Source organism: Oncorhynchus kisutch, linkage group LG10, assembly GCF_002021735.2.
Source record: "Oncorhynchus kisutch isolate 150728-3 linkage group LG10, Okis_V2, whole genome shotgun sequence".
In the NCBI taxonomy this organism is placed as follows: Eukaryota; Metazoa; Chordata; class Actinopteri; order Salmoniformes; family Salmonidae; genus Oncorhynchus; species Oncorhynchus kisutch.
Genome location: NC_034183.2, coordinates 3,565,330 through 3,629,767, shown reverse-complemented (window position 1 = coordinate 3,629,767; position 64,438 = coordinate 3,565,330). Strand labels below are relative to the sequence as shown.

Sequence of the window (64,438 nt, the reverse complement as noted above, 5' to 3'; positions counted from 1 at the left end):
GCTTGAAGGGGACATCTGTGTAACCCCAGAGATGAGCTGTACGGTGGCTTGAAGGGGACATCTGTGTAACCCCAGAGATGAGCTGTACGGTGGCTTGAAGGGGACATCTGTGTAACCCCAGAGATGCTCTGTACGGTGGCTTGAAGGGGACATCTGTGTAACCCCAGAGATGAGCTGTACGGTGGCTTGAAGGGGACATCTGTGTAACCCCAGAGATGAGCTGTACGGTGGCTTGAAGGGGACATCTGTGTAACCCCAGAGATGAGCTGTACGGTGGCTTGAAGGGGACATCTGTGTAACCCCAGAGATGAGCTGTACGGTGGCTTGAAGGGGACATCTGTGTAACCCCAGAGATGAGCTGTACGGTGGCTTGAAGGGGACATCTGTGTAACCCCAGAGATTAACTGTACGGTGGCTTGAAGGGGACATCTGTGTAACCCCAGAGATGAGCTGTACGGTGGCTTGAAGGGGACATCTGTGTAACCCCAGAGATGAGCTGTACGGTGGCTTGAAGGGGACATCTGTGTAACCCCAGAGATGAGCTGTACGGTGGCTTGAAGGGGACATCTGTGTAACCCCAGAGATGCTCTGTACGGTGGCTTGAAGGGGACATCTGTGTAACCCCAGAGATGAACTGTACGGTGGCTTGAAGGGGACATCTGTGTAACCCCAGAGATGAGCTGTACGGTGGCTTGAAGGGGACATCTGTGTAACCCCAGATATGCTCTGTACGGTGGCTTGAAGGGGACATCTGTGTAACCCCAGAGATGAGCTGTACGGTGGCTTGAAGGGGACATCTGTGTAACCCCAGAGATGAGCTGTACGGTGGCTTGAAGGGGACATCTGTGTAACCCCAGAGATGAGCTGTACGGTGGCTTGAAGGGGACATCTGTGTAACCCCAGAGATGAGCTGTACGGTGGCTTGAAGGGGACATCTGTGTAACCCCAGATATGCTCTGTACGGTGGCTTGAAGGGGACATCTGTGTAACCCCAGAGATGCTCTGTACGGTGGCTTGAAGGGGACATCTGTGTAACCCCAGAGATGCTCTGTACGGTGGCTTGAAGGGGACATCTGTGTAACCCCAGAGATGCTCTGTACGGTGGCTTGAAGGGGACATCTGTGTAACCCCAGAGATGCTCTGTACGGTGGCTTGAAGGGGACATCTGTGTAACCCCAGAGATGAGCTGTACGGTGGCTTGAAGGGGACATCTGTGTAACCCCAGATATGCTCTGTACGGTGGCTTGAAGGGGACATCTGTGTAACCCCAGAGATGCTCTGTACGGTGGCTTGAAGGGGACATCTGTGTAACCCCAGAGATGCTCTGTACGGTGGCTTGAAGGGGACATCTGTGTAACCCCAGAGATGAGCTGTACGGTGGCTTGAAGGGGACATCTGTGTAACCCCAGAGATGAGCTGTACGGTGGCTTGAAGGGGACATCTGTGTAACCCCAGAGATGAGCTGTACGGTGGCTTGAAGGGGACATCTGTGTAACCCCAGAGATGCTCTGTACGGTGGCTTGAAGGGGACATCTGTGTAACCCCAGAGATGCTCTGTACGGTGGCTTGAAGGGGACATCTGTGTAACCCCAGAGATGCTCTGTACGGTGGCTTGAAGGGGACATCTGTGTAACCCCAGAGATTAACTGTACGGTGGCTTGAAGGGGACATCTGTGTAACCCCAGAGATGAGCTGTACGGTGGCTTGAAGGGGACATCTGTGTAACCCCAGATATGCTCTGTACGGTGGCTTGAAGGGGACATCTGTGTAACCCCAGAGATGAGCTGTACGGTGGCTTGAAGGGGACATCTGTGTAACCCCAGAGATGCTCTGTACGGTGGCTTGAAGGGGACATCTGTGTAACCCCAGAGATGAGCTGTACGGTGGCTTGAAGGGGACATCTGTGTAACCCCAGAGATGAGCTGTACGGTGGCTTGAAGGGGACATCTGTGTAACCCCAGAGATGCTCTGTACGGTGGCTTGAAGGGGACATCTGTGTAACCCCAGATATGCTCTGTACGGTGGCTTGAAGGGGACATCTGTGTAACCCTAGAGATGCTCTGTACGGTGGCTTGAAGGGGACATCTGTGTAACCCCAGAGATGAGCTGTACGGTGGCTTGAAGGGGACATCTGTGTAACCCCAGAGATGCTCTGTACGGTGGCTTGAAGGGGACATCTGTGTAACCCCAGAGATTAACTGTACGGTGGCTTGAAGGGGACATCTGTGTAACCCCAGAGATGAGCTGTACGGTGGCTTGAAGGGGACATCTGTGTAACCCCAGATATGCTCTGTACGGTGGCTTGAAGGGGACATCTGTGTAACCCCAGAGATGAGCTGTACGGTGGCTTGAAGGGGACATCTGTGTAACCCCAGAGATGCTCTGTACGGTGGCTTGAAGGGGACATCTGTGTAACCCCAGAGATGCTCTGTACGGTGGCTTGAAGGGGACATCTGTGTAACCCCAGAGATGAGCTGTACGGTGGCTTGAAGGGGACATCTGTGTAACCCCAGAGATGCTCTGTACGGTGGCTTGAAGGGGACATCTGTGTAACCCCAGAGATGAACTGTACGGTGGCTTGAAGGGGACATCTGTGTAACCCCAGAGATGAGCTGTACGGTGGCTTGAAGGGGACATCTGTGTAACCCCAGAGATGCTCTGTACGGTGGCTTGAAGGGGACATCTGTGTAACCCCAGAGATGCTCTGTACGGTGGCTTGAAGGGGACATCTGTGTAACCCCAGAGATGCTCTGTACGGTGGCTTGAAGGGGACATTTGTCTCGCAATGTGCCTGCCTCCTGCCACAATACTGCTAGAAAAAACGTCCTGGTTGTGACAGTTTACCCAGGAAGCAGCTGAGCAGAGGAGCTTTGAGGAGGTCAACACACAGTTAATAAGTAGCATATTGTTTTTAAAAACGTGCACATTTCTCTCTTCCGACAAAACAACAGCAGATTCAAAAGTGTGGTAGATTTCCAAACTGTTCTGTGGTAGGATACACATGGATCCTCGATCAAAGGTGGCTGGTGTAGGAGGGGAGGACAGTCTTCCGTTTACCTACGAATTGATTGACACACTCCTCAACCACATCGGTTTCCGGTTCACAGAAGACAGTCTTTTGGCCAAACGAGAATCTCCCTGTCACCCCACCTCTCTCACACAGTCACACACACCACTCTCTGCCCTCTTCCTCTCTTCCTTCCATTTAATTTTGCTCTCAGTTCAAAATCTAATTTGGTTGTTGAAATATAAATGAACCTCTTCCTCTGGCTGCTGGAGTTTGGATTAAGGGTCTAGGCTGGTATGATTCATGTTATTTACTCCAAGCTGTATCCCATCTAGTCCTAACCCTGTCAGAGCCAGGCAGATTCATGTTATTTACTCCAAGCTGTATCCCATCTAGTCCTAACCCTGTCAGAGCCCAGGCAGATTCATGTCATTTACTCCAAGCTGTATCCCATCTAGTCCTAACCCTGTCAGAGCCCAGGCAGATTCATGTTATTTACTCCAAGCTGTATCCCATCTAGTCCTAACCCTGTCAGAGCCCAGGCAGATTCATGTTATTTACTCCAAGCTGTATCCCATCTAGTCCTAACCCTGTCAGAGCCCAGGCAGATTCATGTTATTTACTCCAAGCTGTATCCCATCTAGTCCTAACCCTGTCAGAGCCCAGGCAGATTCATGTCATTTACTCCAAGCTGTATCCCATCTAGTCCTAACCCTGTCAGAGCCCAGGCAGATTCATGTTATTTACTCCAAGCTGTATCCCATCTAGTCCTAACCCTGTCAGAGCCCAGGCAGATTCATGTTATTTACTCCAAGCTGTATCCCATCTAGTCCTAACCCTGTCAGAGCCCAGGCAGATTCATGTCATTTACTCCAAGCTGTATCCCATCTAGTCCTAACCCTGTCAGAGCCCAGGCAGATTCATGTTATTTACTCCAAGCTGTATCCCATCTAGTCCTAACCCTGTCAGAGCCCAGGCAGATTCATGTTATTTACTCCAAGCTGTATCCCATCTAGTCCTAACCCTGTCAGAGCCCAGGCAGATTCATGTTATTTACTCCAAGCTGTATCCCATCTAGTCCTAACCCTGTCAGAGCCCAGGCAGATTCATGTCATTTACTCCAAGCTGTATCCCATCTAGTCCTAACCCTGTCAGAGCCCAGGCAGATTCATGTTATTTACTCCAAGCTGTATCCCATCTAGTCCTAACCCTGTCAGAGCCCAGGCAGATTCATGTTATTTACTCCAAGCTGTATCCCATCTAGTCCTAACCCTGTCAGAGCCCAGGCAGATTCATGTTATTTACTCCAAGCTGTATCCCATCTAGTCCTAACCCTGTCAGAGCCCAGGCAGATTCATGTTATTTACTCCAAGCTGTATCCCATCTAGTCCTAACCCTGTCAGAGCCCAGGCAGATTCATGTTATTTACTCCAAGCTGTATCCCATCTAGTCCTAACCCTGTCAGAGCCCAGGCAGATTCATGTTATTTACTCCAAGCTGTATCCCATCTAGTCCTAACCCTGTCAGAGCCCAGGCAGATTCATGTTATTTACTCTGGTAATCGCCTGACTGTCCCAGTAACATTAAGTAGGTTAACTATTAAAGACACAAGAGGTTGGTGAAGGGAAACGAACTCAAACTAATGGACTTCAATGGAAACCACGTGTGTGATGTGTTTGATTTCCATTCCAGACATTACCATGAGCCTGTCCTCCTCAATGAAGGTGCCACCAGCCTCCTGTGACTAAAGTGTAGTAGGTTACAGATCCTGTCCTTAAGAGTGAGAGCACATGACATGAAGCTATATTTGAATATGGTGTGAGAGACCCGTGCTCGTCTGTGAATGATGGCATTTAATGGAGTGTTGGAATGGGGGGGGGGGGGTCTCTCTTTAACACCATTACAGACATTATGGCAACTTATAAATGAGGCTGGTGTGTCTGTGGTCAGGTTTCAGTAGTGGTAGGTAAGGTCAGGAAACTAGGCCCTTTGCTTTGAAGGGACCGGGGGGTTGGTGGTCTAAGTCATTTCTGTTCCCTATTTATGCCACTGTCCTTTTCATTCTTCAGCAAGGTGTTGTTGTTGTGGTGTATTCTCCAAACTGGGCCAAACCTAGCCAAGCCAGACCAAGGTGTTGTTGTGGTGTATTCTCCAAACTGGGCCAAACCTAGCCAAGCCAGACCAAGGTGTTGTTGTGGTGTATTCTCCAAACTGGGCCAAACCTTGCCAAGCCAGACCAAGGTGTTGCTGTGGTGTATTCTCCAAACTGGGCCAAACCTTGCCAAGCCAGACCAAGGTGTTGCTGTGGTGTATTCTCCAAACTGGGCCAAACCTTGCCAAGCAAGACCAAGGTGTTGCTGTGGTGTATTCTCCAAACTGGGCCAAACCTTGCCAAGCCAGACCAAGGTGTTGTTGCTGTGGTGTATTCTCCAAACTGGGCCAAACCTAGCCAAGCCAGACCAAGGTGTTGTTGCTGTGGTGTAGTGTCCAAGCAGGGCCAAACCTTGCCAAGCCAGACCAAGTGTACCAGAGTTACTGACAGACAGCTGGCTGGCTTGCACACACACACACCACACACAGTGAGCTCCTCAGAGCTCCTAACCACAGGACCGTCCGGAAAGGAGAGCTCAAGCTGCCCACCCAACCACCCACGCCTCTGATTTGCCAGATGCTTGGCTGTAATTGTAATGACCCCTGTCATGTGACCAGGGTGGGGGTGAAGCAGAGAAAGGTGGCCATTCCTCAGATTCCCATCAGCCACAATGGAGAGTACATCAGAGTAGTTAGTGGTGTAAATACTGTAAATCAGAGTAGTTAGGTGTGGTGTAAATACTGTAAATCAGCGTAGTTAGAGTGGTGTAAATACTGTAAATCAGAGTAGTTAGTGGTGTGAATACTGTAAATCAGAGTAGTTAGAGTAGAGTGGTGTAAATACTGTAAATCAGAGGAGTTAGAGTAGAGTGGTGTAAATACTGTGAATCAGTAGTTAGAGTGGTGTAAATACTGTAAACCAGAGTAGTCAGTGGTGTAAATACTGTAAATCAGAGTAGTTAGTGGTGTAAATACTGTAAATCAGAGTAGTTAGAGGTGTGGTGTAAATACTGTAAATCAGAGTAGCTAGAGTAGAGTGATGTAAATACTGTAAATCAGAGTAGTTAGAGTGGTATAAATGCTGTACATCAGAGTAGTTAGAGTGGTGTGAATACTGTCAGAGTAGTTAGAGTGGTGTAAATACTGTAAATCAGAGTAGTTAGAGTAGAGTGGTGTAAATACTGTAAATCAGAGTAGTTAGTGGTGTGAATACTGTAAATCAGAGCAGTTAGTGGTGTAAATATTGTAAATCAGAGTAGTTAGAGTAGAGTGGTGTAATTCAGAGTAGTTAGAGTAGTGTAAATACTGTAAATCAGAGTAGTTAGAGTAGTGTAAATACTGTAAATCAGAGTAGTTAGAGTAGTGTAAATACTGTAAATCAGAGTAGTTAGAGTGGTGTAAATACTGTAAATCAGAGTAGTTAGAGTGGTGTAAATACTGTAAATCAGAGTAGTTAGAGTAGAGTGGTGTAAATACTGAAGGCCTCATAAACATTGACTGCATCCATAATGGAGCCCTTTGGACCAGCTGTTTGTTTTTACAGTAACCCTGAGGGAGGATTAACAAGATGTGGCTATTTGTTTTTACAGTAACCCTGAGGGAGGATTAACAAGATGTGGCTATTTGTTTTTACAGTAACCCTGAGGGAGGATTAACAAGATGTGGCTATTTGTTTTTACAGTAACCCTGAGGGAGGATTAACAAGATGTGGCTATTTGTTTTTACAGTAACCCTGAGGGAGGATTAACAAGATGTGGCTATTTGTTTTTACAGTAACCCTGAGGGAGGATTAACAAGATGTGGCTATTTGTTTTTACAGTAACCCTGAGGGAGGATTAATTAACAAGATGCCACGTTATATTGTGATGAATCATTTCCAAACACGAAGGGTTTCAGTAGCCAAAAGAATCATTGAACGATGTGGATCGTTTCTGGCTCTGAGGAGCCTCCACCGGACTGCTCTAGAATGGCATTTTCAATTCTTTAGGTTGTGATATTCAGTCAGTTTAATTAACCCAGACATTGAAATAACCCCGACCTCAGACATTGAAATAACCCCGACCTCAGACATTGAAATAACCCCGACCTCAGACATTGAAATAACCCCGACCTCAGACATTGAAATAACCCCGACCTCAGACATTGAAATAACCCTGACCTCAGACATTGAAATAACCCCGACCTCAGAATGAAACATGGAGTTAGAATTGTGAGCACTGTGAAAGATTCAGGGTCACTTCCAATTTAATATAACATTCCAATTGAATTCCTGAATTCACTAATTGAATTGTGAGTTAAATATTTGTACATTTCACAGTTAATGTAATTAATGAAACCTAGTTTTTTTAAAACAACAAAGGGACTGCAGGGTTTGTTTTAAATCATTTCCAGTATAGCTAGGCTGTCTGAAAAGTGAAGTGAACCGCCTGAAATACTGAAGGAATTGAATCAGAATGTGGAATTGTTATTGCTATTTATTTTTTTACAAATACAGATTCTATAGGGGATGCTCCAGCACCCTCAGCAACCCTACTTCCTGCGGCTGTGCTACGGAGTAACGATCACTCCTCACTGCCCTCCTTCCATACCTCACAGATTCCTGCCATCACACTAGATACCAGAGTGAGGGATTCACATGTAAACTCATTCCCTGTGACTCCGTCGAGCCTGGGCCAATCATTGGGCCAATCATTGGGCCAATCATTCAGGCACACTGGGTTCTATCAGATGTTCTATCACTTGGCCACATTTTAAAAAGAGAATCCTGAAAGGCTGGGAGGTTATCATGCGAGGATAGGTGTTGTTTTTACACACCCCCCCCCCCCCCCATCTCTTTTCCCTCCAGAACATTCTTAGTTCATTTTGTGGGAACAAGAACAGCTGGTACCTCTGCTCAGTACATTTTAGTCTATACTTATAATATCCAGTCTAGCGCCTCCATCTAGTGTTCATTCATTGTCATAAAAAATAAATGTCAATGTAGCAGATACTGTTATCCAGAGAGACTTACAGTAGATGCCTTCATACATTTTCATACTAGCCCCCCCCCCCCGTGGGAATTGAATCCACAACCCTAAGAGCCATGCCCTACCAACTCAGTCACGTGGTAATATTCTACAACAGGGATATTTGAATTGTGTACCAAAACTTACGTTTGTTAGACGTTTCTGCACTTTACGCCGTAAACTTTACAAACACTTTACGCATTGCTTTATGTTGATAAACTCATTTGTTTGTCATAACAATAAAAACACACCAAAAAAATAAATTAACGAGTTGTACAATTAATGCTGTGTAGATCAGTTTAGTTTGAGCCAGAGAAGAAAATAGATTTAAACCTTTACTTAGAAATAGGCAAATATAATACCAACTGAACATGAATGAAGGCTTGAACATTTTGCATTGTTGCCAAAAAGTTCAATTTTGGTTTCATCTGACCAGAGCACCTTCTTCCACATGTTTGGTGTGTCTCCCGGGTGGCTTGTGGCAAACTTTAAACAACACTTTTTATGGATATCTTTAAGAAATGGCTTTCTTCTTGCCACTCTTCCATAAAGGCCAGATTTGTGCAATATACGACTGATTGTTGTCCTATGGACAGAGTCTCCCACCTCAGCTGTAGATCTCTGCAGTTCATCCAGAGTGATCATGGGCCTCTTGGCTGCATCTCTGATCAGTCTTCTCCTTGTATGAGCTGAAAGTTTAGAGGGACGGCCAGGTCTTGGTAGATTTGCAGTGGTCTGATACTCCTTCCATTTCAATATTATCGCTTGCACAGTGCTCCTTGGGATGTTTAAAGCTTGGGAAATCTTTTTGTATCCAAATCCGGCTTTAGACTTCTTCACAACAGTATCTCGGACCGGCCTGGTGTGTTCCTTGTTCTTCATGATGCGAGACTTGATTACACACAGGTGGATTGTATTTATCATCATTAGTCATTTAGGTCAACATTGGATCATTCAGAGATCCTCACTGAACTTCTGGAGAGAGTTTGCTGCACTGAAAGTAAAGGGGCTGAATAATTTTGCACGCCCAATTTTTCAGTTTTTGATTTGTTAAAAAAGTTTGAAATATCCAATAAATGTCGTTCCACTTCATGATTGTGTCCCACTTGTTGTTGATTCTTCACAAAAAAAATACAGTTTTATATCTTTATGTTTGAAGCCTGAAATGTGGCAAAAGGTCGCAAAGTTCAAGGGGGGCGAATACTTTCGCAAGGCACTGTAACTAGGCTACCTGCCACCTCTACACTCTAACCACTAGGCTACCTGCCACCTCTACACTCTAACCACTAGGCTACCTGCCTCCTCTACACTCTAACCACTAGACTACCTGCCGCCTCTACACTCTAACCACTAGACTACCTGCCGCCTCTACACTCTAACCACTAGGCTACCTGCCTCCTCTATACTCTAACCACTAGGCTACCTGCCTCCTCTACACTCTAACCACTAGACTACCTTCCAACTCTACACTCTAACCACTAGGCTACCTGCCACCTCTACACTCTAACCACTAGGCTACCTGCCTCCTCTACACTCTAACCACTAGACTACCTGCCGCCTCTACACTCTAACCACTAGACTACCTGCCGCCTCTACACTCTAACCACTAGGCTACCTGCCTCCTCTACACTCTAACCACTAGGCTACCTGCCTCCTCTAAACTCTAACCACTAGACTACCTGCCTCCTCTAAACTCTAACCACTAGACTACCTGCCTCCTCTAAACTCTAACCACTAGGCTACCTACCTCTACACTCTAACCACTAGGCTACCTGCCTCCTCTACACTCTAACCACAAGGCTACCTGCCACCTCTACACTCTAACCACTAGGCTACCTGCCACCTCTACACTCTAACCACTAGGCTACCTGCCACCTCTACACTCTAACCACTAGGCTACCTGCCACCTCTACACTCTAACCACTAGGCTACCTGCCTCCTCTACACTCTAACCACTAGACTACCTGCCGCCTCTACACTCTAACCACTAGACTACCTGCCGCCTCTACACTCTAACCACTAGGCTACCTGCCTCCTCTATACTCTAACCACTAGGCTACCTGCCTCCTCTACACTCTAACCACTAGACTACCTTCCAACTCTACACTCTAACCACTAGGCTACCTGCCACCTCTACACTCTAACCACTAGGCTACCTGCCTCCTCTACACTCTAACCACTAGACTACCTGCCGCCTCTACACTCTAACCACTAGACTACCTGCCGCCTCTACACTCTAACCACTAGGCTACCTGCCTCCTCTACACTCTAACCACTAGGCTACCTGCCTCCTCTAAACTCTAACCACTAGACTACCTGCCTCCTCTAAACTCTAACCACTAGACTACCTGCCTCCTCTAAACTCTAACCACTAGGCTACCTACCTCTACACTCTAACCACTAGGCTACCTGCCTCCTCTACACTCTAACCACAAGGCTACCTGCCACCTCTACACTCTAACCACTAGGCTACCTGCCACCTCTACACTCTAACCACTAGGCTACCTGCCACCTCTACACTCTAACCACAAGGCTACCTGCCACCTCTACACTCTAACCACTAGGCTACCTGCCTCCTCTACACTCTAACCACTAGACTACCTGCCGCCTCTACACTCTAACCACTAGACTACCTGCCGCCTCTACACTCTAACCACTAGGCTACCTGCCTCCTCTATACTCTAACCACTAGGCTACCTGCCTCCTCTACACTCTAACCACTAGACTACCTTCCAACTCTACACTCTAACCACTAGGCTACCTGCCACCTCTACACTCTAACCACTAGGCTACCTGCCTCCTCTACACTCTAACCACTAGACTACCTGCCGCCTCTACACTCTAACCACTAGACTACCTGCCGCCTCTACACTCTAACCACTAGGCTACCTGCCTCCTCTACACTCTAACCACTAGGCTACCTGCCTCCTCTAAACTCTAACCACTAGACTACCTGCCTCCTCTAAACTCTAACCACTAGACTACCTGCCTCCTCTAAACTCTAACCACTAGGCTACCTACCTCTACACTCTAACCACTAGGCTACCTGCCTCCTCTACACTCTAACCACAAGGCTACCTGCCACCTCTACACTCTAACCACTAGGCTACCTGCCACCTCTACACTCTAACCACTAGGCTACCTGCCACCTCTACACTCTAACCACTAGGCTACCTGCCACCTCTACACTCTAACCACTAGACTACCTGCCACCTCTACACTCTAACCACTAGGCTACCTGCCACCTCTACACTCTAACCACAAGGCTACCTGCCACCTCTACACTCTAACCACTAGACTACCTGCCACCTCTACACTCTAACCACTAGGCTACCTGCCACCTCTACACTCTAACCACTAGGCTACCTGCCACCTCTACACTCTAACCACTAGGCTACCTGCCTCCTCTACACTCTAACCACTAGACTACCTGCCACCTCTACACTCTAACCACTAGGCTACCTGCCACCTCTACACTCTAACCACTAGGCTACCTGCCACCTCTACACTCTAACCACTAGGCTACCTGCCACCTCTACACTCTAACCACTAGGCTACCTGCCTCCTCTACACTCTAACCACTAGACTACCTGCCACCTCTACACTCTAACCACTAGGCTACCTGCCACCTCTAAAAAGAAGATAGCAAGACGATCTATTATTTTGTGCGTAACACCATAAAACGTTTTGCAAAAGAAAAAAAAAAACGAAATAAGCCTTTCTTATTGGACAAATTCAGGTTAGTCCCTCCTCCATGTTGGCCCACTTGATTTCTAATGAATACGGCCCAGTTTAGAAGTAATGCAGGCAGTGATGTAACACACTAGAGGCAGTGTCAAGTTACGGCATATTTGTATTTATTATGGATCCCATTACTACTCGCCTATTTGAGCCAGTAAAGAGGGTTTAACTATTGTCAGGTAGCGGAATGACTTTAGCTTCCCTCTTGGCCTGAGGGCCACACACTTTCTAGTAGGATGAAACTGAAGATATGACAAATAGGACTGGCAATATCGTCCGCTATTATCCTCAGTAATTCTCCATCCCAGTTGTCAGACCCTGGTGGCTTGTCGTTGTTGACAGACGACAATAATTATCTCACCTCTTCCACTTCTTCACTTTACCGGAATTCAAAATGACAATCCATGCCTTTTTCATAATTTGATCAGTTATACTTGGATGTGGTGTCAGCGTTTGTTGCTATGCCAACGTGTGCTAATCTTGTCAATTAAAAATAAATAATGAAAGCAGTTGGTAATATCAGTGGATAAAAGCTTCTTTATTTACTCTCTTTACATCATTTAACTTTGATTCATAGTGTAGTTCCTTATTTTTTTATTCCGTTTAGTCACATGATTTCTCAATTTGCAGTACGTCTGCCGATCGGTTGCAGTACGTCTGCCGATCGGTTGCAGTACGTCTGCCGATCGGTTGCAGTACGTCTGCCGATCGGTTGCAGTACGTCTGCCGATCGGTTGCAGTACGTCTGCCGATCGGTTGCAGTACGTCTGCCGATCGGTTGCAGTACGTCTGCCGATCGGTTGCAGTACGTCTGCCGATCGGTTGCAGTACGTCTGCCGATCGGTTGTACAGCATACAGATTAGATACCAGCAGACTGTTGCTCCCACGGTTTTTACTGAGTGCAGCAACGTTCAGACCCTGACCGTTGTGTCTATAAAACGATGAGAGCATTCAGCACAGAGTAGTATCCATCTTTCTTTCAAGAGAGGATATTCAGTCGAACACAGCTAGTCTATTAGACTATCTGGCCTCTGATCACAGATTACCATTGAAATACTTGGCAATAGAATAGTATCTAGCCTCTGATCACAGATTACCATTGAAATACTTGATAACAGAATAGTATCTGGCCTCTGATCACAGATTACCATTGAAATACTTGGCAATAGAATAGTATCTAGCCTCTGATCACAGATTACCATTGAAATACTTGGCAATAGAATAGTATCTAGCCTCTGATCACAGATTACCAGTCGGTGGAAATACTTGACAATAGAAAATAAAAACAAATGTTCCCTGTTTCTTCTTACCGTTCTTGTGGTGAATGAGGTCATCAACGAGGGGCGTGGCAACATCCTGAAACAATTCCATCTGTGACGTCTTGATGCCGAACACCTTCTCGGAGGAGTCTGTCAAAGCAAAGGGCTTGTTAGAGATGTGTTTATTATTATTATTCCGTTTGATCCAGCAACTTGTTTAGCTTCATTGACAAACGTGGAAGAAAAAAAAAAACATGTTTCCTCACATTCACACGTAAAGCAGTTTCACCAATATCTTCCTTTTGTGATTTCGAAAATTTTATCTCTCGCAGGAGCAGAGGGCTTTCACACATACATGTCACACAGAGGTTTCACAGACACATACCTCGTTAAACTCCCTCATTCCTGTTGGCTTTGAGTCCGTCCGGAGCGTGTAGCTGATCACCGCAATACCGTAATTCCTCATCCTCCGCTCCCAGGGGGCTTCACACGGCACTACACCTGGACAATAGCAACGCAATTAAAACATGAAATATAGTTCCAATGTGATGAGCCGCGGTCAGTGAGGTGTCCTACAGGAGAGGCCTGACAGGTCTCCAACCCCTCCGTCACCAGAAATACAGAACGACATATTTTGACCTTGTCAGCTCTGGGATTTGATCCGGCAACCTTTCGAGTTATTAGTCCAACGCTCGAGCGTTAACCCACTCTTCCCCGGTAGGCCGTCATTGTAAATAAGAATGTGTTATTTTATTTAACTTGCCTAGTTAAATAAAAGTGACCAGTGTTGAATAACTATGTACATAGGGCAGGGTGGAGTACAGGGTGGTAGGCGGCTAGTAGCAGAAACTAAGGATTTACGTTTGCGATATTAGCTAAATAAATCGGTTACTAGTATTTGCAAATATTCACGTAAATTGACATCGTTTGATTTTCTCAAGTCAGTCTCCTTGTTGACTTCTCCATTAGTTTCAAACTCGCCCCGTTCAGCCGCCTCGCGGACAAACTTAACCAATCAGCGTAGACTGAACCACCGGAAGTTCCACCCTACTATTTCCGGTGTGCAAAACTTTCGGAATCTATTTCCAACATGCCACCTGCTGGCAAGAAGATGTAACACAGAGACGTTACAAAACACTGGACTTTCACTTTACATAAAGCGCTTCTCACGTGTAGTGTGTGTGTGCATGAAAAATAACAATTCAAGGAAGATAAAGGAACGCTACCGTATTACTCTGGTAATGTATTTTCCTGCCATTTTGAAGAACATGCATTATTACACAGCCAGGCTGGATGTCCGGCCGTAGCTTTAGTCGTTTATTGTTGTTCAACCATTAAATCAAATATAAAGTTTATTGGTCGTGTTACGTGTACACAGTTTGGCAGATGGTAAACCGGGTGCAGCGAAATTCTTACGTTACTAGCTCCTAACAATGCAGTAAAAATGTCAATTAGGTACACGAATAATCAATAAAAACAACTAATAATGATGCATTTACACGAGATATACTAGGATGTATATATATATATTTTTTTACCTTTATTTAACTCGGCAAGTCAGTTAATAAGAACAAATTCTTATTTTCAATGAAGGCCTAGGAACAGTGGGTTAAACTGCCTGTTCAGGGGCAGAACGACAGATTTGTACCCTGTCAGCTCAGGGATTTGAACTTGCAACCTTCACTCTAACCACTAGGCTGCCCTGCCGCCCCAAGAATAATATGTACAGTAGTAGATACATTAGAGTGAGCTAAGAATCCAGTATATAAATACACAGTACAACACCCCCGTAGCAAAATGGATAGAATTGCAGGAAATTAGGGACAGATCGAAATTTACCGGGAGGTTTGGGAGTGTTTTTTTTAGGGGGCAGGTAGTGAGTTCCCCCCCCCCCCCCCCCCCCAATGGCATGACTTATTTTTGATATGACCCTAATAAAGTTCAGAGACGTTTTTGAAGGTTTGGTGCGGCTATTGATTAAGCCTTAGCTACTACAGACCTGTCATAGGAAGGCAGTGCCCCCAACTGACTCCGACAGCTGAACTTGATTTACATATGAATATCCTACAGTAGACACCTAAAGCCTATATACCTTTGCATGCAATGCCCTGATACTTTTAGTGTTCAAATCTCTGACAGCTGAACCATGATGTGGACCATTAAAGGTTCTAAAGTTTTGCATATGCAAATGAGTGTGACGTCACAACTAGTTTAGTTAGCGGTGCGCGCTAAATAGCGTTTCAATCGGTGACGTCACTCGCTCTGAGACCTTGAAGTAGTAGTGGTTCCCCTTGTGCTCTGCAAGGGCCGCGGCTTTTGTGGAGCGATGGGTAACGATGCTTCGTGGGTGACTTTTGTTGATGTGTGCAGAGGGTCCCTGGTTCGAGCCCGGGTATGGGCGAGGGGACGGTCTAAAGTTATACTGTTACACAAGGAATGGTGTTTTTCTAATTTTGTTAAAGGCCGCTTTTAAGGACATGTAAATGTGGCTCGTTTGGCCAACATCCCTAGCTTATTGAAGGTGTTGGCTGCCCCAGGTTGGATCGAGATGACGTCCATTACATTTCTCCAATGTCCAGTAAATTAACATCTTCCCTGTCATGTTGTCCGGCGCCAAATTCTCCTAAAGGAAACTCTGAAATGGCATATAGTTTTTTTTTTAATGAAGAATTTATTAAAATTCACATGAAAATCTGTCGCAAATTGAATGGAAACCTAACTATCGACTCCCGAAAGCAATGTCTCATCAGGGTTCACCAGCAGCCCCAAACATCTAGTCTAGTGTTAGAATGATTATGTCTCATCAGGGTTCACCAGCAGCCCCAAACATCTAGTCTAGTGTTAGAATGATTATGTCTCATCAGGGTTCACCAGCAGCCCCAAACATCTAGTCTAGTGTTAGAATGATTATGTCTCATCAGGGTTCACCAGCAGCCCCAAACATCTAGTCTAGTGTTAGAATGATTATGTCTCATCAGGGTTCACCAGCAGCACCAAACATCTAGTCTAGTGTCTGATTGTGCTGCACATCATGGTTCCCCGGCATCCCCAAACATCTAGTCTAGTGTCTGATTGTGCTGCACATCAGGGTTCACCAGCAGCCCCAAACATCTAGTCTAGTGTTACTATGATTATGTCTCATCAGGGTTCCCCGGCATCCCCAAGCATCTAGTCTAGTGTCTGATTGTGCTGCACATCAGGGTTCACCAGCAGCCCCAAACATCTAGTGTAGTGTTACTATGATTATGTCTCATCAGGGTTCCCCGGCATCCCCAAACATCTAGTCTAGTGTCTGATTGTGCTGCACATCAGGGTTCACCAGCAGCCCCAAACATCTAGTCTAGTGTTACTATGATTATGTCTCATCAGGGTTCCCCGGCATCCCCAAGCATCTAGTCTAGAATCTGATTGTGCTGCACATCAGGGTTCACCAGCAGCCCCAAACATCTAGTCTAGTGTTACTATGATTATGTCTCATCAGGGTTCACCAGCAGCCCCAAACATCTAAAGAATAAGCTACCAGCCAGCAGTCTAAGCCACTGCATCTCAGTGCTAGAGGCGTCATTACAGACACCCTGGTTCGAATCCAGGCTGTATCACAACCGGCCAAGAGTCCCATTGGCCCAGCATCATCCGGGTTTGGCCGGTGTAGGCCGTCATTGTAAATAAGAACTTGTTCTTAACTGACTTGCCTAGTTAAATAAAGGTTAAATAAATATAGAGAAGCTGTACAGCAGAACCTTGACTAGAATACAGTATAAACATATGTAGTGGACAGTAGTAGTTAAATAGGACAGGCCTTGACTAGAATACAGTATATACATATGTAGTGGACAGTAGTAGTTAAATAGGACAGGCCTTGACTAGAATACAGTATATACATATGTAGTGGACAGTAGTAGTTAAATAGGACAGGCCTTGACTAGAATACAGTATAAACATATGTAGTGGACAGTAGTAGTTAAATAGGACAGGCCTTGACTAGAATACAGTACATACATATGTAGTGGACAGTAGTAGTTAAATAGGACAGGCCTTGACTAGAATACAGTATATACATATGTAGTGGACAGTAGTAGTTAAATAGGACAGGCCTTGACTAGAATACAGTATATACATATGTAGTGGACAGTAGTAGTTAAATAGGACAGGCCTTGACTAGAATACAGTACATACATATGTAGTGGACAGTAGTAGTTAAATAGGACAGGCCTTGACTAGAATACAGTATATACATATGTAGTGGACAGTAGTAGTTAAATAGGACAGGCCTTGACTAGAATACAGTATATACATATGTAGTGGACAGTAGTAGTTAAATAGGACAGGCCTTGACTAGAATACAGTATATACATATGTAGTGGACAGTAGTAGTTAAATAGGACAGGCCTTGACTAGAATACAGTATATACATATGTAGTGGACAGTAGTAGTTAAATAGGACAGGCCTTGACTAGAATACAGTATATACATATGTAGTGGACAGTAGTAGTTAAATAGGACAGGCCTTGACTAGAATACAGTACATACATATGTAGTGGACAGTAGTAGTTAAATAGGACAGGCCTTGACTAGAATACAGTATATACATATGTAGTGGACAGTAGTAGTTAAATAGGACAGGCCTTGACTAGAATACAGTATATACATATGTAGTGGACAGTAGTAGTTAAATAGGACAGGCCTTGACTAGAATACAGTATATACATATGTAGTGGACAGTAGTAGTTAAATAGGACAGGCCTTGACTAGAATACAGTATATACATATGTAGTGGACAGTAGTAGTTAAATAGGACAGGCCTTGACTAGAATACAGTATATACATATGTAGTGGACAGTAGTAGTTAAATAGGACAGGCCTTGACTAGAATACAGTACATACATATGTAGTGGACAGTAGTAGTTAAATAGGACAGGCCTTGACTAGAATACAGTACATACATATGTAGTGGACAGTAGTAGTTAAATAGGACAGGCCTTGACTAGAATACAGTACATACATATGTAGTGGACAGTAGTAGTTAAATAGGACAGGCCTTGACTAGAATACAGTATATACATATGTAGTGGACAGTAGTAGTTAAATAGGACAGGCCTTGACTAGAATACAGTATATACATATGTAGTGGACAGTAGTAGTTAAATAGGACAGGCCTTGACTAGAATACAGTATATACATATGTAGTGGACAGTAGTAGTTAAATAGGACAGGCCTTGACTAGAATACAGTATATACATATGTAGTGGACAGTAGTAGTTAAATAGGACAGGCCTTGACTAGAATACAGTATATACATATGTAGTGGACAGTAGTAGTTAAATAGGACAGGCCTTGACTAGAATACAGTACATACATATGTAGTGGACAGTAGTAGTTAAATAGGACAGGCCTTGACTAGAATACAGTATATACATATGTAGTGGACAGTAGTAGTTAAACAGGACAGGCCTTGACTAGAATACAGTATATACATATGTAGTGGACAGTAGTAGTTAAATAGGACAGGCCTTGACTAGAATACAGTATATACATATGTAGTGGACAGTAGTAGTTAAATAGGACAGGCCTTGACTAGAATACAGTACATACATATGTAGTGGACAGTAGTAGTTAAATAGGACAGGCCTTGACTAGAATACAGTACATACATATGTAGTGGACAGTAGTAGTTAAATAGGACAGGCCTTGACTAGAATACAGTATATACATATGTAGTGGACAGTAGTAGTTAAATAGGACAGGCCTTGACTAGAATACAGTACATACATATGTAGTGGACAGTAGTAGTTAAATAGGACAGGCCTTGACTAGAATACAGTACATACATATGTAGTGGACAGTAGTAGTTAAATAGGACAGGCCTTGACTAGAATACAGTATATACATATGTAGTGGACAGTAGTAGTTAAATAGGACAGGCCTTGACTAGAATACAGTACATACATATGTAGTGGACAGTAGTAGTTAAATAGGACAGGCCTTGACTAGAATACAGTATATACATATGTAGTGGACAGTAGTAGTTAAATAGGACAGGCCTTGACTAGAATACAGTACATACATATGTAGTGGACAGTAGTAGTTAAATAGGACAGGCCTTGACTAGAATACAGTATATACATATGTAGTGGACAGTAGTAGTTAAATAGGACAGGCCTTGACTAGAATACAGTACATACATATGTAGTGGACAGTAGTAGTTAAATAGGACAGGCCTTGACTAGAATACAGTATATACATATGTAGTGGACAGTAGTAGTTAAATAGGACAGGCCTTGACTAGAATACAGTATATACATATGTAGTGGACAGTAGTAGTTAAACAGGACAGGCCTTGACTAGAATACAGTAGATACATATGTAGTGGACAGTAGTAGTTAAATAGGACAGGCCTTGACTAGAATACAGTATATACATATGTAGTGGACAGTAGTAGTTAAATAGGACAGGCCTTGACTAGAATACAGTATATACATATGTAGTGGACAGTAGTAGTTAAATAGGACAGACCTTGACTAGAATACAGTATATACATATGTAGTGGACAGTAGTAGTTAAATAGGACAGGCCTTGACTAGAATACAGTATATACATATGTAGTGGACAGTAGTAGTTAAATAGGACAGGCCTTGACTAGAATACAGTACATACATATGTAGTGGACAGTAGTAGTTAAATAGGACAGGCCTTGACTAGAATACAGTATATACATATGTAGTGGACAGTAGTAGTTAAATAGGACAGGCCTTGACTAGAATACAGTACATACATATGTAGTGGACAGTAGTAGTTAAATAGGACAGGCCTTGACTAGAATACAGTATATACATATGTAGTGGACAGTAGTAGTTAAATAGGACAGGCCTTGACTAGAATACAGTATATACATATGTAGTGGACAGTAGTAGTTAAATAGGACAGGCCTTGACTAGAATACAGTATATACATATGTAGTGGACAGTAGTAGTTAAATAGGACAGGCCTTGACTAGAATACAGTATATACATATGTAGTGGACAGTAGTAGTTAAATAGGACAGGCCTTGACTAGAATACAGTATATACATATGTAGTGGACAGTAGTAGTTAAATAGGACAGGCCTTGACTAGAATACAGTATATACATATGTAGTGGACAGTAGTAGTTAAATAGGACAGGCCTTGACTAGAATACAGTACATACATATGTAGTGGACAGTAGTAGTTAAATAGGACAGGCCTTGACTAGAATACAGTATATACATATGTAGTGGACAGTAGTAGTTAAATAGGACAGGCCTTGACTAGAATACAGTATATACATATGTAGTGGACAGTAGTAGTTAAATAGGACAGGCCTTGACTAGAATACAGTATATACATATGTAGTGGACAGTAGTAGTTAAATAGGACAGGCCTTGACTAGAATACAGTATATACATATGTAGTGGACAGTAGTAGTTAAATAGGACAGGCCTTGACTAGAATACAGTATATACATATGTAGTGGACAGTAGTAGTTAAATAGGACAGGCCTTGACTAGAATACAGTACATACATATGTAGTGGACAGTAGTAGTTAAATAGGACAGGCCTTGACTAGAATACAGTACATACATATGTAGTGGACAGTAGTAGTTAAATAGGACAGGCCTTGACTAGAATACAGTATATACATATGTAGTGGACAGTAGTAGTTAAATAGGACAGGCCTTGACTAGAATACAGTATATACATATGTAGTGGACAGTAGTAGTTAAATAGGACAGGCCTTGACTAGAATACAGTATATACATATGTAGTGGACAGTAGTAGTTAAATAGGACAGGCCTTGACTAGAATACAGTACATACATATGTAGTGGACAGTAGTAGTTAAATAGGACAGGCCTTGACTAGAATACAGTATATACATATGTAGTGGACAGTAGTAGTTAAATAGGACAGGCCTTGACTAGAATACAGTATATACATATGTAGTGGACAGTAGTAGTTAAATAGGACAGGCCTTGACTAGAATACAGTATATACATATGTAGTGGACAGTAGTAGTTAAATAGGACAGGCCTTGACTAGAATACAGTATATACATATGTAGTGGACAGTAGTAGTTAAATAGGACAGGCCTTGTCTAGAATACAGTATATACATATGTAGTGGACAGTAGTAGTTAAATAGGACAGGCCTTGACTAGAATACAGTATATACATATGTAGTGGACAGTAGTAGTTAAATAGGACAGGCCTTGACTAGAATACAGTACATACATATGTAGTGGACAGTAGTAGTTAAATAGGACAGGCCTTGACTAGAATACAGTATATACATATGTAGTGGACAGTAGTAGTTAAACAGGACAGGCCTTGACTAGAATACAGTATATACATATGTAGTGGACAGTAGTAGTTAAATAGGACAGGCCTTGACTAGAATACAGTATATACATATGTAGTGGACAGTAGTAGTTAAATAGGACAGGCCTTGACTAGAATACAGTACATACATATGTAGTGGACAGTAGTAGTTAAATAGGACAGGCCTTGACTAGAATACAGTACATACATATGTAGTGGACAGTAGTAGTTAAATAGGACAGGCCTTGACTAGAATACAGTATATACATATGTAGTGGACAGTAGTAGTTAAATAGGACAGGCCTTGACTAGAATACAGTACATACATATGTAGTGGACAGTAGTAGTTAAATAGGACAGGCCTTGACTAGAATACAGTACATACATATGTAGTGGACAGTAGTAGTTAAATAGGACAGGCCTTGACTAGAATACAGTATATACATATGTAGTGGACAGTAGTAGTTAAATAGGACAGGCCTTGACTAGAATACAGTACATACATATGTAGTGGACAGTAGTAGTTAAATAGGACAGGCCTTGACTAGAATACAGTACATACATATGTAGTGGACAGTAGTAGTTAAATAGGACAGGCCTTGACTAGAATACAGTATATACATATGTAGTGGACAGTAGTAGTTAAATAGGACAGGCCTTGACTAGAATACAGTATATACATATGTAGTGGACAGTAGTAGTTAAATAGGACAGGCCTTGACTAGAATACAGTATATACATATGTAGTGGACAGTAGTAGTTAAATAGGACAGGCCTTGACTAGAATACAGTATATACATATGTAGTGGACAGTAGTAGTTAAATAGGACAGGCCTTGACTAGAATACAGTATATACATATGTAGTGGACAGTAGTAGTTAAATAGGACAGGCCTTGACTAGAATACAGTATATACATATGTAGTGGACAGTAGTAGTTAAATAGGACAGGCCTTGACTAGAATACAGTATATACATATGTAGTGGACAGTAGTAGTTAAATAGGACAGGCCTTGACTAGAATACAGTATATACATATGTAGTGGACAGTAGTAGTTAAATAGGACAGGCCTTGACTAGAATACAGTATATACATATGTAGTGGACAGTAGTAGTTAAATAGGACAGGCCTTGACTAGAATACAGTATATACATATGTAGTGGACAGTAGTAGTTAAATAGGACAGGCCTTGACTAGAATACAGTATATACATATGTAGTGGACAGTAGTAGTTAAATAGGACAGGCCTTGACTAGAATACAGTATATACATATGTAGTGGACAGTAGTAGTTAAATAGGACAGGCCTTGACTAGAATACAGTATATACATATGTAGTGGACAGTAGTAGTTAAATAGGACAGGCCTTGACTAGAATACAGTATATACATATGTAGTGGACAGTAGTAGTTAAATAGGACAGGCCTTGACTAGAATACAGTATATACATATGAAGTAGGTAAAACAGTATGTAAACATTATTAAAGTGACCAGTGTTCAATGACTCTGTAGAAAGGGCAGTGGTCTCTAAGGTGCAGGGTTGAGTACCAGGTGAAGGTCAGTACCAGGTGAAGATCGGTACAGGGTTAAAGTCAGTACCGGGTGAAGGTCAGTACCAGGTGAAGGTCAGTGCAGGGTGAAGGTCGGTACAGGGTGAAGGTCAGTGCAGAGTGAAGGTCAGTACCGGGTGAAGATCAGTACCGGGTGAAGGTCAGTACCGGGTGAAGGTCAGTACCGGGTGAAGGTCAGTGAAGGGTGAAGGTCGGTGCAGGGTGAAGGTCGGTACATGGTGAAGGCCAGTGCAGGGTGAAGGTCAGTACCAGGTGAAGGTCAGTGCAGGGTGAAGGTCGGTACAGGGTGAAGGTCAGTACCAGGTGAAGGTCAGTGCAGGGTGAAGATCGGTACAGGGTGAAGGTCAGTGCAGGGTGAAGGTCGGTACCGGGTGACGGTATCTATTCTAGCCAGCTAGAATACATACTGTGTATCTAGTCACATACTGTGTATCTAGTCACATACTGTGTATCTAGTCACATACTGTGTATCTAGTCACATACTGTGTATCTAGTCACATACTGTGTATCTAGTCACATACTGTGTATCTAGTCACATACTGTGTATCTAGTCACATACTGTGTATCTAGTCACATACTGTGTATCTAGTCACATACTGTGTATCTAGTCACATACTGTGTATCTAGTCACATACTGTGTATCCAGTCACATACTGTGTATCCAGTCACATACTGTGTATCTAGTCACATACTGTGTATCTAGTCACATACTGTGTATCTAGTCACATACTGTGTATCTAGTCACATACTGTGTATCTAGTCACATACTGTGTATCTAGTCACATACTGTGTATCTAGTCACATACTGTGTATCTAGTCACATACTGTGTATCTAGTCACATACTGTGTATCTAGTCACATACTGTGTATCCTGTCACATACTGTGTATCCTGTCACATACTGTGTATCCTGTCACATACTGTGTATCTAGTCACATACTGTGTATCTAGTCACATACTGTGTATCTAGTCACATACTGTGTATCTAGTCACATACTGTGTATCTAGTCACATACTGTGTATCTAGTCACATACTGTGTATCTAGTCACATACTGTGTATCTAGTCACATACTGTGTATCTAGTCACATACTGTGTATCTAGTCACATACTGTGTATCTAGTCACATACTGTGTATCTAGTCACATACTGTGTATCTAGTCACATACTGTGTATCCTGTCACATACTGTGTATCTAGTCACATACTGTGTATCTAGTCACATACTGTGTATCTAGTCACATACTGTGTATCTAGTCACATACTGTGTATCTAGTCACATACTGTGTATCTAGTCACATACTGTGTATCTAGTCACATACTGTGTATCTAGTCACATACTGTTTTCTTTTTCTTTGATCCGTTGATCCCAATTTTAAAACTTTTTTTTTACACACACACTCAGAAATGGCACGGGCAAAGAAGGGTCCTTCAGAAGCATCTGAATCGAAGCAGAAGTCGAGGAGGCAGAATGGAGAAACGTCTGGGGCTGCAGGACAAACCATCTCCATGAAGCTTCGGCAGAAGATGGACGGGAAGAACACACTGAAAACAGGTCTGCTAGTAACACCAATAGAAACGCCAATCTTCGTTATAGAAGCTTTTGATTGGCTGTACTGTCCTCTATTTCATTTCCCCCGCTCCAGAAATGTTACTGTATTTATCTTGTCACGGAGAGAAGTGACTCTTTCCATTCTTTGATGCTATTGACTGTACCGGTCTTGTATTTCAGGGCCTGTTTTCCCAACCACCATGATCAGATCTTCAGTTGGGAAGAGAAGTGGACCAGGAAGCATCCTGCACTACATTTACCAGAGTACACTGGGGCAGAGCTTTCATTCTCAGATGAGACAGGTACACTACATTTACCAGAGTACACTGGGGCAGAGCTTTCATTCTCAGATGAGACAGGTACACTACATTTACCAGAGTACACTGGGGCAGAGCTTTCATTCTCAGATGAGACAGGTACACTACATTTACCAGAGTACACTGGGGCAGAGCTTTCATTCTCAGATGAGACCGGTACACTACTACAGTCAGACTAGTGTGTCTTGATAGCTGGTAGGGTGACTAGGGAACAGTAGTGTCTGTAGGGTGACTAGGGAACAGTAGTGTCTGTAGGGTGACTAGGGAACAGTAGTGTCTGTAGGGTGACTAGGGAACAGTAGTGTCTGTAGGGTGACTAGGGAACAGTAGTGTCTGTAGGGTGACTAGGGAACAGTAGTGTCTGTAGGGTGACTAGGGAACAGTAGTGTCTGTAGGGTGACTAGGGAACAGTAGTGTCTGTAGGGTGACTAGGGAACAGTAGTGTCTGTAGGGTGACTAGGGAACAGTAGTGTCTGTAGGGTGACTAGGGAACAGTAGTGTCTGTAGGGTGACTAGGGAACAGTAGTGTCTGTAGGGTGACTAGGGAACAGTAGTGTCTGTAGGGTGACTAGGGAACAGTAGTGTCTGTAGGGTGACTAGGGAACAGTAGTGTCTGTAGGGTGACTAGGGAACAGTAGTGTCTGTAGGGTGACTAGGGAACAGTAGTGTCTGTAAGGTGACTAGGGAACAGTAGTGTCTGTAGGGTGACTAGGGAACAGTAGTGTCTGTAGGGTGACTAGGGAACAGTAGTGTCTGTAGGGTGACTAGGGAACAGCAGTGTCTGTAGGGTGACTAGGGAACAGCAGTGTCTGTAGGGTGACTAGGGAACAGCAGTGTCTGTAGGGTGACTAGGGAACAGCAGTGTCTGTAGGGTGACTAGGGAACAGCAGTGTCTGTAGGGTGACTAGGGAACAGCAGTGTCTGTAGGGTGACTAGGGAACAGTAGTGTCTGTAGGGTGACTAGGGAACAGTAGTGTCTGTAGGGTGACTAGGGAACAGTAGTGTCTGTAGGGTGACTAGGGAACAGCAGTGTCTGTAGGGTGACTAGGGAACAGCAGTGTCTGTAGGGTGACTAGGGAACAGCAGTGTCTGTAGGGTGACTAGGGAACAGCAGTGTCTGTAGGGTGACTAGGGAACAGCAGTGTCTGCAGGGTGACTAGGGAACAGCAGTGTCTGTAGGGTGACTAGGGAACAGCAGTGTCTGTAGGGTGACTAGGGAACAGCAGTGTCTGTAGGGTGACTAGGGAACAGCAGTGTCTGTAGGGTGACTAGGGAACAGCAGTGTCTGTAGGGTGACTAGGGAACAGCAGTGTCTGTAGGGTGACTAGGGAACAGCAGTGTCTGTAGGGTGACTAGGGAACAGCAGTGTCTGTAGGGTGACTAGGGAAAAGCAGTGTCTGTAGGGTGACTAGGGAACAGCAGTGTCTGTAGGGTGACTAGGGAACAGCAGTGTCTGTAGGGTGACTAGGGAACAGCAGTGTCTGTAGGGTGACTAGGGAACAGCAGTGTCTGTAGGGTGACTAGGGAACAGCAGTGTCTGTAGGGTGACTAGGGAACAGCAGTGTCTGTAGGGTGACTAGGGAACAGCAGTGTCTGTAGGGTGACTAGGGAACAGCAGTGTCTGTAGGGTGACTAGGGAACAGCAGTGTCTGTAGGGTGACTAGGGAACAGCAGTGTCTGTAGGGTGACTAGGGAACAGCAGTGTCTGTAGGGTGACTAGGGAACAGCAGTGTCTGTAGGGTGACTAGGGAACAGCAGTGTCTGTAGGGTGACTAGGGAACAGCAGTGTCTGTAGGGTGACTAGGGAACAGCAGTGTCTGTAGGGTGACTAGGGAACAGTAGTGTCTGTAGGGTGACTAGGGAACAGTAGTGTCTGTACACTCTAACCACTAGGCTACCTGCCACCTCTACACTCTAACCACTTGTCTACCTGCCTCCTCTACACTCTAACCACTAGACTACCTGCCTCCTCTACACTCTAACCACTAGGCTGCCTGCCTCCTCCACACTCTAACCACTAGGCTACCTGCCACCCCTACACTCTAACCACTAGGCTACCTGCCACCTCTACACTCTAACCACTAGGCTACCTGCCACCTCTACACTCTAACCACTAGGCTGCCTGCCTCCTCCACACTCTAACCACTAGGCTACCTGCCACCCCTACACTCTAACCACTAGGCTACCTGCCACCTCTACACTCTAACCACTAGGCTACCTGCCACCTCTACACTCTAACCACTAGGCTGCCTGCCTCCTCCACACTCTAACCACTAGTCTACCTGCCACCTCTACACTCTAACCACTAGACTACCTGCCTCCTCTACACTCTAACCACTAGTCTACCTGCCACCTCTACACTCTAACCACTAGGCTACCTGCCACCTCTACACTCTAACCACTAGACTACCTGCCTCTACACTCTAACCACTAGGCTACCTGCCACCTCTATACTCTAACCACTAGGCTACCTGCCACCTCTACACTCTAACCACTAGGCTACCTGCCTCCTCTATACTCTAACCACTAGGCTACCTGCCTCCTCTATACTCTAACCACTAGGCTACCTGCCTCCTCTATACTCTAACCACTAGGCTACCTGCCACCTCTATACTCTAACCACTAGGCTACCTGCCACCTCTACACTCTAACCACTAGGCTGCCTGCCTCCTCCACACTCTAACCACTAGTCTACCTGCCACCTCTACACTCTAACCACTAGACTACCTGCCTCCTCTACACTCTAACCACTAGTCTACCTGCCACCTCTACACTCTAACCACTAGGCTACCTGCCACCTCTACACTCTAACCACTAGACTACCTGCCTCTACACTCTAACCACTAGGCTACCTGCCACCTCTATACTCTAACCACTAGGCTACCTGCCACCTCTACACTCTAACCACTAGGCTACCTGCCTCCTCTATACTCTAACCACTAGGCTACCTGCCTCCTCTATACTCTAACCACTAGGCTACCTGCCTCCTCTACACTCTAACCACTAGACTACCTGCATCCTCTACACTCTAACCACTAGACTACCTGCCTCCTCTACACTCTAACCACTAGTCTACCTGCCACCTCTACACTCTAACCACTAGGCTACCTGCCACCTCTACACTCTAACCACTAGACTACCTGCCACCTCTACACTCTAACCACTAGGCTACCTGCCGCCTCTACACTCTAACCACTAGACTACCTGCCTCCTCTACACTCTAACCACTAAACTACCTGCCTCTACACTCTAACCACTAGGCTACCTGCCTCCTCTACACTCTAACCACTAGGCTACCTGCCTCCTCTACGCTCTAACCACTAGGCTACCTGCCTCCTCTACACTCTAACCACTAGGCTACCTGCCTCCTCTACACTCTAACCACTAGACTACCTGCATCCTCTACACTCTAACCACTAGACTACCTGCCTCCTCTACACTCTAACCACTAGTCTACCTGCCACCTCTACACTCTAACCACTAGGCTACCTGCCACCTCTACACTCTAACCACTAGACTACCTGCCACCTCTACACTCTAACCACTAGGCTACCTGCCGCCTCTACACTCTAACCACTAGACTACCTGCCTCCTCTACACTCTAACCACTAAACTACCTGCCTCTACACTCTAACCACTAGGCTACCTGCCTCCTCTACACTCTAACCACTAGGCTACCTGCCTCCTCTACGCTCTAACCACTAGGCTACCTGCCTCTACACTCCAACCACTAGGCTACCTGCATCCTCTATACTCTAACCACTAGACTACCTTGCCGGCCCCAATCATCATCAGTACACGATATCTTATTTCCCTCCCGCAGTGTCTCCAGGAGCCGTTTGTACGTTCCCTGTCCTCCTTTAAGCTCCACCGTACAGCCAGTCCGTTTGACCGGCGGGTCACCTGTCTGGAGTGGCACCCCTCGCACCCCTCCACGCTGGCGGTCGGCTCCAAGGGAGGAGACGTGGTCCTCTGGGACTACAACGTGCTCAACAAGACCAGCTTCATACAAGGGGTGAGAATGCCTGATACACATCTGGAAAGACCGGTTCCATCGCTACAACCCAGCGACGCCATTGGCCGATGGGTTACTAATGAGTGCATGCTTATTGGTTTTCTCGTTTGACAGTTGTGTACCTAGATGTTCAGGATGATACACACAAATAATACAATCATTTTTAAATCTGTTTAAACCGGAACACTGTAATCAATAGTTTTAAATCGGTCTGTGTTACTGATTAGGAACACTGTAATCAATAGTTTTAAATCGGTCTGTGTTACTGATTAGGAACACTGTAATCAATAGCTTAAATCGGTCTGTGTTACTGATTAGGAACACTGTAATCAATAGTTTTAAATCGGTCTGTGTTACTGATTAGGAACACTGTAATCAATAGCTTAAATCGGTCTGTGTTACTGATTAGGAACACTGTAATCAATAGCTTAAATCGGTCTGTGTTACTGATTAGGAACACTGTAATCAATAGCTTAAATCGTTCTGTGTTACTGATTAGGAACACTGTAATCAATAGTTTAAACCGGAACACTGTAATCAATAGTTTTAAATCGGTCTGTGTTACTGATTAGGAACACTGTAATCAATAGCTTAAATCGGTCTGTGTTACTGATTAGGAACACTGTAATCAATAGTTTAAACCGGAACACTGTAATCAATAGTTTTAAATCGGTCTGTGTTACTGTTTAGGAACACTGTAATCAATAGCTTAAATCGGTCTGTGTTACTGATTAGGAACACTGTAATCAATAGTTTAAACCGGAACACTGTAATCAATAGTTTTAAATCGGTCTGTGTTACTGATTAGGAACACTGTAATCAATAGCTTAAATCGGTCTGTGTTACTGATTAGGAACACTGTAATCAATAGTTTTAAAATCGGTCTGTGTTACTGATTAGGAACACTGTAATCAATAGTTTTAAATCGGTCTGTGTTACTGATTAGGAACACTGTAATCAATAGTTTTAAAATCGGTCTGTGTTACTGATTAGGAACACTGTAATCAATAGTTTTAAAATCGGTCTGTGTTACTGTTTAGGAACACTGTAATCAATAGTTTAAACCGGAACACTGTAATCAATAGTTTTAAATCGGTCTGTGTTACTGATTAGGAACACTGTAATCAATAGTTTTAAATCGGTCTGTGTTACTGATTAGGAACACTGTAATCAATAGCTTAAATCGGTCTGTGTTACTGATTAGGAACACTGTAATCAATAGTTTTAAAATCGGTCTGTGTTACTGATTAGGAACACTGTAATCAATAGTTTTAAATCGGTCTGTGTTACTGATTAGGAACACTGTAATCAATAGTTTTAAAATCGGTCTGTGTTACTGATTAGGAACACTGTAATCAATAGTTTTAAAATCGGTCTGTGTTACTGTTTAGGAACACTGTAATCAATAGTTTAAACCGGAACACTGTAATCAATAGTTTTAAATCGGTCTGTGTTACTGTTTAGGAACACTGTAATCGATCATATTTGCAATAACAGTTGACTTGGAAATCCATTTTTCCTTCAAGGGTCCCCCCACAGTATTGATAGTATGCTTAACATACGACACATACCGATTAGTATCGGGTCTACTTATCCGATTAGTATCGGGTCTACTTATCCGATTAGTATCGGGTCTACTTATCCGATTAGTATCGGGTCTACTTATCCGATTAGTATCGGGTCTACTTATCCGATTAGTATCGGGTCTACTTATCCGATTAGTATCGGGTCTACTTATCCGATTAGTATCGGGTCTACTTATCCGATAGTAATAAGTCGACTTATCCGATAGTATCGGGTCTACGTTGGCTGAGTCCCAAATGGCACCCCATTTCTCATTTAGTGCACTACTTTTGTCGGGGGCTCTGTCGTCCGGGGCTCTGGTCAAAAGTAGTGCACTAAATAGGGAATAGGATGTGATTTGGGACCAGTGTCTACTCCTGTGTTGTTTACGCAGGTTGGTCCTGGAGGCTCTATTACAGCTCTGAAGTTTAACCCGTACAACCCCACTCAGCTGTTCACCTCCTCTGTCAGGGGAACCACCGCGTTGCAGGATTTCAACGGGACCACTCTAAGGGTGTTTACCAACACAGAGTCATGGGAGTAAGAGACGGGACTTGTCCCAAATGGCACTCTATTTATTTAGTGCCCTACTTTATACCCTTATTCCCAATATAGTGCACTACTATAGACCAGAGCCCTATTCCCTATATAGTGCACTACTTTAGACCAGGGAATAGGAATATAGGGAATAGGGCTCTGGTCTAAAGTAGTGCACTATATAGGGAATAGGGCTCTGGTCTATAGTATTACCACTATATAGGGAATAGGGCTCTGGTCTATAGTATTACCACTATATAGGGAATAGGGCTCTGGTCTATAGTAGTACCACTATATAGGGAATAGGGCTCTGGTCTAAAGTAGTGCACTATATAGGGAATAGGGTGCCATAGGGCTCTGGTCTAAAGTAGTGCACTATATAGGGAATAGGGTGCCATTTGGGATGCAAACCAAGGCCCTTTTTCTCAACACCGTATCAACATATAACTAGTGTAGTTCGAAACAGACCACTGCCTTCCGATAGGCTCGCGTTTATCTGGACATAACTGTCATTGGCTAAGGTTGGATTTCACTAGGCACACCAACTGGTCGGACAACTGAAACAGGAAGGAACTACCGGAACAAACGCATTCGATTGGTCTGTTTTGTGTTCGTCAGAAAGGAGCCGGGGATTTTATTGGAGGGATGACGTTTAGCCTGACGGACCCGTCCAAGGTCTACCTGGCGTCTGGCGACGGTACGCTGACCGAGCAGAGCTTTCAGGGCGGTCCAGGAACGGTTCTGTCCAGAGTCCAGGACTGTGGACACGATCACCACAATGTCTGGTGAGGATGCAGGCCCTACTTAGATCCTTATTCCCTATTTAGTGCCCTACTTTAAACCCTTATTCCCTATTTAGTGCACTACTTTAGACCAGGGCCCTATTCCCTATATAGTACACTACTTTAGACCAGAACCGTATTCCCTATATAGTGCACTACTATAGACCAGAACCCTATTCCCTATATAGTACACTACTATAGACCAGAGCCCTATTCCCTATATAGTGGTACTACTATAGACCAGGGCCCTATTCCCTATATAGTGCACTACTTTAGACCAGAGCCCTATTCCCTATATAGTGGTACTACTATAGACCAGAGCCCTATTCCCTATATAGTGGTACTACTATAGACCAGAGCCCTATTCCCTATATAGTGGTACTACTATAGACCAGAGCCCTATTCCCTATATAGTGGTACTACTATAGACCAGAGCCCTATTCCCTATATAGTGCACTACTATAGACCAGAGCCCTATTCCCTATATAGTACACTACTATAGACCAGAGCCCTATTCCCTATATAGTACACTACTTTAGACCAGACCCCTATTCCCTACTTAGTGCCCTACTTTAAACCCTTATTCAATGGCCTACTTTCAACTAGATCCTTATTCCCTATTTAGTGTCCTACTTTAAACCCTTATTCCCTATTTAATGCCCTACTTTAAACTAGATCCTTATTCCCTACTTAGTGCTCTACTTTAAACCCTTATTCCCTATTTAGTGCCCTACTTTAGATCCTTATTCCCTATATAGGGAATAGGGCTCAGGTCTAAAGTAGTGCCCTATATAGGCAATAGGGCTCTGATTTAAAGTAGTGCCCTATATAGGGAATAGGGCTCTGGTCTAAAGTAGTGCCCTATATAGGGAATAGGGTTCTGGTCTAAAGTAGTGCACTAATTTAGACCAGGCCACTATTCCCTACATAGTGCACTACTATAGACCAGAGCCCTATTCCCTACATAGTGCACTACTATAGACCAGAGCCCTATTCCCTATATAGTGCACTACTTTAGACCTGAGCCCTATGGAACCCTATTATATATTATATTATTCTATTATATATAGGGAATAGGGCTCTGGTCTAAAGTAGTGCACTATATAGGGCACTACTTTAGACCAGAGCATATAGGGTGTAAAATACTGTAGGATTTTTGCTGTGTGATTGTCTGTGAAAACTTTAGGATATGTCTTTCTCAGGAAAGGGATGTAAATCAGATACAGTGGGGAGAACAAGTATTTGATTCACTGCCGATTTTGCAGGTTTTCCTACTTACAAAGCATGTAGAGGTCTGTAATTTTTATCTCACGAGATCTTGCATAGAGCCCCAGACCGAGGGTGATTGACCATCATCTTGAACTTCTTCCATTTTCTAATAATTGCACCAACAGTTGTTGCCTTCTCACCAAGCTGCTTGCCTATTGTCCTGTAGCCCATCCCAGCCTTGTGCAGGTCTACAATTATACCCTGATGTCCTTACATCCTCTCTGGTCTTGGCCATTGTGGAGAGGTTGGAGTCTGTTTGATTGAGTGTGTGGACAGGTGTCTTTTATACAGGTAACGAGTTCAAACAGGTGCAGTTAATACAGGTGATGAGTGGAGAACAGGAGGGCTTCTTAAAGAAAAACTAACAGGTCTGTGAGAGACGGAATTCTTACTGGTTGGTAGGTGATCAAATACTTATGTCATGCAATAAAATGCTAATTAATTACTTAAAAATCGTACAATGTGATTTTCTGGATTTTTGTTTTAGATTCCGTCTCTCACAGTTGAAGTGTACCTATGATAGAAATTACAGACCTCTACATGCTTTGTAAGTAGGAAAACCTGCAAAATCGGCAGTGTGTCAAATACTTGTTCTCCCCACTGTAGGTCTATGGTCAAAAGTATTTTTCTATGTAGGGGATAGGGTGCCATTTGGGATACAAGCTTAGCGCATTGACAAATGTCATCTTAAATTTTAAGGGAAAAAACACAACTAGTGCACTTCGTAGTGTCTGTCTGATGATAAAGGGGACGCAGGCTGGGTCTATCACATTCTGGTGATTATTATGATACAAAAGTTGAGTATTGGCTGAATGTATTTATGAGGATAATCACAGTATACTGCACTACAGTTTACATTATTATTTTTTGAATTTATAAAAAAATTAGTGATACATTTGATATTACTTGAAATTATATGGTGATTACATCTCTGTTCCAGTCTGTGGTACTGCTGTGTAGATGTGTCGTTGAGCAGACAGATGTTGGTGACCGGAGACAACATCGGACGAGTCTTATTGCTAGGCATGGATGGACACCAGGTACTGTATATTTCTACTGTAGTTTACACTGTAGCTAGAGTACTGTATATTTCTACTGTAGTTTACACTAGCTACAGTACTGTATAGTATATTTCTACTGTAGTTTACACTATAGCTACAGTACTGTATATTTCTACTGTAGTTTACACTATAGCTACAGTACTGTATAGTATATTTCTACTGTAGTTTACACTATAGCTACAGTACTGTATAGTATATTTCTACTGTAGTTTACACTATAGCTACAGTACTATATATTTCTACTGTAGTTTACACTATAGCTACAGTACTATATATTTCTACTGTAGTTTACACTATAGCTACAGTACTGTATATTTCTACTGTAGTTTACACTATAGCTACAGTACTGTATATTTCTACTGTAGTTTACACTATAGCTACAGTACTGTATAGTATATTTCTACTGTAGTTTACACTATAGCTACAGTACTGTATAGTATATTTCTACTGTAGTTTACACTATAGCTACAGTACTATATATTTCTACTGTAGTTTACACTATAGCTACAGTACTATATATTTCTACTGTAGTTTACACTATAGCTACAGTACTGTATATTTCTACTGTAGTTTACACTATAGCTACAGTACTGTATATTTCTACTGTAGTTTACACTATAGCTACAGTACTGTATATTTCTACTGTAGTTTACACTATAGCTACAGTACTGTATAGTATATTTCTACTGTAGTTTACACTATAGCTACAGTACTATATATTTCTACTGTAGTTTACACTATAGCTACAGTACTATATATTTCTACTGTAGTTTACACTATAGCTACAGTACTGTATATTTCTACTGTAGTTTACACTATAGCTACAGTACTGTATATTTCTACTGTAGTTTACACTATAGCTACAGTACTGTATAGTATATTTCTACTGTAGTTTACACTATAGCTACAGTACTGTATAGTATATTTCTACTGTAGTTTACACTATAGCTACAGTACTATATATTTCTACTGTAGTTTACACTATAGCTACAGTACTATATATTTCTACTGTAGTTTACACTATAGCTACAGTACTGTATATTTCTACTGTAGTTTACACTATAGCTACAGTACTGTATAGTATATTTCTACTGTAGTTTACACTATAGCCACAGTACTGTATAGTATATTTCTACTGTAGTTTACACTAGCTACAGTACTGTATATTTCTACTGTAGTTTACACTATAGCTACAGTACTGTATATTTCTACTGTAGTTTACACTATAGCTACAGTACTGTATATTTCTACTGTAGTTTACACTATAGCTACAGTACTGTGTATTTCTACTGTAGTTTACACTATAGCTACAGTACTGTATATTTCTACTGTAGTTTACACTATAGCTACAGTACTGTATATTTCTACTGTAGTTTACACTATAGCTACAGTACTGTATATTTCTACTGTAGTTTACACTATAGCTACAGTACTGTATAGTATATTTCTACTGTAGTTTACACTATAGCTACAGTACTGTATATTTCTACTGTAGTTCATGTTCTATATTTTGTTGTGAGAATAAGACAATTCTATTAATATTCTGCCTTGTAAAAATGCATGACTGCATCAGACACCGTTTTTGACCGTTCCAATGATTTCATTTCCTGACGTTGTTCTTGAAGATGCTGTTAAACTATCTGCACCCCCCCCCCCCCACCCCACCCCACCCCCCACACACACAGGTCTTCAACGGGAAGCTGCACAAAGCCAAAGTGACCCATGCTGAATTCAACCCTCGCTGCGATTGGTTAATGGCGACAGCGTCCGTTGACCACACGGTGAAGCTATGGGACCTGAGGAACATCAAGGACAAGAACACTTACCTCCACGAGATGGTTCATGACAAAGCTGTTAACTCAGGTACTATATAGAGTGCTATGGTAGCTCTCTCCTATCCTACATTCAGGAGTGTTTTCATCTTGACCACTGTGTTGTCGAGGTGGCAGGTAGCCTAGTGGTTAGAGTGTAGAGGAGGCAGGTAGTCTAGTGGTTAGAGTGTAGAGGTGGCAGGTAGCCTAGTGGTTAGAGTGTAGAGGAGGCAGGTAGCCTAGTGGTTAGAGTGTAGAGGTGGCAGGTAGCCTGGGTGGTTAGAGTGTAGAGGTGGCAGGTAGCCTAGTGGTTAGAGTGTAGAGGTGGCAGGTAGCCTAGTGGTTAGAGTGTAGAGGAGGCAGGTAGCCTAGTGGTTAGAGTGTAGAGGTGGCAGGTAGCCTAGTGGTTAGAGTGTAGAGGTGGCAGGTAGCCTAGTGGTTAGAGTGTAGAGGTGGCAGGTAGCCTAGTGGTTAGAGTGTAGAGGTGGCAGGTAGCCTAGTGGTTAGAGTGTAGAGGAGGTAGGTAGACTAGTGGTTAGAGCATTGGACTAGTAACCGAAAGGTTGCAAGATCGAATCCCTGAGCTGACAAGGTGAAAATCTGTCGTTCTGCCCCTGAACAAGGCAGTTAACCCACTGTTCCCCTGAACAAGGCAGTTAACCCACTGTTCCCCTGAACAAGGCAGTTAACCCACTGTTCCCCTGAACAGACAGTTAACCCCACTGTTCCCCTGAACAAGGCAGTTAACCCACTGTTCCCCTGAACAGACAGTTAACCCCACTGTTCCCCTGAACAAGGCAGTTAACCCACTGTTCCCCTGAACAAGGCAGTTAACCCACTGTTCCCCTGAACAAGGCAGTTAACCCACTGTTCCCCTGAACAAGGCAGTTAACCCACTGTTCCCCTGAACAAGGCAGTTAACCCCACTGTTCCCCTGAACAGACAGTTAACCCACTGTTCCCCTGAACAGACAGTTAACCCCACTGTTCCCCTGAACAAGGCAGTTAACCCACTGTTCCCCTGAACAGACAGTTAACCCACTGTTCCCCTGAACAAGGCAGTTAACCCACTGTTCCCCTGAACAGACAGTTAACCCACTGTTCCCCTGAACAGACAGTTAACCCACTGTTCCCCTGAACAGACAGTCAACCCACTGTTCCCCGGTAGGCTGTCATTGTAAATAAGAAGTTGTTCTTAACTGACTTGCCAAGTTAAATAAAGGTACAATAAATAGAAAACATTAAAAAAGAAAAAAAAAGCCACTTAAATCCTGAGATTGTCTGCCGTCCCATTGTGACATAGCTCCGTGGGTCTGGCGTCCCATTGTGACATAGCTCCGTGGGTCTGAGATGAGATTGTCTGCCGTCCCATTGTGACATAGCTCCACGGTCCTGAGATCAGATTGTCTGCCGTCCCATTGTGACATAGCTCCGCGGTCCTGAGATCAGATTGTCTGCCGTCCCATTGTGACATAGCTCCACGGTTCTGAGATCAGATTGTCTGCCGTCCCATTGTGACATAGCTCCGTGGGTCTGCCGTCCCATTGTGACATAGCTCCGTGGGTCTGCCGTCCCATTGTGACATAGCTCCACGGTTCTGAGATCAGATTGTCTGCCGTCCCATTGTGACATAGCTCCACGGTTCTGAGATCAGATTGTCTGCCGTCCCATTGTGACATAGCTCCACGGTTCTGAGATCAGATTGTCTGCCGTCCCATTGTGACATAGCTCCACGGTTCTGAGATCAGATTGTCTGCCGTCCCATTGTGACATAGCTCCACGGTTCTGAGATCAGATTGTCTGCCGTCCCATTGTGACATAGCTCCACGGTTCTGAGATCAGATTGTCTGCCGTCCCATTGTGACATAGCTCCACGGTTCTGAGATCAGATTGTCTGGCGTCCCATTGTGACATAGCTCCACGGTCCTGAGATGAGATTGTCTGGTGTCCCATTGTGACATAGCTCCGTGGGTCTGCCGTCCCATTGTGACATAGCTCCGCGGTTCTGAGGTGAGATTGTCTGGCGTCCCATTGTGACATAGCTCCGCGGGTCTGGCGTCCCATTGTGACATAGCTCCGTGGTTCTGCCGTCCCATTGTGACATAGCTCCGTGGGTCTGCCGTCCCATTGTGACATAGCTCCGTGGGTCTGCCGTCCCATTGTGACATAGCTCCGTGGGTCTGCCGTCCCATTTTGACATAGCTCCGTGGTTCTGCCGTCCCATTGTGACATAGCTCCGTGGTTCTGCCGTCCCATTGTGACATAGCTCCACGGTTCTGAGATCAGATTGTCTGGCGTCCCATTGTGACATAGCTCCACGGTCCTGAGATCAGATTGTCTGCCGTCCCATTGTGACATAGCTCCACGGTTCTGAGATCAGATTGTCTGGCGTCCCATTGTGACATAGCTCCACGGTTCTGAGATCAGATTGTCTGGCGTCCCATTGTGACATAGCTCCACGGTTCTGATATCAGATTGTCTGGCGTCCCATTGTGACATAGCTCCACGGTCCTGAGATGAGATTGTCTGGCGTCCCATTGTGACATAGCTCCGTGGGTCTGCCGTCCCATTGTGACATAGCTCCGTGGGTCTGAGATGAGATTGTCTGGCGTCCCATTGTGACATAGCTCCGTGGGTCTGCCGTCCCATTGTGACATAGCTCCGTGGGTCTGCCGTCCCATTGTGACACAGCTCCGTGGGTCTGCCGTCCCATTGTGACATAGCTCCACGGTCCTGAGATCAGATTGTCTGCCGTCCCATTGTGACATAGCTCCACGGTCCTGAGATCAGATTGTCTGCCGTCCCATTGTGACATAGCTCCACGGTTCTGAGATCAGATTGTCTGCCGTCCCATTGTGACATAGCTCCGTGGGTCTGCCGTCCCATTGTGACATAGCTCCGTGGGTCTGCCGTCCCATTGTGACATAGCTCCACGGTTCTGAGATCAGATTGTCTGCCGTCCCATTGTGACATAGCTCCACGGTTCTGAGATCAGATTGTCTGGCGTCCCATTGTGACATAGCTCCACGGTTCTGAGATCAGATTGTCTGCCGTCCCATTGTGACATAGCTCCACGGTTCTGAGATCAGATTGTCTGCCGTCCCATTGTGACATAGCTCCACGGTTCTGAGATCAGATTGTCTGCCGTCCCATTGTGACATAGCTCCACGGTTCTGAGATCAGATTGTCTGCCGTCCCATTGTGACATAGCTCCACGGTTCTGAGATCAGATTGTCTGGCGTCCCATTGTGACATAGCTCCACGGTCCTGAGATGAGATTGTCTGGCGTCCCATTGTGACATAGCTCCGTGGGTCTGCCGTCCCATTGTGACATAGCTCCGCGGTTCTGAGGTGAGATTGTCTGGCGTCCCATTGTGACATAGCTCCGCGGGTCTGGCGTCCCATTGTGACATAGCTCCGTGGTTCTGCCGTCCCATTGTGACATAGCTCCGTGGGTCTGCCGTCCCATTGTGACATAGCTCCGTGGGTCTGCCGTCCCATTGTGACATAGCTCCGTGGGTCTGCCGTCCCATTTTGACATAGCTCCGTGGTTCTGCCGTCCCATTGTGACATAGCTCCGTGGTTCTGCCGTCCCATTGTGACATAGCTCCACGGTTCTGAGATCAGATTGTCTGGCGTCCCATTGTGACATAGCTCCACGGTCCTGAGATCAGATTGTCTGCCGTCCCATTGTGACATAGCTCCACGGTTCTGAGATCAGATTGTCTGGCGTCCCATTGTGACATAGCTCCACGGTTCTGAGATCAGATTGTCTGGCGTCCCATTGTGACATAGCTCCACGGTTCTGATATCAGATTGTCTGGCGTCCCATTGTGACATAGCTCCACGGTCCTGAGATGAGATTGTCTGGCGTCCCATTGTGACATAGCTCCGTGGGTCTGCCGTCCCATTGTGACATAGCTCCGTGGGTCTGAGATGAGATTGTCTGGCGTCCCATTGTGACATAGCTCCGTGGGTCTGCCGTCCCATTGTGACATAGCTCCGTGGGTCTGCCGTCCCATTGTGACATAGCTCCGTGGGTCTGCCGTCCCATTGTGACATAGCTCCACGGTCCTGAGATCAGATTGTCTGCCGTCCCATTGTGACATAGCTCCACGGTCCTGAGATGAGATTGTCTGGCGTCCCATTGTGACATAGCTCCGTGGGTCTGCCGTCCCATTGTGACATAGCTCCGTGGGTCTGCCGTCCCATTGTGACATAGCTCCACGGTCCTGAGATCAGATTGTCTGCTGTCCCATTGTGACATAGCTCCACGGTCCTGAGATCAGATTGTCTGGCGTCCCATTGTGACATAGCTCCACGGTCCTGAGATCAGATTGTCTGGCGTCCCATTGTGACATAGCTCCACGGTCCTGAGATCAGATTGTCTGCCGTCCCATTGTGACATAGCTCCACGGTCCAGAGATGAGATTGTCTGCCGTCCCATTGTGACATAGCTCCACGGTTCTGAGATCAGATTGTCTGGCGTCCCATTGTGACATAGCTCCGTGGGTCTGCCGTCCCATTGTGACATAGCTCCGTGGGTCTGCCGTCCCATTGTGACATAGCTCCACGGTCCTGAGATCAGATTGTCTGCCGTCCCATTGTGACATAGCTCCACGGTTCTGAGATCAGATTGTCTGGCGTCCCATTGTGACATAGCTCCACGGTTCTGAGATGAGATTGTCTGGCGTCCCATTGTGACATAGCTCCACGGTCCTGAGATCAGATTGTCTGCCGTCCCATTGTGACATAGCTCCACGGTTCTGAGATCAGATTGTCTGGCGTCCCATTGTGACATAGCTCCACGGTTCTGAGATCAGATTGTCTGGCGTCCCATTGTGACATAGCTCCACGGTTCTGAGATCAGATTGTCTGGCGTCCCATTGTGACATAGCTCCACGGTTCTGAGATCAGATTGTCTGCCGTCCCATTGTGACATAGCTCCACGGTTCTGAGATCAGATTGTCTGCCGTCCCATTGTGACATAGCTCCACGGTTCTGAGATCAGATTGTCTGCCGTCCCATTGTGACATAGCTCCACGGTTCTGAGATCAGATTGTCTGGCGTCCCATTGTGACATAGCTCCACGGTCCTGAGATCAGATTGTCTGCCGTCCCATTGTGACATAGCTCCACGGTTCTGAGATCAGATTGTCTGGCGTCCCATTGTGACATAGCTCCACGGTTCTGCCGTCCCATTGTGACATAGCTCCGTGGTTCTGCCGTCCCATTGTGACATAGCTCCGTGGTTCTGCCGTCCCATTGTGACATAGCTCCGTGGTTCTGCCGTCCCATTGTGACATAGCTCCACGGTTCTGAGATCAGATTGTCTGGCGTCCCATTGTGACATAGCTCCGTGGGTCTGAGATGAGATTGTCTGCCGTCCCATTGTGACATAGCTCCACGGTCCTGAGATGAGATTGTCTGGCGTCCCATTGTGACATAGCTCCGTGGGTCTGCCGTCCCATTGTGACATAGCTCCGCGGTTCTGAGGTGAGATTGTCTGGCGTCCCATTGTGACATAGCTCCGCGGTTCTGAGGTGAGATTGTCTGGCGTCCCATTGTGACATAGCTCCGCGGGTCTGGCGTCCCATTGTGACATAGCTCCGTGGTTCTGCCGTCCCATTGTGACATAGCTCCGTGGGTCTGCCGTCCCATTGTGACATAGCTCCGTGGGTCTGCCGTCCCATTGTGACATAGCTCCGTGGGTCTGCCGTCCCATTGTGACATAGCTCCGTGGGTCTGCCGTCCCATTGTGACATAGCTCCGTGGTTCTGCCGTCCCATTGTGACATAGCTCCGTGGTTCTGCCGTCCCATTGTGACATAGCTCCGTGGTTCTGCCGTCCCATTGTGACATAGCTCCGTGGTTCTGCCGTCCCATTGTGACATAGCTCCACGGTTCTGAGATCAGATTGTCTGGCGTCCCATTGTGACATAGCTCCACGGTCCTGAGATCAGATTGTCTGCCGTCCCATTGTGACATAGCTCCACGGTTCTGAGATCAGATTGTCTGGCGTCCCATTGTGACATAGCTCCACGGTTCTGAGATCAGATTGTCTGGCGTCCCATTGTGACATAGCTCCACGGTTCTGAGATCAGATTGTCTGGCGTCCCATTGTGACATAGCTCCACGGTCCTGAGATGAGATTGTCTGGCGTCCCATTGTGACATAGCTCCGTGGGTCTGCCGTCCCATTGTGACATAGCTCCGTGGGTCTGCCGTCCCATTGTGACATAGCTCCACGGTCCTGAGATCAGATTGTCTGCCGTCCCATTGTGACATAGCTCCACGGTTCTGAGATCAGATTGTCTGGCTTCCCATTGTGACATAGCTCCGTGGGTCTGAGATGAGATTGTCTGCCGTCCCATTGTGACATAGCTCCACGGTTCTGAGATCAGATTGTCTGGCGTCCCATTGTGACATAGCTCCGTGGGTCTGAGATGAGATTGTCTGCCGTCCCATTGTGACATAGCTCCACGGTCCTGAGATGAGATTGTCTGGCGTCCCATTGTGACATAGCTCCGTGGGTCTGCCGTCCCATTGTGACATAGCTCCGCGGTTCTGAGGTGAGATTGTCTGGCGTCCCATTGTGACATAGCTCCGCGGTTCTGAGGTGAGATTGTCTGGCGTCCCATTGTGACATAGCTCCGCGGGTCTGGCGTCCCATTGTGACATAGCTCCGTGGTTCTGCCGTCCCATTGTGACATAGCTCCGTGGGTCTGCCGTCCCATTGTGACATAGCTCCGTGGGTCTGCCGTCCCATTGTGACATAGCTCCGTGGGTCTGCCGTCCCATTGTGACATAGCTCCGTGGTTCTGCCGTCCCATTGTGACATAGCTCCGTGGTTCTGCCGTCCCATTGTGACATAGCTCCGTGGTTCTGCCGTCCCATTGTGACATAGCTCCGTGGTTCTGCCGTCCCATTGTGACATAGCTCCGTGGTTCTGTCGTCCCATTGTGACATAGCTCCGTGGTTCTGTCGTCCCATTGTGACATAGCTCCGTGGTTCTGTCGTCCCATTGTGACATAGCTCCGTGGTTCTGTCGTCCCATTGTGACATAGCTCCGTGGTTCTGTCGTCCCATTGTGACATAGCTCCGTGGGTCTGTCGTCCCATTGTGACATAGCTCCGTGGGTCTGTCGTCCCATTGTGACATAGCTCCGTGGGTCTGCCGTCCCATTGTGACATAGCTCCGTGGTTCTGCCGTCCCATTGTGACATAGCTCCGCGGTTCTGCCGTCCCATTGTGACATAGCTCCGTGGTTCTGCCGTCCCATTGTGACATAGCTCCGTGGTTCCGGTGCTCGTCCTCTATTCATTTGCATGCGTTGACAGGTGGAGAAATAGCTTGAGAGCCGTGCAGAGAATTCCAGAATTATGAGAACCAACGGTTCAATTCTAGAACACTGTTGTGTGTACGAGTATACGTTTTGGACCAAGGTCAACGGCTTTACAGTTAACCTCTCGGGCATCATCGCTAGCGTCCCACATCGTCAACAGCCAGTGAAAGTGCAGGGCGCCAAATTCAAAACAACAGTAATCCCATAATTTAAATTCCTCAAACATACATGTATTTTACACCATTTTAAAAACGTCTTGTTAATCCAGCCGCTGTGTCAGGTTTCAAAACGGCTTTACCTTTACAGCGCCTAGCCACAAAACACCAGACAGACATTTTCCAGCCAAGGAGAGGACTCACAAAAATTAATCACTAACCTTTGCTCTTCATCTGGTGGCACTCCCAGGACTCCATGTTACAACAATAAATGTTTGTTTTCTTCGATAATGTGCCTCTTTATGTCCGAAAACCTCAGTTTTGTTGGTGCGCTTAGTTAAGTAATCCAAAAGGCACAAAGTGCGCTCTCAACATCCAGACGAAAAGTCAAAAAAAGTACAATAAAAGTTCATAGAAACATGTCAAACGATGTTTAAAATCAATACTCAGGTTGTTTTTTTTTCATAAATAATAAATAATATTTCAACAGTGCAAAAGCTTCGTCAATAGAAAAGTGGAAACAAGAAAGGCGCACTCCCGATCACGCGCTGGGCACATGTCTGGAAATGTCCACTGTTCACCCATTGAAAGTGCTGTATCTCCCTCATCCCTCACTCCCTCATATAACTTCCGGCGCCGACAGAGATGGCCGCCTCGCTTCGCGTTCCTAGGAAACTATGCAGTTTTTTGTTTTTTTACGTGTTATTTCTTACACTAGTACCCCAGGTCATCTTAGGTTTCATCACATACAGCCGAGAAGAACTACTGAATATAAGATCAGCGTCAACTCACCACCAGTACGACCAAGAATATGTTTTTCGCGATGCGGATCCTGTGTTCTGCCTTACAACCAGTGCCACGGGATGGTTCCCATGCAGCGACCCAAAAAAATGACTCAGAAAAAGAGGGAAACGAAGCGGTCTTCTGGTCAGACTCCGGAGACGGGCACATCGTGCACCACTCCCTAGCATTCTTCTTGCCAATGTCCAGTCTCTTGACAACAAGGTTGATGAAATCCGAGCAAGGGTAGCATTCCAGAGGGACATCAGAGACTGTAACGTTCTCTGCTTCACGGAAACGTGGCTCACTGGAGAGACGCAATCCGAAGCGGTGCAGCCAGCGGGTTTCTCCACGCATCGCGCGGACAGAAACGAACATCTTTCTGGTAAGAAGAGGGGCGGGGGCGTATGCCTTATGGCCAACGTGACATGGTGTGATGAAAGAAACATACAGGAACTCAAATCCTTCTGTTCACCTGATTTAGAATTCCTCACAATCAAATGTAGACCGCATTATCTACCAAGAGAATTCTCTTCGATTATAATCACAGCCGTATATATCCCCCCCCAAGCAGACACATCGATGGCTCTGAACGAACTTTATTTAACTCTCTGCAAACTGGAAACGATTTATCCGGAGGCTGCATTCATTGTAGCTGGGGATTTTAACAAGGCTAATCTGAAAACAAGACTCCCTAAATTTGATCAGCATATCGATTGCGCAACCAGGGGTGGAAAGACCCTGGATCATTGTTACTCTAACTTCCGCGACGCATATAAGGCCCTGCCCCGCCCCCCTTTCGGAAAAGCTGACCACGACTCCATTTTGTTGATCCCTGCCTACAGACAGAAACTAAAACAAGAAGCTCCCACGCTGAGGTCTGTCCAACGCTGGTCCGACCAAGCTGACTCCACACTCCAAGACTGCTTCCATCACGTGGACTGGGAGATGTTTCGTATTGCGTCAGCCAACAACATTGACGAATACGCTGATTCGGTGTGCGAGTTCATTAGAACGTGCGTTGAAGATGTCGTTCCCATAGCAACGATTAAAACATTCCCCAACCAGAAACCGTGGATTGATGGCAGCATTCGTGTGGAACTGAAGGCGCGAACCACTGCTTTTAATCAGGGCAAGGTGTCTGGTAACATGACTGAATACAAACAGTGCAGCTATTCCCTCCGCAAGGCTATCAAACAAGCTAAGCGCCAGTACAGAGACAAAGTAGAATCTCAATTCAACGGCTCAGACACAAGAGGCATGTGGCAGGGTCTACAGTCAATCACGGACTACAGGAAGAAACCCAGCCCAGTCACGGACCAGGATGTCTTGCTCCCAGGCAGACTAAACAACTTTTTTGCCCGCTTTGAGGACAATACAGTGCCACTGACACGGCCTGCAACGAAAACATGCGGTCTCTCCTTCACTGCAGCCGAAGTGAGTAAGACATTTAAACGTGTTAACCCTCGCAAGGCTGCAGGCCCAGACGGCATCCCCAGCCGCGCCCTCAGAGCATGCGCAGACCAGCTGGCCGGTGTGTTTACGGACATATTCAACCAATCCCTATACCAGTCTGCTGTTCCCACATGCTTCAAGAGGGCCACCATTGTTCCTGTTCCCAAGAAAGCTAAGGTAACTGAGCTAAACGACTACCGCCCCGTAGCACTCACATCCGTCATCATGAAGTGCTTTGAGAGACTAGTCAAGGACCATATCACCTCCACCCTACCTGACACCCTTGACCCACTCCAATTTTCTTACCGCCCAAATAGGTCCACAGACGATGCAATCTCAAACACACTGCACACTGCCCTAACCCATCTGGACAAGAGGAATACCTATGTGAGAATGCTGTTCATCGACTACAGCTCGGCATTCAACACCATAGTACCCTCCAAGCTCGTCATCAAGCTCGAGACCCTGGGTCTGACGGGCCGCCCCCAGGTGGTGAGGGTAGGCAACAACATCTCCCCGCTGATCCTCAACACTGGGGCCCCACAAGGGTGCGTTCTGAGCCCTCTCCTGTACTCCCTGTTCACCCACGACTGCGTGGCCACGCACGCCTCCAACTCAATCATCAAGTTTGCGGACGACACAACAGTGGTAGGCTTGATTACCAACAACGACGAGACGGCCTACAGGGAGGAGGTGAGGGCCCTCGGAGTGTGGTGTCAGGAAAATAACCTCACACTCAACGTCAACAAAACTAAGGAGATGATTGTGGACTTCAGGAAACAGCAGAGGGAACACCCCCCCATCCACATCGATGGAACAGTAGTGGAGAGGGTAGCAAGTTTTAAGTTCCTCGGCATACACATCACAGACAAACTGAATTGGTCCACTCACACAGACAGCATCGTGAGGAAGGCGCAGCAGCGCCTCTTCAACCTCAGGAGGCTGAAGAAATTCGGCTTGTCACCAAAAGCACTCACAAACTTCTACAGATGCACAATCGAGAGCATCCTGGCGGGCTGTATCACCGCCTGGTATGGCAACTGCACCGCCCTCAACCGTAAGGCTCTCCAGAGGGTAGTGAGGTCTGCACAACGCATCACCGGGGGCAAACTACCTGCCCTCCAGGACACCTACACCACCCGATGCTACAGGAAGGCCATAAAGATCATCAAGGACATCAACCACCCGAGCCACTGCCTGTTCACCCCGCTGTCATCCAGAAGGCGAGGTCAGTACAGGTGCATCAAAGCTGGGACCGAGAGACTGAAAAACAGCTTCTATCTCAAGGCCATCAGACTGTTAAACAGCCACCACTAACATTGAGTGGCTACTGCCAACACACTGTCAATGCCACTGACTCTACTCCTGCCACTTTAATCATGGGAATTGATGGGAAATGATGTAAATATATCACTAGCCACTTTAAACAATGCTACCTTATATAATGTTACTTACCCTACATTATTCATCTCATATGCATACGTAGATACTGTACTCTATATCATCGACTGCATCCTTATGTAATACATGTATCACTAGCCACTTTAACTATGCCACTTGGTTTACATACTCATCTCATATGTATATACTGTACTCGATATCATCTACTGTATCTTGCCTATGCTGCTCTGTATCATCACTCATTCATATATCCGTATGTACATATTCTTTATCCCCTTACACTGTGTATAAGACAGTAGTTTTTTTTGGAATTGTTAGTTAGATTACTTGTTCGTTATTACTGCATTGTCGGAACTAGAAGCACAAGCATTTCGCTACACTCGCATTAACATCTGCTAACCATGTGTATGTGACAAATAAATTTGATTTGATTTGATTTTTCAAAGTAAAAGCCTGAAACAATGCCTAAAGACTGGTCTGATGTTGAGGAATTCATAGAGATCGTGAACCAAGTCTTTGTATGGTGGATAGACTTTCAATGGATAAACAGCCTTTCAAAATAATAGCACTTCCTGGTTGGATTTTCCTTGTGTTTTCGCCTGCCATATCAGTTCTGTTATACTCACAGACATTATTTTAACAGTTTTGGAAACTTGAGAGTGTTTTCATATCCTAGCTTCTGGGCCTGAGTAGCGGACAGTTTAATTTGGGCACGCGTTTCATCCAAAATTCCGAATGCTGCCCCCTACCCTAGAGAAGTTACGACAGCTAGGTGAGACAACCTCACGTCACAGTCGTAGTGTCTTCAGATCGCTAGGTGAGACGACCTCACGTCACAGTCGTAGTGTCTTCAGATCGCTAGGTGAGACGACCTCACGTCACAGTCGTAGTGTCTTCAGATCGCTAGGTGAGACGACCTCACGTTACAGTCGTAGTGTCTTCAGATCGCTAGGTGAGACGACCTCACGTCACAGTCGTAGTGTCTTCAGATCGCTAGGTGAGACGACCTCACGTCACAGTCGTAGTGTCTTCAGATCGCTAGGTGAGACAACCTCACGTCACAGTGTCTTCAGATCGCTAGGTGAGACAACCACACGTCACAGTGTCTTCAGATCGCTAGGTGAGACAACCACACGTCACAGTGTCTTCAGATCGCTAGGTGAGACAACCACACGTCACAGTGTCTTCAGATCGCTAGGTGAGACAGCCTCACGTCACAGTGTCTTCAGATCGCTAGGTGAGACAACCTCACGTCACAGTCGTAGTATCTTGATAACATCTTCCACCACGTTCATCAGAAAGATACATGCTTTTTAAGAACATTTAACCCTTACGGATTCTCTTGCTCTCTCCCGCGCTCTCTCCCGCGCTCTCTCCCGCGCTCTCTCCCGCGCTCTCTCCCGCGCTCTCTCCCGCCCTCTCTCCTGCCCTCTCTTTCTTTCTCTCTCTGTCTCTCTCTCTCTCTCTGTATCTCTCTCTCTCTCTGTATCTCTCTCTCTCTCTGTATCTCTCTCTCTCTCCCTCCCGCTCTCCCTCCCGCTCTCTCTCTCCCTCCCGCTCTCTTTCGCTCTCTCCCTCTCCTCTCTCCCCCCCCCCCCCCCCCCCCCCCCCTCATGCTGTTATTCCTTCCCCCCAGCCTACTTTAATCCAGTGGACTGCTCCAAGCTCCTGACCACGGACCAGTATGACCAGATCAGGGTGTACTCCTCTTCTGATTGGTCAACTCCTCAGCAGATTATCCAGCACCCACACAGACAGTTTCAGCACCTCACACCAATCAAGGTGAGGAGCGTGGGTAGGGGGTGGGTTTATGTGTGTGTGTCTCTCTCTCTCATTGGCTCAAAAGCTTCACCTTCAATCTTTGTTTGTGTCTCCAGGCCACGTGGCACCCTCTGTACGACCTGATGGTGGTTGGACGGTACCCTGACGAGAGGGTGTGTCCAGGTGCCCTGAGGACCATCGATATCTATGATGCCAACACAGGAGAGCTGGCATGCCAACTACTGGACCCCAACGCCCCTGGCATCATATCTGTGAGTACACATTCGAAATTTAGCCTGAGTTTAATGTCAGTGTTAGCTTGTAGCCTTAGTTTAATGTCAGTGTTAGCCTGTAGCCTTAGTTTAATGTCAGTGTTAGCTTGTAGCCTTAGTTTAATGTCAGTGTTAGCCTGTAGCCTTAGTTTAATGTCAGTGGTAGCTTGTAGCCTTAGTTTAATGTTAGTGTTAGCCTGTAGCCTTAGTTTAATGTCAGTGTTAGCTTGTAGCCTTAGTTTAATGTCATGTTAGCTTGTAGCCTTAGTTTAATGTCAGTGTTAGCCTGTAGCCTTAGTTTAATGTCAGTGTTAGCTTGTAGCCTTAGTTTAATGTCATGTTAGCTTGTAGCCTTAGTTTAATGTCAGTGTTAGCTTGTAGCCTTAGTTTAATGTCATGTTAGCTTGTAGCCTTAGTTTAATGTTAGCCTGTAGCCTTAGTTTAATGTCAGTGTTAGCTTGTAGCCTTAGTTTAATGTTAGTGTTAGCCTGTAGCCTTAGTTTAATGTCAGTGTTAGCTTGTAGCCTTAGTTTAATGTCATGTTAGCTTGTAGCCTTAGTTTAATGTCAGTGTTAGCCTGTAGCCTTAGTTTAATGTCAGTGTTAGCTTGTAGCCTTAGTTTAATGTGAGTGTTAGCTTGTAGCCTTAGTTTAATGTCAGTGTTAGCCTGTAGCCTTAGTTTAATGTCAGTGTTAGCTTGTAGCCTTAGTTTAATGTCATGTTAGCTTGTAGCCTTAGTTTAATGTCAGTGTTAGCTTGTAGCCTTAGTTTAATGTCATGTTAGCTTGTAGCCTTAGTTTAATGTTAGCCTGTAGCCTTAGTTTAATGTCAGTGTTAGCTTGTAGCCTTAGTTTAATGTTAGTGTTAGCCTGTAGCCTTAGTTTAATGTCAGTGTTAGCTTGTAGCCTTAGTTTAATGTCATGTTAGCTTGTAGCCTTAGTTTAATGTCAGTGTTAGCTTGTAGCCTTAGTTTAATGTCATGTTAGCTTGTAGCCTTAGTTTAATGTTAGCCTGTAGCCTTAGTTTAATGTCAGTGTTAGCTTGTAGCCTTAGTTTAATGTTAGTGTTAGCCTGTAGCCTTAGTTTAATGTCAGTGTTAGCTTGTAGCCTTAGTTTAATGTCATGTTAGCTTGTAGCCTTAGTTTAATGTCAGTGTTAGCCTGTAGCCTTAGTTTAATGTCAGTGTTAGCTTGTAGCCTTAGTTTAATGTGAGTGTTAGCTTGTAGCCTTAGTTTAATGTCAGTGTTAGCCTGTAGCCTTAGTTTAATGTCAGTGTTAGCTTGTAGCCTTAGTTTAATGTCATGTTAGCTTGTAGCCTTAGTTTAATGTCAGTGTTAGCTTGTAGCCTTAGTTTAATGTCATGTTAGCTTGTAGCCTTAGTTTAATGTTAGCCTGTAGCCTTAGTTTAATGTCAGTGTTAGCTTGTAGCCTTAGTTTAATGTTAGTGTTAGCCTGTAGCCTTAGTTTAATGTCAGTGTTAGCTTGTAGCCTTAGTTTAATGTCATGTTAGCTTGTAGCCTTAGTTTAATGTCAGTGTTAGCCTGTAGCCTTAGTTTAATGTCAGTGTTAGCTTGTAGCCTTAGTTTAATGTGAGTGTTAGCTTGTAGCCTTAGTTTAATGTCAGTGTTAGCCTGTAGCCTTAGTTTAATGTAATATTAGCTTGTAGCCTTAGTTTAATGTCAGTGTTAGCCTGTAGCCTTAGTTTAATGTAATATTAGCTTGTAGCCTTAGTTTAATGTCATGTTAGCTTGTAGCCTTAGTTTAATGTTAGTGTTAGCCTGTAGCCTTAGTTTAATGTAATGTTAGCTTGTAGCTTAGTTTAATGTCAGTGTTAGCCTGTAGCCTTAGTTTAATGTTAGCCTGTAGCCTTAGTTTAATGTCAGTGTTAGCCTGTAGCCTTAGTTTAACGTCAGTGTTAGCCTTTAGCCTTAGTTTAATGTCCATGTTAGCTTGTAGCCTTAGTTTAATGTCAGTGTTAGCCTGTAGCCTTAGTTTAATGTTAGCCTGTAGCCTTAGTTTAATGTCATGTTAGCTTGTAGCCTTAGTTTAATGTCAGTGTTAGCCTGTAGCCTTAGTTTAATGTGAGTGTTAGCTTGTAGCCTTAGTTTAATGTCAGTGTTAGCCTGTAGCCTTAGTTTAATGTAATATTCGCTTGTAGCCTTAGTTTAATGTCATGTTAGCTTGTAGCCTTAGTTTAATGTTAGTGTTAGCCTGTAGCCTTAGTTTAATGTAATGTTAGCTTGTAGCTTAGTTTAATGTCAGTGTTAGCCTGTAGCCTTAGTTTAATGTCAGTGTTACCCTGTAGCCTTAGTTTAATGTTAGCCTCTAGCCTTAGTTTAATGTCAGTGTTAGCCTGTAGCCTTAGTTTAATGTCAGTGTTAGCCTGTAGCCTTAGTTTAATGTCCATGTTAGCTTGTAGCCTTAGTTTAATGTCAGTGTTAGCCTGTAGCCTTAGTTTAATGTTAGCCTGTAGCCTTAGTTTAATGTTAGCCTGTAGCCTTAGTTTAATGTCAGTGTTAGCCTGTAGCCTTAGTTTAACATCAGTGTTAGCCTGTAGCCTTAGTTTAACATCAGTGTTAGCCTGTAGCCTTAGTTTAATGTCAGTGTTAGCCTGTAGCCTTAGTTTAATGTCAGTGTTAGCCTGTAGCCTTAGTTTAATGTCAGTGTTAGCCTGTAGCCTTAGTTTAATGTCAGTGTTAGCCTGTAGCCTTAGTTTAATGTCAGTGTTAGTTTGTAGCCTTAGTTTAATGTAATGTTAGCCTGTAGCCTTAGTTTAACATCAGTGTTAGCCTGTAGCCTTAGTTTAATGTTAGCCTGTAGCCTTAGTTTAATGTCAGTGTTAGCCTGTAGCCTTAGTTTAATGTCAGTGTTAGCTTGTAGCCTTAGTTTAATGTCAGTGTTAGCCTGTAGCCTTAGTTTAATGTCAGCGTTAGCCTGTAGCCTTAGTTTAATGTCAGCGTTAGCCTGTAGCCTTAGTTTAATGTCAGTGTTAGCTTGTAGCCTTAGTTTAATGTCAGTGTTAGCCTGTAGCCTTAGTTTAATGTCAGTGTTAGCCTGTAGCCTTAGTTTAATGTCAGTGTTAGCCTGTAGCCTTAGTTTAATGTCAGTGTTAGCCTGTAGCCTTAGTTTAATGTCAGTGTTAGCCTGTAGCCTTAGTTTAATGTCAGTGTTAGCCTGTAGCCTTAGTTTAATGTCAGTGTTAGCCTGTAGCCTTAGTTTAATGTCAGTGTTAGCCTGTAGCCTTAGTTTAATGTCAGTGTTAGCTTGTAGCCTTAGTTTAATGTCAGTGTTAGCTTGTAGCCTTAGTTTAATGTCAGTGTTAGCCTGTAGCCTTAGTTTAATGTCAGTGTTAGCCTGTAGCCTTAGTTTAATGTCAGTGTTAGCCTGTAGCCTTAGTTTAATGTCAGCGTTAGCCTGTAGCCTTAGTTTAATGTCAGTGTTAGCCTGTAGCCCTTGGACTTTGATATGGAAAGTGATGAAGCTGTTTGTTTACAAGTCTTCAATGATGTATTTGTGCTGCACTATTGTTCAAGCCATCATTGGGTCATTTTTAAATCTCTGCACAACTGCCTTTCCAGGTCAACAAGTTCAATCCAATGGGAGATGTTTTAGGATCTGGGATGGGTGAGTCTGTGTTATAAATACTGGACTATGTTTGTAATCTAGACTAACTAATCCACTAACTGTGTTTGTAATCTACACTAACTAATCCACTAACTGTGTTTGTAATCTAGACTAACTAATCCACTAACTGTGTTTGTAATCTAGACTAACTAATCCACTAACTGTGTTTGTAATCTAGACTAACTAATCCACTAACTGTGTTTGTAATCTAGACTAACTAATCCACTAACTGTGTTTGTAATCTAGACTAACTAATCCACTAACTGTGTTTGTAATCTAGACTAACTAATCCACTAACTGTGTTTGTAATCTAGACTAACTAATCCACTAACTGTGTTTGTAATCTAGACTAACTAATCCACTAACTGTGTTTGTAATCTAGACTAACTAATCCACTAACTGTGTTTGTAATCTACACGAACTAATCCACTAACTGTGTTTGTAATCTACACTAACTAATCCACTAACTGTGTTTGTAATCTAGACTAACTAATCCACTAACTATGTTTGTAATCTAGACTAACTAATCCACTAACTGTGTTTGTAATCTAGACTAACTAATCCACTAACTGTGTTTGTAATCTACACTAACTAATCCACTAACTGTGTTTGTAATCTAGACTAACTAATCCACTAACTGTGTTTGTAATCTACACGAACTAATCCACTAACTGTGTTTGTAATCTACACGAACTAATCCACTAACTGTGTTTGTAATCTACACGAACTAATCCACTAACTGTGTTTGTAATCTAGACTAACTAATCCACTAACTGTGTTTGTAATCTAGACTAACTAATCCACTAACTGTGTTTGTAATCTAGACTAACTAATCCACTAACTGTGTTTGTAATCTACACGAACTAATCCACTAACTGTGTTTGTAATCTACACTAACTAATCCACTAACTGTGTTTGTAATCTAGACTAACTAATCCACTAACTGTGTTTGTAATCTAGACTAACTAATCCACTAACTGTGTTTGTAATCTAGACTAACTAATCCACTAACTGTGTTTGTAATCTAGACTAACTAATCCACTAACTGTGTTTGTAATCTACACTAACTAATCCACTAACTGTGTTTGTAATCTAGACTAACTAATCCACTAACTGTGTTTGTAATCTACACGAACTAATCCACTAACTGTGTTTGTAATCTACACGAACTAATCCACTAACTGTGTTTGTAATCTACACGAACTAATCCACTAACTGTGTTTGTAATCTAGACTAACTAATCCACTAACTGTGTTTGTAGCTGGAAATATTCTAAATTGTTTGATTCTTTTGCTAAAAATCAGTGTTCAACTTGGGAATAGGGGTTCAGCACTGGTCTAAAGTAGGTGCCCTATATAGGGAATAGGGTGCCAGCCCTGGTCTAAAGTAGTGCCCTATATAGGGAATAGGGTGCCAGCCCTAGTCAAAAGTAGTGCACTATATAGGGAATAGTGCTCTGGTCTAAAGTAGTGCACTATATAGGGAATAGGGCTCTGGTCTAAAGTAGTGAACTATATAGGGAATAGGGCCCTGGTCTAAAAGTAGTGCACTATATAGGGAATAGGGCTCTGGTCTAAAGTAGTGCACTATATAGGGAATAGGGCTCTGGTCTAAAGTAGTGCACTATATAGGGAATAGGGCTCTGGTCTAAAGTAGTGCACTATATAGGGAATAGGGCTCTGGTCTAAAGTAGTGCACTATATAGGGAATAGGGCTCTGGTCTAAAGTAGTGCACTACATAGGGAATAGGGTGCCATTTGGGACAATAAGGCTTTTGTGTTCCAACCACAGGAGTGAACATCCTAGTGTGGAACAGAGGGGAGACATTGGCTGGTAAGCAGCAGAGAGGAGAGCTACAACAGGAAGCAGGAGTCCAGGTTGGCAGAGGTCGAGGCCAGCGGAGGAGAAGAGGGGAGACTCGGAGGGGGGGAGGGACGGGGGGACAGGGACGAGAGGATGAGGACGACATTGGGAAGCTGAAGAAGAAGCTGTCTTCGTCCTCGGGGACCAGAACCAGAACATCCAGGGACAAAGAAGGGTCCAAATAAATAATCAGGGAGAAAGAGAGGTTGTTTGTGATGTTGGAAGTTTCCTTTGTGCGTTTCCTTTATTTTGGTAGTTACCCGTATACGACAATGTCATAGACAAGTAACTACCAAAATAAAGGAAACACCAACATACAGTGTTTTAATAGAGTGTTGGACCACCACCAAGCAACCAGAACAGATTCAATGCTCCTTGGTATATATTCTACAAGTGTCTGGAACTCTATTGGAGGGACGCGACACCATTCTTCCACCAGAAATTACATCATTTGGTGTTTTGTTGATGGTGGTGGAAAAACACTGTCTCGGGCGCCGCTCCAGAATCTCCCAAGAGTGTTCAATTGGGTTGAGATCTGGTGACTGAGACACACCCTCTATATTCCTTTGAGAACCCTCTTTCAGTCACTTCTTCTAGCCATAATGGGCAACTGGGCATATATATTTTTTTTACCTGACCCTAAGCATGATGGGATGTTAATTTCTTAATTACCTCAGGAACCACACCTGTGTGGAAGCACCGACTTTCAATTTACTTTGTATCATTTACTCAGGTGTTTCCTTTCATTTAGTCAGGTTCCTGTCTGCATTTGTAATCTGTTACCTTTGTCTTGTTCAAATCATGTGTTTAATTGAAAATGTTCCATTCCCTTTGTTATAAACAGGGACAATCGTGACTTTGACTCCACACAACATCCACAGATGTTTCAAATATGTCTGACAACACTGACAACACATATCTTGTGTTTCAGATGTTTTATAAACCTCTGTTTCTGGTGATAAATTGTTACGTTTTATAAACAGTTCATACTTTATTAAAATATTTAATTTTGAGCTTGAACTTGATTGTGTATTTATTCTTCACCTTAAACTGATGAATAGTTAGCCTGGTACCTTAAACTGATGTATAGTTAGCCTGGTCTCTTAAACTGATGAATAATTAGCCTGGTCTCTTAAACTGATGAATAATTAGCCTGGTCCCTTAAACTGATGAATAGTTAGCCTGGTCTCTTAAACTGATGAATAATTAGCCTGGTCCCTTAATAAACTGATGAATAGTTAGCCTGGTCCCTTAAACTGATGAATAGTTAGCCTGGTATCTTAAACTGATGAATAGTTAGCCTGGTACCTTAAACTGATGAATAGGTAGCCTGGTACCTTAAACTGATGAATAGTTAGCCTGGTACCTTAAACTGATGAATAGTTAGCCTGGTACCTTAAACTGATGAATAGTTAGTCTGATACCTTAAACTGATGAATAGTTAGTCTGGTCCCTTAAACTGATGAATAGTTAGCCTGGTCTCTTAAACTGATGAATAGTTAGCCTGGTCTCTTAAACTGATGAATAGTTAGTCTGGTCCCTTAAACTGATGAATAGTTAGTCTGGTACCTTAAACTGATGAATAGTTAGTCTGATACCTTAAACTGATGAATAGTTAGCCTGGTATCTTAAACTGATGAATAGTTAGTCTGGTACCTTAAACTGATGAATAGTTAGCCTGGTCTCTTAAACTGATGAATAGTTAGCCTGGTATCTTAAACTGATGAATAATTGGCCTGGTATCTTAAACTGATGAATAGGTAGCCTGGTCTCTTAAACCGATGAATAGTTAGCCTGGTACCTTAAACTGATGAATAGTTAGCCTGGTCTCTTAAACTGATGAATAATTAGCCTGGTACCTTAAACTGATGAATAATTAGCCTGGTCCCTTAATAAACTGATGAATAATTAGCCTGGTACCTTAAACTGATGAATAATTAGCCTGGTCCCTTAATAAACTGATGAATAGGTAGCCTGGTCTCTTAAACCGATGAATAGTTAGCCTGGTACCTTAAACTGATGAATAGTTAGCCTGGTCTCTTAAACTGATGAATAATTAGCCTGGTCCCTTAATAAACTGATGAATAGTTAGCCTGGTACCTTAAACTGATGAATAGTTAGTCTGATACCTTAAACTGATGAATAGTTAGCCTGGTCCCTTAAACTGATGAATAGTTAGCCTGGTATCTTAAACTGATGAATAGTTAGCCTGGTACCTTAAACTGATGAATAGTTAGCCTGGTACCTTAAACTGATGAATAGTTAGCCTGGTCCCTTAAACTGATGAATAATTAGCCTGGTACCTTAAACTGATGAATAGTTAGCCTGGTACCTTAAACTGATGAATAGTTAGCCTGGTCCCTTAAACTGATGAATAATTAGCCTGGTACCTTAAACTGATGAATAGTTAGCCTGGTATCTTAAACTGATGAATAGTTAGCCTGGTACCTTAAACTGATGAATAGGTAGCCTGGTACCTTAAACTGATGAATAGTTAGCCTGGTCCCTTAAACTGATGAATAGTTAGCCTGGTCCCTTAATAAACTGATGAATAGTTAGCCTGGTCCCTTAAACTGATGAATAGTTAGCCTGGTCCCTTAATAAACTGATGAATAGTTAGCCTGGTCCCTTAAACTGATGAATAATTAGCCTGGTATCTTAAACTGATGAATAGTTAGCCTGGTCCCTTAAACTGATGAATAGTTAGCCTGGTCCCTTAATAAACTGATGAATAGTTAGCCTGGTACCTTAAACTGATGAATAGTTAGCCTGGTCCCTTAATAAACTGATGAATAGTTAGCCTGGTACCTTAAAACCTCTTAAAGATCGGGACTTTTTTTTCAACGTTTTGTCAAAAATCGCGCAAAATTTCAACGTCCTGCTAATCATGCCAGGAATATAGTACATGCATATGATTAGTATGTGTGGATAGAAAACACTCTGAAGTTTCTCAAACTAGTTCAATCATGTCTGTGACTATAACAGAACGTGTGGAGCAGGCAAAAGCCCAAGGAAAACTGTTCACAAAAAAATAGATATATATCCTTCCGCCAGTTGCCTGTATTGTCTATGGCAAGGGAAAATAGATGATAGCTTCTCATGCTTTCACCGAAAAGCATTTTTAAAATCTGACATGTTGGCTAGATTCACAACGAGTGTAGCTTTAATTGAGTACCCTGCATGTGTGTTTTAATGGAAGTTTGAGTTTTAGCGAGTACTATTAGCATTTGGCGTTGCGCATTTCCATTTCCTGTTGGCTATGTGACACGCAGACGTCTCGCCCTAAGAGGGTAATTACTGATGAATAGTTGGCCTGGTACCTTAATAAACCACAGGTTATAAACTGAAAATGACGTCAGCGTTTTCTAAATGTTCTATCTCTTCTTGACACTGGTAGAGAGGCCCCATAGTTCTCGAGCCTTCCCTCCTCTCCTAAAGCCAAGGTCTCGAGCCTTCCCTCCTCTCCTAAAGCCAAGGTCTCGAGCCTTCCCTCCTCTCCTAAAGCCAAGGTCTCGAGCCTTCCCTCCTCTCCTACAGCCAAGGTCTCGAGCCTTCCCTCCTCTCCTAAAGCCAAGGTCTCGAGCCTTCCCTCCTCTCCTAAAGCCAAGGTCTCGAGCCTTCCCTCCTCTCCTACAGCCAAGGTCTCGAGCCTTCCCTCCTCTCCTAAAGCCAAGGTCTCGAGCCTTCCCTCCTCTCCTAAAGCCAAGGTCTCGAGCCTTCCCTCCTCTCCTAAAGCCAAGGTCTCGAGCCTTCCCTCCTCTCCTAAAGCCAAGGTCTCGAGCCTTCCCTCCTCTCCTAAAGCCAAGGTCTCGAGCCTTCCCTCCTCTCCTAAAGCCAAGGTCTCGAGCTTTCCCTCCTCTCCTGTAGCCAAGGTCAGTCAGTGTAGATAAGCATTCTAGACAGTCTGGAGATAGTCCGTCCCTGCCATCTGGAGATTGTTCTAAACTCCTGACTATATTATATACAATTGGGAATGGGAGCAAGAGAGAAAATTCATATGTACAGTACATAATAGCATTTGGACTAGTCAGTCCTGATTGAAATGTATACATAATTAGTCATCATTGATAAACGGTAGTGTAGTAAACAGAGTGTACAGAGTGTACAGTAGTGTAGTAGACAGGGAGTACAGAGTGTACGGTAGTGTAGTAGACAGGGAGTACGGTAGTGTAGTAAACAGTGAGTCAACGGTAGTGTAGTAAACAGAGTGAGTCAACGGTAGTGTAGTAAACAGAGTGAGTACGGTAGTGTAGTAAACAGAGTGAGTACAGTAGTGTAGTAAACAGAGTGAGTACAGTAGTGTAGTAAACAGGGTGAGTACAGTAGTGTAGTAAACAGAGTGAGTACAGTAGTGTAGTAAACAGAGTGAGTACAGTAGTGTAGTAAACAGGGTGAGTACAGTAGTGTAGTAAACAGGGTGAGTACAGTAGTGTAGTAAACAGGGTGAGTACAGTAGTGTAGTAAACAGAGTGAGTACAGTAGTGTAGTAAACAGAGTGAGTACGGTAGTGTAGTAAACAATCAAAGATGACAAGACTCCATTTATCCACATGTCTGTAGACAGTGACATCATGAACATTAACTTGTAGTCTGACATCAATCTTGTAGTTGTCGTTTTGTAAAAGTATAAAACACTAAAATGACAGACAGCATGACATCAGCAGCCTGGTGGTCCAAATTAGCATAACTGGTGTATATTTCCACTCTATGAGGTTGGAATAATACTGAGGAATTGTGAAAATGTTGATACCCTCTTAAGGACATTTCCAAATCTAACTGCTCAGGACCTGAAGTAGGGATACACATTTCCTTGACACCATTTAAAATGACGTTTTGAGGTTTGTGGAAATGTGAAATGAATGTAGGAGAATATAACACAGTAGATCTGGTAAAGGATAAATACAAACAAAATTATGTTTTTTCTTCCCATCTTTGAAATACAAGAGTTGGGCCATAATGTAATATTTCAGGTTTGAGACAACTTAGACTTTGGCCATTAAATGGCAGCAGTGTATTTGCAAAGTTTAAGACTGATCCGATGAACCATTGTTCTGCTTGTGTTTATCATCATGAACCTCCTCTGTTGTCTGTCTAGAAACGGTGCTGTTACAGATACTGCTTGTGTTTATCATCATGAACCTCCTCTGTTGTCTGTCTAGAAACGGTGCTGTTACAGATACTGCTTGTGTTTATCATCATGAACCTCCTCTGTTGTCTGTCTAGAAACGGTGCTGTTACAGATACTGCTTGTGTTTATCATCATGAACCTCCTCTGTTGTCTGTCTAGAAACGGTGCTGTTAAAGATACTGCTTGTGTTTATCATCATGAACCTCCTCTGTTGTCTGTCTAGAAACGGTGCTGTTACAGATACTGCATGTGTTTGTCATCATGTGATGGAAGATTAGAACCTTTTCTTGATGTTTAATGTGAAAACAAGGTTAATTTCATTCTAATTCTGAAGATGAATCAAAACATTTAGGCGTTAAAGTCAATACATCGAAGCAAGGTGTTAGGTTTTAAACAGATGACCTCAAACGAATGCAGAGAAAAGCTCAAACAGAGTTCATTCACCCCACTGAATGCTGCATTTATATGCCATAGCTTGCACATAACCAAACAATAATTGATACGTCAAGACAAAGGTAGGGGATTGACTTCTCAGAAATGTCCTTCTGTTTCCCAGAACTGCCTGTTGGTCTGTTGTTGAGCGGCTGGTATCACCCCTCCCCCATTATCCCCCATGTTGCTCCACCTCCTTGTGGGAGGAGCCAGGCGAGGCCACAGATCAGGTAAGTACAGATTCTTCTCCAGTGATGTCAACGTGATATTATCTCTGTTACACTGAACACATATCCCAGATCTAGAGGAAGTTGATTTACAAACAGCAGATTGTTCTGTAGGTGTTCTGATTGGGGTGATGTTTGTTCCAGCTTCCACTGCCAACAAGGAACACAACTTCTTAACCCATTACATTGGTGTCAACCATACTTTTATTCAGTCTAATCCAGAGAACCCAGTTGTAAATCTTTTTTTTATCATAACAAACTGTGTCTAAAGTTTCCAGACATATATTTTAGAGTTTAACAGTTGGTAATAAATCAGTATTTCTGATGTTTTTCTTGTTTTGTTTGTTCATCCTGTTTTGACCTCCAGACTCCTCCATCTCATCCCACCAACTCTGTCAGTCCACCAGGCCACTGCAGTAACAGCCACATCTTCACGTCACGTAGCTTCAGTACCATCTCATCCCACCAACCCTGTCAGTCCACCAGGCCACTGCAGTAACAGCCACATCTTCACGTCACGTAGCTTCAGTACCATCTCATCCCACCAACCCTGTCAGTCCACCAGGCCACTGCAGTAACAGCCACATCTTCACGTCACGTAGCTTCAGTACCATCTCATCCCACCAACCCTGTCAGTCCACCAGGCCACTGCAGTAACAGCCACATCTTCACATCTCAAAGCTTCAGTACCATCTCAATGTGTTGTAAGTCCTGTACAGCACTTGGTATTCATCACTATTCAGACAATGTTACAGCTGATAACATGTAATGACATTTCCAACCTAACCAACCCCCTCTGATTCTTCTCATTCAGGAAGTACCATCCAGGATCCTGTGGCAACGTCAATATGAAACAGCATTGACCCGTGATCACCACCAACCAGGGCTCCACAGCGCTAGCCTTGGACACCCAGTGAAACAGCACTGACCCGTGATCACCACCAACCAGGGCTCCACAGCGCTAGCCTTGGACACCCAGTGAAACAGCACTGACCCGTGATCACCACCAACCAGGGTTCCACAGCGGTTGTCTTGGACACCCAAGTGAAACTGCACTGACCCGTGATCACCACCAACCAGAGCTCCACAGCGGTTGTCTTGGACACCCAGTGAAACTGCACTGACCCGTGATCACCACCAACCAGGGCTCCACAGCGGTTGCCTTGGACACCCAGGCTTCACTCGTCAAACGGACATTTGGAAGGATCCCATTGAGCAAAGTAAACAACGATATGTTTTTTCATGTCTTTTGCTCGTAGGGATGACTTCCCAAGAGAGCACACCAGGCAGCATGGAGCACATTGATGTGATTGGCTGTTCAGCAGGAAGTTTCATCTGGCCACACAGAAGGGATGATGAATCTGACAGAGAATGTTTTTTTAAAATAAATATTTAAAAAAGATGAAAAGTACAGAATGACTCGATTGATCAATTAATAACACTACTGTTTTTTTACATACATGGGATAATGTGATTAGTCAAAAGGTACAGAGTTCCTCTGTCCAGTGTCTGTTCTTTTGCCCATCTTAATCTTTTATTGGCCAGTCTGAGATATGGCTATTTCGGTGTAACTCTGCCTAGACGGCCAATTTGACATTTTGAAGTGACCCCAAACGTTTGAACGGTAGTGTACACTACCAGTCAAAAGGTTGGGACACACCTACTCATTCAATAAAAATAAAAATAAACTATTTTCTACATTGTAGAATAATAGTGGAGACATCAAAACTATGAAATAACACATATGGAATCATGTCGTAACCAAACAAGTGTTAATCAAATCAAAATATATTATAGATTCTTCAAGGTAGCCACCCTTTTGCCTTGATCTATTAGATGCTATAGACTATGTTCAGTTTAGTATAGGAGCTTAGTATAGGAGTTTAGTATAGGAGTTTAGTATAGGAGTTTAGTATAGGAGTTTAGCATAGGAGTTTAGCATAGGAGTTTAGCATAGGAGTTTAGTATAGGAGTTTAGCATAGGAGTTTAGCATAGGAGTTTAGCATAGGAGTTTAGCATAGGAGTTTAGCATAGGAGTTTCGAGATGGTAACGAGCTCTCTGCTTAAAGGAACAAATAAGGCATATTGCTGTTCACATATGGAGGAGTGAAACTATAGCTTAACCACTTCCCCTCCTCAGGGTTGGTTCCTCCCTTCCGCGTTCTCTCCCCGCAGCTGGTCGAGGTATGTGGTTAAACTGTGGTCAAGTACATCGAATAGAGATAAACTTGAGGAACAGAATAGACCTGTGTGGTTTCCAATCATCTTTGCTTCTGAGTAACTTGGTCACACGGCATAAGACAAAGAGCCTCTGAGAGTGACCACAGTTCTTCAGACCATCCTGTCCTTTTCGTATCTTCCCAGTGCACATCTGTGTGGAGATATGAAGAGAACAGAGGCTAGCTTGGTAGAGAAAGGAATAACAGAACTGTCGTTATCACTTGTTTGTGCGCTATGACCTCACAGACCCGATACACATAACCACAAGAAGGAAACAAGGTAGAATATGATGCTCCCATCTGACAGGGAGGGGCGGAGCCAACCATGAATAAACTGTTCTGTGTTTTCTGTATTATTGGGCTCTCATTGATCACCTACGGGAGGTCGTTGACCAGCTCCATTATTGATCACCTACGGGAGGTCGTTGACCAGCTCCATTATTGATCACCTACGGAAGGTCGTTGACCAGCTCCATTATTGATCACCTACGGGAGGTCGTTGACCAGCTCCATTATTGATCACCTACGGGAGGTCGTTGACCAGCTCCGTTATTGATCACCTACGGGAGGTCGTTGATCAGCTCCATTATTGATCACCTACGGGAGGTCGTTGACCAGCTCCATTATTGATCACCTAAGGGAGGTCGTTGACCAGCTCCATTATTGATCACCTACGGGAGGTCGTTGACCAGCTCCATTATTGATCACCTACGGGAGGTCGTTGACCAGCTCCATTATTGATCACCTACGGGAGGTCGTTGACCAGCTCCATTATTGATCACCTACGGGAGGTCGTTGACCAGCTCCATTATTGATCACCTACGGGAGGTCGTTGACCAGCTCCATTATTGATCACCTACGGGAGGTCGTTGACCAGCTCCATTATTGATCACCTACGGGAGGTCGTTGACCAGCTCCATTATTGATCACCTACGGGAGGTCGTTGACCAGCTCCATTATTGATCACCTACGGGAGGTCGTTGACCAGCTCCATTATTGATCACCAACGGGAGGTCGTTGACCAGCTCCATTATTGATCACCTACGGGAGGTCCTTGACCAGCTCCATTATTGATCACCTACGGGAGGTCGTTGACCAGCTCCATTATTGATCACCTACGGGAGGTCGTTGACCAGCTCCATTATTGATCACCTACGGGAGGTCGTTGACCAGCTCCATTATTGATCACCTACGGGAGGTCGTTGACCAGCTCCATTATTGATCACCTACGGAAGGTCGTTGACCAGCTCCATTATTGATCACCTACGGGAAGTCGTTGACCAGCTCCGTTATTGATCACCTACGGGAGGTCCTTGACCAGCTCCATTATTGATCACCAACGGGAGGTCGTTGACCAGCTCCATTATTCATCACCTACGGGAGGTCGTTGACCAGCTCCATTATTGATCAGCTACGGGAGGTCGTTGACCAGCTCCATTATTGCAATAATTAATCAATATTAAAGGTTGATTGTTTGAAGAAATTGAAAGTCTCTTCTCCCTTACTTGATTAGAATTTCCTCGACCAGTATGTCCAAACGTTTGACTGTATAAATGATTGTTTGGTTATTTACAAGCGATGCAGATGCAGCATCCAGTGGGCTGAATAAACCTGGTTTGAACTTTTCTCTGATGACAAAACACAAGCAGTGTCTTTAACAGCACCGTTTCTAGACAGACAACAGAGGATGTTCATTATGTTTTGATCAACAGACTATTAGAATTAGAATTCAGGTTAACATAAATGTTTCCTCTTCAGTTATATTACAGTGCATGTAAATGAACATTAATTTCAATTAATTTGTTAAAATCTGTTCAACGATTGTCTTTCTCTCTCTTTGAATAAACTACTCACCACATTTTATGCACT

At 44.3% G+C, this 64,438-nt stretch overlaps 1 protein-coding gene and 1 long non-coding RNA gene across 5 annotated transcripts; both read left to right on the top strand.

The window, feature by feature from the left end:
- Nucleotides 1-14,199: 14,199 nt before the first annotated feature.
- On the top strand, nt 14,200-55,576 carry ddb2 (damage-specific DNA binding protein 2). Of its 4 annotated transcripts, none has more exons than XM_031832901.1 (11): nt 14,200-14,342; nt 24,411-24,560; nt 24,738-24,859; nt 28,698-28,889; nt 30,847-30,992; nt 33,981-34,080; nt 35,787-35,964; nt 48,680-48,825; nt 48,921-49,076; nt 52,655-52,700; nt 54,492-55,576. In XM_031832901.1, exons 2-11 carry the CDS (start codon nt 24,413-24,415, stop codon nt 54,746-54,748), a joined length of 1,491 nt encoding a protein of 496 aa, XP_031688761.1. In that variant the 5' UTR covers nt 14,200-14,342; nt 24,411-24,412; the 3' UTR covers nt 54,749-55,576. The 4 variants fall into 4 exon arrangements, with proteins under 4 accessions (XP_031688761.1, XP_031688760.1, XP_031688763.1 ...); XM_031832900.1 differs by lacking the exon at nt 30,847-30,992 and adding an exon at nt 31,608-31,774 and having other exon boundaries at nt 14,201-14,342; XM_031832903.1 differs by lacking the exons at nt 14,200-14,342; nt 24,411-24,560; nt 24,738-24,859; nt 30,847-30,992 and adding exons at nt 24,926-24,973; nt 31,608-31,774.
- Nucleotides 55,577-60,217: 4,641 nt separating this feature from the next.
- On the top strand, nt 60,218-61,760 carry LOC116375780 (uncharacterized). The gene is made up of 3 exons (XR_004211137.1): nt 60,218-60,352; nt 60,717-61,053; nt 61,164-61,760. It is a non-coding gene; the product is annotated as an uncharacterized LOC116375780 (long non-coding RNA).
- The last annotated feature ends 2,678 nt before the right edge of the window (nt 61,761-64,438 follow it).

Excerpts from the sequence above, each read along its gene's own strand:
- ddb2 (XM_031832900.1), top strand. The coding sequence starts at position 24,413 with ATGGCACGGGCAAAGAAGGGTCCTTCAGAAGCATCTGAATCGAAGCAG. Across the intron at positions 31,775-33,980 it reads CACGATCACCACAATGTCTG|TCTGTGGTACTGCTGTGTAG; the intron begins GTGAGGATGCAG and ends TCTCTGTTCCAG. Across the intron at positions 49,077-52,654 it reads ACGCCCCTGGCATCATATCT|GTCAACAAGTTCAATCCAAT; the intron begins GTGAGTACACAT and ends CTGCCTTTCCAG.